The following is a 66,825-nucleotide window of genomic DNA, read 5'->3' as shown; positions in this document are numbered from 1 at the left end:
CCTGAAACCACCAATGTCGCCGCCTTTAAACCCCCACTTGACCACCATCATCGTCTTTCAAATCTACGTCTCCACCACCACCACCACCTGTCATCTCTCTCCACTACCATCTACGGAAACCACCACCCCAACCAACAAATAAGCACCACATCTCCCATAGTAGATCCATGATATACTTACCCGATTTCACCCACTCCGACGAAAACCCACTTCCCAAATTTCCCGATTCAACCGTTGATTACACTTATGATATACCCGAAGATTTCTTAGCCTTAATTTACTAGTTTCTAAACTCCGGTTATATTCTCGGCCGCCACCACTGTTTCCGACGAGGTTTGTGTGTGTGTGTGTGAGAGAGAGAGATAGGTGAAGATTTGCAGGAGAGAGAGAGAGAGAGAGAGAGAGAGAGAGAGGTGGGTGGGTGGGGGTGGGGGTGGGTTTATCTTATGTAATTTTATAATATTTTTAGTTATTAAATAATAATGTAAAATGACCACACTACCCTCATGTGCAAAGCACATGATCAAAGTTAACGGAAAATTTTAACTGGGTTAGTGTCAAAGGACGTAAGTTGAAAGGAATTTGATACATGAATTATGTCTTCTGCTATTTGTTTCGATAAAGGACGTCTACTGAAAATCAGACCAAACATAAAGGACGTGTTTTACCATTTCATGATTTTTAGCGGGTCATCAAAACCGGTTATTGTAGGTCATTTTATGATTTTATTCAAAATAATCAACTATAAGGACTTTTACATTCAATAAAAAAGTTGAAGGACTTTTATGAGAAAAAACAAAAAGTTTGTTGGTTTTTTACGGTATTTCCCTTTTTTGGGGTAACTTACACTAACTTTTAAGTCCTAATTGCATAATTATTAAATTCCGGTTATTTTGGTTATGGAGAAAAGATCAAATAAGAAGTTAGATTATCCTAAGAAGGCTAGGAAGGAGGGTATTTTTGTCTAATACCTTAATATTGAAAACCCACTTAATTTAATTTCAAAAACCCACTTAAATTTTCACTTATCTCCTACAACCACCACCGCCCACCGCCACCCACCGCCACCACCTTGCCGGAAAAGTCTTCGGAAATTTCGTCGGAAAATAAAACACTATGAAAAACACAATGAAAAAGACACAATGTAAAAACACAATGGAATAAAAACTATGAAAATAAAAACACAATGACAAAAACACAATTAAATTACAAAATGTAAAAAAACACACTGCAAAAAACACTATGAAAAAATAAAACACACTTGTATAACACAATTTTATAAAACACAATTTTGTTAAAACACACTTTGTAAAAAATCCACGAAATTTTTTTTATTTTTATATAGCAATATGGTACTCATATAAAAGATAAAAAAACACTCGTTATTATGGTGAAATTGTTTTGAAAAAAAATGTCGTATAAAAAAATTATGGGCGTTTTAAAATGATGGGGTATTTGACATGTGACTTGCATGTGGAGAGAGAAAGTCAACAAATGTGTTATCCATATTATGCCCTTACCCTTGTTTTACACTTTATGTTCTCTCTAATCTAATCTCAACCATTCAATTTTTAAAATGAATGGACAAGATTATTTTTTATCCTTAGAAAAATTAATCTTCTTATTATAACTCAACTCTTGGTTATGAACTTGATGTTTTATATCATGCATGTATATATAATGTAGTTATTTTATATTGTGTAAAACCTATTTTAGGTGTATGTTTTGATATTTATACCCATATTGTATGTATCATACCAGTTCCGAAAAAGTAAAATTACTATTTTGGTGCTTGCTTTTGCTTGTTTAATACAATACCGCCAAAGTATAATTACTTATAATTTTAATAATTAAATTCTACTAGTATTACGACCCCGCGTTGCGGGGGGTTGTGAAACCATCTAAAGACAGCCATGACACGAATGACGTTGTATAGATGCAGATACGTGTCAAGAAGTCTATAAAACATTGAAGATATGCATTTAGTCAAGCAATATATGTATATACCAATCCTTGCATCCTTCGTAATGAAGGTCATCACAGTTGTATGGCATTTCACATTCGCAGCATAGCATGCCAAGAAACCAAAACACCCAATTTTCAACATTAGTTAAATTAAGCAATTGAAAAGACGTTCACTTTGCAAATAGAAAGATATGCAGCAAGTTTACCCTTACTTTTTGCAAGTAAAGCACTCAATAAGATGAAACTATTGAGATATACAAAAATTGTGCTTACATAACAAACAAAACAAATAGAGTTCGAAGAGTAAAGAAACCAATAATCCAAACCAAATTGACAATGTACACTTGAGCCCGATGGTACAATGCCTTCAGATACTCAGAGTTTCAATTACCATTTATGTCACTTGTAAGCAGACATTAATATTAACCTTAGTGCAAAGCTGTTTGTAATCCTTGAATTTCAATTGTAGGCTTCGTTATTAAGGCCGGTGCTCGATTTATTTAGCCACCTAAGATTCTAAAGATAAAGATTAGCCAATATACGTGAAATTAGTGACTAAAAATGGGTAAAGAAAGTGAACAATGTATATTACCTTCTAGCACCGCTTTATCGTTGGAGCTTCTTTTCTTGGTTTCTCTCCCTGACCAACAAAACAATATTATACAAATTTAATAAAATTGTAGTAAAAAACTTGAACCAACTTTCATGCAAAGTATAGAAAAATTTTCAAATCAGTACAGAAAAACTCCAAGAAATCATATTCAAGAACTATTCAAAATAAGTCAACAATCCCTTTAGATAGAAAATGAAAACAAACATGATCTTGTAATCTTTCATTCATTTGGTTTGATGGATCGGAACCAAAAGTCGTTGGTCTCCGCCATCTGGCAATAGACGAACATAACAGACGAAATCGGAGCCACGAAAGTAGCACAACATCACCGTCATACTTCCGCTACCTCAAAAGTGAAACTGGAAATCTAAACCCACAATATTACAAACCTCCTAGAAGCCCCAACCAATTCATGCTTTTAGACCATGAATTTCAAGCTAACTGCATCGACATTACCAAAAACCCAATTAACAAAAAGCCTAATAACCATCAAATCATGCAAGATAATTGGACGGGTTGCATAATAATCATAACTACTATCGATGTCGGAAGAAGAGCCGTCTCATGCTCGACGGTAGTTGAAACTTGAACGGCGGAAGCTCAGCAGCTCCACGTCATAGCTAGCAAACACTATATATCTTATGAATGCGAGAAGAAGAAAAGTTTGTTGGTTAACGGTGGTTGAGAATCTGGAAACGAACCATCGCTACTGTAGAAAACATGAATCACCAACAAAAAATGAGGTTTGATGGTTTAGGTGGTTGATCGGCGGTGGTTGCTACAATCGCAACCCTTGCCATCGGTCTCTGTCGATTTCTCCTCCACTATGTGTCTGTATGTTACGTATGTGGGTTAAGACCAAGATGAGATGAAAGTGAGCGGTGGTGGGACACGTGGGTGAAAGAGGCATATAAACGACAACTCTAAACCAGGCATACCCCACTAACAAAGATACAAAGGTAGAAAGAAATATAACCAAAGGGCCAAAACAGGATTCGAACCCAGGTTAGAGATATGGAAGCTTGGGAAGGTGGTACAACATAAGAAGCAAAGGTTACAACACCTAATGTTCAAGAATGTTCTCTTTTAATATATACTAGTATTTCGACCCCCCGCGATTGTAACCATAGCCGAATACATATACATATACAAACAGAAACGACATTTCATCAAGCACCCGATCCAAAACAACACTTGAGTCGATTTTGAGGAACTTAAATTTGTACATTTGACTTTTACCAATTCATCCATTGTTGCCAACATTTGACTTGTCCTCACTTGAAGATATGGAGGGGCTATTTTAGCTATTCGTGTGACTTAAAACATGAGGAATCATTCGACAGTGAAGTGGAAGTCAAAAAGAAGAGAATCTTGATAAACACTTGGCAAACCATTTTGAAACATGAAATTTTCAGTAGTTGTTTATCATAACTGTTTTAACTGAAACCAGTTTATACACTAACCAAATCAGCATTTCTTATAAAACGACTTGATTTTTCGAATCCAACAATACATAAGCCTGATCGGATACGGTTCTACATATCAGACTAACCGGAAAAACCAAGATAAATGTCAAGAAACGAAAAATTATTGAAGTATCACTCCCCCCCCCACCCACCCACATATTGAAGGATTAATCTTGAATATTAATAAGGTTAAGGGTTTATTATGTTATATTTATTTTACTTAATTGAATTGTAGTAGGTTTAAAAAAGGTATGTCTTGGAGAACAAGTTTAGTGGATCTATATATAGGGTCTAGATTATTAGTTTTATTAGAGAGAGTTGAGAGAGGGTTAAGAGAGAGTCAAGGAGTCTCATCTCCGTGTACGTTTGATAAGTTCGTGAATTTCGTTTGGTATGTTCGTTTGATTATATGAAAAGAGTCGAGGGTTGTCACCTCAATATCTCGTGTTTGTTTGTTTGATAAGTTCGTTTGATAGATTGTTTGATCCGTCTGGGCCAACAATTGGTATCAAAGCTTAGGCTCGTTGTTCGTAGAAGTTTGCGGGTTTCCTATTTGAAGGGTTAGAGGAATCGTTGTTCGAAGAGAAGTAGATCCAAGATCGACCGAACTTGAAAAGTGTGAGGAAGAATAAGTGAAAGCAGGTTTCATCCTGAAGGTTATTGATTGGTCGAGGAAAAAGAATTAAATCAGAGGCTCAAAGGTCAAAGCAATTTATTGTTCAATATATATTAAAGAGATTGGAAGCAGGAGCCTACGAGGCATCTCAATTATTGGAGCCTAAAAATTTTTTTATTTCGAAAGTCAAGGTTTGCAATTTAAGTACCATAGTGATTTTGTTTTTTGTATGGGATAAGGGAATTGAAAATATTGTGGTGTTTGGTTATTTATTGGAGATTGATTTCGGATCGGGTATCAACTCCAATTGAAATAGCTAACCGGAGAAGAAAGTAAAGATAGGAAAGAAACGATGAAGATTGGAGGACTTCCAATATTGATAAAATCAAACTACGAAGTATGGTCGACCAAGATGGAGGGATTTTTGAAAGACTATGGCTTTTGGGAAGTTATTGAACCTACAATCGGTGTATACACAACGTTGGGGTTCATATGTCAAACCCTACCGGAAGACATCTTAGTACAAGTTGGCATGCTCATGAATGCTAAGGAAACATGGCGTGTTTTGAAGATTCAATTTCTTGGAATTGATTATGTACGAAAAGTAGATGAAAAAGCAGCTCAAGAAGCCGTTGAGAAAGAAAGATTGGATAAGATCGTTGAGAAGGAAAGACTGAATGCTATTGTTCAAGAAGAACAAGCACGTAAGAAATATGCTCTGGAAGCTGCAGAGATAGAAGAAGCTTTGCAAGTTGTTTTGAGAAGTGAAGGTAAAGAAAGGTTGAATGAAGAAAAAGAAAGAATTTTTTTAGAAGAAGAAGAAGAGAAGATGGAGAATCTTAAGGTATGTTTTTATAACTCAAACAACCATGAATATGAGAAAATTGATAAGATAAGTGAGAAAGAAAGCAAGAAATCTGCTGCTGATGATGATGAAAGGAAGGATATTGTACTGAATGAAAGGAATGATGCAGCTAACAAGTGTGTACATTTAGAAGTGTGTGTGAAAGTCAACAATCGAGCAGTTGTTGATGAAAAGTCAGATTCGAATGAAAGGTTAAGAAGAATTGTCAGAATGGAATGTCTAGTAGGGTCTGATAAAGAAAAAATTGATAGCTCATCTGCAAGTTTTTATGAGCAAATAAAGAAAAGAAAAGTGAGAAAGAAGAACGTGGAGAATAAAGTGGTATGTGAGATCAATGTGGATGGTTTGAACGATGAACGTGAAGAACTTGTTAAACAAGTTTGTTACAAGCAACTGAAAAGAAAGGGTAAAGATGAACAATTGATTAAAATTGAAGAGATGAGAGTACTATTGGGAATTCAAGACCTTGGTGGTACAAAAGAGATAATTCAAGATTAAGGGGGTGAATGAAGGATTAATCTTGAATATTAATAAGGTTAATGGTTTATTATGTTATATTTATTTTACTTAATTGAATTGTAGTAGGTTTAAGAAAGGTATGTCTTGGAGAACAAGTTTAGTAGATCTATATATAAGGTCTAGATTATTAGTTTTTAGTTTTATTAGAAAGAGTTGAGAGAGGGTTAAGAGAGAGTCAAGGAGTCTCATCTCCGTGTACGTTTGATAAGTTCGTGAAGTTCGTTTGATTATATGAAAAGAGTCGAGGGTTGTTACCTCAATATCTCGTGTTTGTTTGTTTGATAAGTTCATTTGATAGATTGTTTGATCCGTCTGGGCTAACACATATTATTCAGATAAAACACATCATGGTCAACCACATCAGGTCAAATGTTTACTCAATTTGGGTGTTTAAATAGGGTTTGTTCTTCTCGGAAGTAAAGCGATGACACACAAAGAGAAGAAATAATTATATTTAACAGTAAAGCTCCATCCGACAATTGAAGCAAGCCTACAAAATAAACACCGACAATCGATTAAAGAACATCCTTACAAACACAACTTCATAAAGTACAAACAAATTAAGTATGATTAAAGAGAACTATGGCATCTGCGCCCGTTGCCAAAATGGCAGTGACATCCGGTCACCGCTACAACACGGTCGCCTAGGGTTCCGAAACAGAACCCGGCAACAATAGAAGGCAGTAATCGGTTGTCGACGGCTCGCCACCATCAATTAGGCAGGTGGCCGACGTGGAGGCGGCGTTTATCGGAGATGGAAACCGGCGTGTGTTGATTTCAAAATGAAGGGAGAGAGAGAAGCGCTGCAATATCAATAGAGAAAGAGAAGAGAGCTCGTGGAATGAAGCCGTCAGAAATGAAATTAGAACGACGCGTGTAACAACACGTGGAGGGTATAGATGGATGTTATGCAAATGCACTCACAAAGCTGTACAAACCCATGTACAACTTACAAAGCTGTTGACACAACCAGTGATGCATACTTTTAGACGAAAATGTTAATATATAAATAACTAGGTTTTATAACCCGCGCGTTGCGCGGGTTTATGTCTATGTCTATGAATACTTGTGGAGGGAGTCATAAGACAAGTGACTGCAACCAAGTCATAATGGCCATGAAAGAAGTTGATTTCATCGCTCGGCAGAACAACGCTTTCAGCAACAACTACAATCCAGGATGGAGAAACCACCCGACGGAGGTAACACTCAAACTCTACCCGGATTCGAAAAAAGACCGGTAAATCAACCCTTCCAACCAAAACCCCAATTTCAAAGTTCCAGTAGCCATCAGAATCCAAGCTATTCAAAAATTGAAGAAATGTTGATCAAATCATGACCAAAACAAATGAAGCTGAAAAGAAGGCCGACTCAAGACCTGTTAATATCATCGGAGTATTGCTGAAACATGAAGCTGACCTGCAAAGTCAACAAGCATCATTGCAGGATTTAGAAACTCAGATCGGACAGATTGTCCGACAACTGTCTGTAAGACCACCTGGCGCTCTTCCAAGCAACACTATAACAAACCCAAATACAGCAGCCAACGCTGTTACATTAAGAAGTGGCACAACCACTCTTGCCTCACCAACTTCAGAACCAATTATGGAAAAGGAATCCCCTGATAAAACGCAGGAAAGACTGATCCCAACAGGCACCGTACAACCCAAGGAACCAGTCCGAACTTATGTTCCACCTATTCCATACCCTGGACGGCTGAAACAGGAGAGATTGGAAGCTCAGTACGGGAAGTTTTTAGAACTATTCAAACAACTCCACATCAACATCCCTTTCGTCGAAGCCATTGCTCAAATGCCGACATATGCAAAGTTTCTCAAAGAAGCGCTGACCAACAAAAGGAAGCTGGAGGAGCTCTCGCACATCACCTTGAGTAAAGAATGCTCAGTTGTCCTCCAAAGCAAGCTGCCGCTGAAAATGACCGATCCAGGGAGTTTTACTATCCCTTGTCTCATAGGAAATTTATCTGTTAGAAATGCCCTTGCTGACCTAGGAGCTAGTATTAATTTAATGCCTTATGCGGTTTTTGCAAAACTAAGGATAGGAGAACCAAAGCCCACCCGCATGAGCATTCAGTTAGCAGACCGATCTGTCAAATACCCTTGGGACATTGTTGAAAACATGCTTGTCAAAATTGACAAGTTTGTTTTCCCAGTAGATTTTGTGATTCTAGACATGGAGGAAGACAAAAGTGTACCTCTGATTTTAGGAAGACCCTTCTTAGCCACTGCAAAGGCTATTATTGATGTTTGCACCGGCAAACTCACTCTCAGGGTCAATGACGAGGCAATCACTTCTGACATAGGAAAATCTATGCAATATCCGCAACATCACGATGACGCATTATATTGTATCGACATCATAGATTCTATCGTGAGTTGCTATGTGCGAGATTCCTCCATCACTAGCAGGATGGAAACACAAATCTTAACCGAAACCATCACCAAACCTATCTTAGATAACGAAAATCTCAATGCTATCAACAACAATCAAGAAACATTAGAAATAGTATGTGAGATCACCGAGAACAATGAAAAATCAAAACCATCAATCGAAGAACCACCAGCCTCAGAGTTAAAAGAACTACCAAACTATCTCGAATACGCCTTTTTAGAAAAAGATTCTCAACTCCCAGTAATTATTTCATCTCACATTTCCAAAGAAGAGAAAGACGAACTTCTTAAGGTTCTCAAAACCCATAAGAATGCCATCGCATGGAAGATCATGGATATCAAGGGCATCAGTCCCTCCTTTTGTACTCACAAAATTCTCATGGAGGAAGAATACAAACCCGTGGTCCAACATCAAAGACGTCTCAATCCCAACATGCAAGATGTGGTGAAGAAAGAAGTAATCAAACTCCTTGATGCCGGATTAATCTACCCAATCTCGGATTCACCTTGGGTAAGTCCCGTTCAAGTGGTGCCCAAGAAGGGAGGAATGACGGTCGTAATGAACGAGAAAGACGAGCTAATACCAATGAGGACCATTACAGGCTGGCGAGTTTGCATCGACTACCGGAAGCTTAATGACGCCACAAGAAAAGATCATTTTCCACTTCCTTTTATTGACCAAATGCTTGAGCGATTATATGGAAAAATGTTCTACTGTTTTCTTGATGGATTCTCCGGATACTTTCAAATTCCCATCGCTCCTGAGGATCAAGATAAAACCACCTTTACATGTCTGTATGGAACCTTCGCCTACCGAAGAATGCCATTTGGACTATGTAATGCTCCAGCCACCTTCCAACATTGCATGGTGGCCATCTTTCATGAAATGATCGAAAACTCTATGGAAGTCTTCATGGACGACTTCTCAGTGTTTGGAGATTCCTTCGATCATTGTCTGAAAAACCTAGACAAAATGTTAGCTAGGTGTGAAGAAGTAAACTTAGTACTCAACTGGGAGAAATGCCATTTCATGGTCAAAGAAGGCATCGTTCTAGGTCATAAGATATCCCAAGCAGGACTAGAAGTTGATACAGCCAAAATAGAAACCATATCCAAACTTCCACCACCAACTTCAGTCAGAGCTATTAGAAGTTTTCTAGGTCACCCAGGCTTCTACCGCCGCTTCATAAAAGACTTCTCCAAAATTGCTAGACCTATGACCAAACTTCTGGAGAAAGATACACCATTCGTATTCTCTGAAGAATGTGTTGAATCATTCAACACATTAAAAGACAAACTTGTCAACGCACCAATCATGACTACACCCGATTGGACCCTTCCATTCGAGATCATGTGCGATGCAAGTGACTTTGCAGTTGGAGCCGTACTCAGACAACGCAAAGAAAAACATTTTCACCCAATTTACTATGCAAGTAAAACTCTGAACGATGCACAAGAAAATTACACCACAACAGAGAAAGAGTTGCTAGCAGTAGTATTTGCCTTTGAAAAATCTAGATCCTATCTAGTTCTTTCCAAAACCATAGTTTATACCGACCATGCCGCCATAAGATACCTCTTCAACAAACAAGACGCAAAACCTAGGCTCATCCGATGGATTCTACTACTCCAAGAATTCGACATTGAAGTTAAGGACAAAAAATGAGCAGAAAATGTAGCCGCAGACCGTCTTTCGCGCTTAAAATGCCCAGCTTCAAAAGGACACCATGAGGAAATTATCAATGATAATTTTCCACATGATGTTCTCATGCATATCCAAGCAGTCATGCAGGAGGAAGATGAAAGTCCTTGGTTTGCTGATTTCGCGAACTATTTAGCATGTAGAATCTTAAGGAAAGGGCTCACTCATCAGCAGCGGAAGAAATTCTTCTCCGACCTTAAGTTCTACTTCTGGGAAGACCCTTACTTGTTTAGGATAGGTGCCGATCAGGTAGTTCGTAGGTGTGTTATCAGGAAAGGAAGCCTTAGATATTCTCAAACACTGCCATGAAGGACCCACTGGGGGACACCACAGTACAGCCACCACGGTCAGAAAAGTGTTTGATGCAGGATTTTTCTAGCCCACCATATATATAAAGACACACATGCTTTGATCCAAGCATGTGATGCTTGTCAAAGATCCGGAAACATCTCCGCCAAAAATGAGATGACTCAAAAAGGCATTCAATTTTGTGAGGTCTTTGATGTATGGGGAATAGATTTCATGGGACCATTTCCTAACTCATTCGGAAATAAATACATCCTTGTAGCAGTCGACTACGTGTCCAAATGGGTAGAAGCACAAGCTCTTCCCACTAACGATGCTCGTGTAGTTGTACGATTTATGAAAAAGTTATTTTCACGATTCGGTACTCCAAAAGCCCTAATCAATGACAGAGGTACCCACTTCTGTAATACCTTAATGGATAAAGTCTTAGCACGATATGGAGTTCACCACCGTTTGGCAACACCATATCACCCTCAGACCAGTGGGCAAGTAGAAGTCTCGAATCGGGGAATTAAAAGGATTTTAGAAAGAACTATAGGAATGAATCGCAAAAATTGGGCAGAAAAGTTATATGACGCTTTGTGGGCCCTCAGGACAGCTTACAAAACCCCCATAGGAACAACACCATTCAAACTTGTTTATGGGAAGGCATGTCATCTACCCGTAGAACTAAAACACAAAGCGTATTGGGCTCTGAGAGCAGTGAATTTTGATCTAATGTCTGCCGGTAAAAACCGAGAAGATCAAATTAACGAGCTCGAAGAACTAAGAGCACTGGCATATGAAAATTCCTGGTCTTACAAAGAAAAGACTAAACGTTTACACGACGCCGATTTAAAAGGAAGCAAGAAATTTCAAGTTGGCGACCTTGTACTGTTATATAACACACGTTTACGTCTTTTCCCAGGAAAGTTGAAATCTCGTTGGACGGGTCCACTCATAGTTGAATCAGTTTTTGACTATGGGGCAGTCGAGATTTCAAATTATGAAGGCCAGAAGTTCAAAGTTAATGGACATCGATTGAAACCATACATCGAAGGACCATTCGAGACCGTCTCGGAAGTACTAATCCTCCACCCAGATCAATGAACATTTTGGAAGTAGGGTCTGGCCAAGACCCTGATTAAACTAGGCATTGAAATAAGGTTAAAAGTATATAATAAATAAATAAAATAATAATTATTATTATAATAATAATAATAATAGTAATAATAATAATAATAATAATAATAATAATTTTAAGTATTATTATGCTTGTTGGTCGTATGCAGTTTTTTATATAGGTACACTACAGGAAAACGGACGAACAACAGGGGACGCTCTGTCAAAATTTCGTTGGCCCGTAGGGAAGTTCCTTTCCATTTTGCCCTCCATACTTCATATGAATCTTATTATTAATCTTTTATGAATCTTTTCACATTGAGGACAATGTGAGATTCAAGTGAGGGGATGTGAATTACTTGACCAATTGCTTGTTCAACTAATTATAAGAGTCTCTAATAAACAAAATTTTTGTAGCAAACAAAGACTATTTTATAACAAAACCGAAAGCATATCCAAGAAATTTTTTTGCAAATAATTAACTACAAATCTATTATAACAAAAAAAAAAGTGAAAAGGTAAAAAGAAGTTTTGTAATATTGAGAAGAAATTTATGCAAAATATGACGTTTATACCCAATTCCTCCGTTACTGTGAGATAAACCTCATGCCATATAAATATTTTTTCGGAAGCTTTGAGTGAGTCACATGTTTCGTGTGATTTAGAACTTGTCGCATTTATTCATTTCAAGACCGCACGAAGCGTTGTATAAGGAAGAAGGTAATATTGTCACAATCCCATCAAACCATTCTTCAAATCACAAAACCAAAAACCTTACATAACCTTACCATACCACTTTATCCCTCTCACCGGTAAAATACAACACTGGTCTTTTACCGGCAGACCCTAAAGAACTGGAAATGCATTCTTTCGATTTCAATTTCCTTTGTTGCATACATTTCGCAAAACCTAGGTGGCCTCCAGAACTTAGGAAGGGAATCTTTTTCTTTAGCAATGAGGTGATGAAAAAGTGGCGCCAAGACGAACAAAGGCCACCATTTTGTGGAGTTTCCAAAATCGCAATGAAAAGAAGAGCTAAAATATATGAACGATGCTTAGGCTACGGAAACTGATCCCACGAAGGAAGATGTAGAAAAAGTCAAACTCAGTCTCACATGAATATACCGAACTAATAAGGGTGGGAGCTATTAGGCTCAAAGCCGAACGATCCATTAGAGTTGGGAGTTATGTTCATAGCAGGATTGAGGAAGAACTTTTCCACATCCTCGACAAAACTGGTCTTGACGATCTGACCAAGAGTCACTAAAAAAATAGCAATCGAGAGGAAGGAGCTAATCGTTGAAGACATCTTAAGACTCTCGACAATCAGCAGAAGTTGTATTTACCGTTCTCATCCTCATTAACCTAAAACCTTGAACCACCACAAAATACCAAATCCCCACTCACACAAAAACCAACCCATTTTACCTTCTGATATATACAACCCTTCAAAAGGGTGGAGATTTGAATTTGCTACAAGCTTATTTATCACAGGTTGCATTCTGACTAAGAGTGTTCACATACATACATCACATGTATGATCATATATAAAACCGAGTGTGAGTGAACATTGTGAGAACGTGACATTTTGCATAAACAGAAACTCATAAAAACAAAATCACCTTTTTATATATCACTACATATATTCCTATGATTTAAGGTTGGTTATTTTGTTCCCATTTTCTTGGAACTCTTTTGGGGATGTTTAAGCTATGGTCCTAACTTGCTATTTTTAAAGAATATTTATAAGTAGCTTGCTTGAGGACAAGCAAGGTTCAAGTGTAGGGATGTTTGATGTATATAAAAATATACATCTTTTTAGCATCAAATAATCTCTAAAAACTGCAACTTCTATCGTATAATATAGTTAAAATAACTACTTATCATGTTAAAATGTATTTTCAGGTGAATCCAAGCCTCAAACGAAGAAACGAATGAAAAGCCAAAGAAAAATCAAAGAAAACAGAAAAAACATGGGGCTGTGCTTCAGGAAACATGGGGCTGTGCTTTTGGAAACACGGGGCTGTGCTTTCAGGAAACACGGGGCCGTGCCTCAGGAAGCACGGGGCCGTGCTCACCTTTCAGAAACGACAAAAAGAATTAACACATGTCATTAAAAAGCACGGGGGCGTGCCTCAGGAAGCACGGGGCCGTGCTTACCTTCAAGAAACGACAAAAATAATTAGCACATGTCACTAAAAAGCACGGGGCAGTGCCTCTCAACCACGGGGCCGTGGCCACGTCACAGAAAAAAGCAAAACAAATCTGACACATGTCTTAAAAAATGCACGGGGGCGTGCTCATCAAGCACGGGGCCGTGCCTCACTATCCAGATTGCCTATAAATAGTGGCTCATGTTGCACTCATTTGGTGTGCCTTGAAAAGACTTCTATCTGATTCTCTCTTATAAAAACATACACTAACACTCACAAAGAAGGTTTAGTGAAGAGTTTGAAGGCTTGGAGATCATCACCATCAACCATCATCATTAACCATCATCACCATCATTAAGAAGGAAGATTCATCTACATTTGGTTAGATCATTATAAGTTTAATCATGTATTTGGTATCATCATTCATCTTAATGTTTATCATTATGCTCATTATGAGCTAAACTCTTTTTAACATCTAGAATCTATGAAGAAGCTTTGTTTTACTTGATAATTATACAAAACATTTGGTGTAGTCTAGTAAAGTACATGGTTATATTACAATTATCTTTTGATGAGAAATGTTTCACCATCTTATATCACTAATTCAAAGTTGGTGGTTGTCAATTATATTGGCAATCGTTCATGATCGATTAATGTTATTGAAAGATAGAAATACTTTGATACATTATCGAAACATGGATCCTTATATTGTACTTAGAAATGATGAGATATAAGTTATGATGTATTTCTCTAAGTCTTGGTAATCCGAAAATGGCTTTGCTTAGGATATCATGCTAGTTAAAGAAATCATATGTTAATGGAATGTGTAATTATAACCTACATAAATCAACCAAGGGGATGTGTGACTAAACTACAACCACCCGAACTTGTTAGAATTGGTATTTGAGAAATCTAAGTCAATCCTAATCTTTCTACTTTACGAAACTAATTGCCAACTTAAATTGACATCATTGAGATGACATGACATTAGGAAAGGGTGGACTTTAAAATGCGCATGTTATCTCCTTAGTGCCAAAGATGCTCACTTAAGGTTTAAGGAGCTATCTATCATATATTGCTACGGAAAGTTTACCACATGTTTAAATATTAATTATCAATGTTAAAATTGAGTGGATTCTTGATCTTAGATGGTAACTTTCGCATAATTGAACAACTCGTTTAGAATCTCTTTTCTTGGTCACCTATATATTATATATATAAGTATTTATATTTTATAAGAATTTTGAAGAAAATTAACCTCAAAATGATTAAAACCTCCGATTAAAGTAAAACAACGATTCATTATTAGAAACAATTGTGTCCACGGATCGATACTTGGTTCTTACCAATACTATTCTACATATACGATAGGTACACTTGCCTATTTTGTGTGTGTTTAGTCTTTGTAGAAATCACTTTTATAAATTTAAAACATGATCTTGTGCAAAAGCTAAATATCCAAGCTATCATATTTATACAAGCTACGCGCACGCACGCACACATCAGTCAGGAAATCAGAATTTTCAATTTAAACCCTGGGGTTTGGAATTTGGCAATTTTAGTCCCTAGACTTTGGAAAGTTGATACTTTAAACTCGAAATTTTCACATTGTTACACAATCGTAACCTCATAATCCGCACCATATACCGCCGACACCTCGAAGTTTGTACTGACAATCCCGACGACCGGCGCACCTCGTTTTGTGTGCCGACCTCGTAACGCGTGACGACCTCCTAAACCGTGCCGACCCGACGTCCCGCCTCGAAGTACGTACACGACCCGGCGACCCCCGAAGGTTGCCTCGATTTGCGTGTCGAGGAGTTGTTTATCAAGATTTTCATTATACGTGCAAGCGTCGAAGTGCTGCCCGAGAATCTAGATAATAATAAGCCGAACAAGGTAACAGTTCTGTCCGAATAAAATATTAATAAAATAATAAAGGCTTATACCCTAGTCGAGGGTATAGCCTAGACCTTGATCAAAGTATAACAATTAAATAAAATTTCTTTATAAATAAGAAATACAAAATAGTATCAACAAAGATTATATTAAAAATATAGTTTCTTTATGATTAAGAAACTTAAGCTTTTACATATGAAGGATATAGTTGAAATGTTTAATGAAAAGTAAAAGTTTATGATCAAAGGTTATAGTTAAGATAGTGTTTCTTTATTTTTAAGAAACATAAGATTTAACATACAAAAGTTTTAGATAAATGACGTTTCTTCTTGAAAAAGAAACGTATCATAGAAATTTCTTCTTGAAGAAGAAACATGGCACATGATTAGCAAATAAAGAGAAAGGATTCATGTCCAAAGTATTTTATACAAACAAATGATCAATCAAGGATTAAGCTATCAAAACCAGACTAAAGGTCTGTAGCCGGATTAAGAGACGATCCAGATATTTATATAAACCTATTTTATTATAGGTCAATCATTCATTCATTCACAAAAGTTTTCAAACGAGATCACCACATCATTCACAACAGACAGTCACAGGTGAATACGTTAAACCTTTTTCAATCAGTCAAGATAAACGGGTTGTTTATCTTAAACAAAGACAGTCAAATAAAGATTTATGGGATTACGTGATCCCTATTAAAATACAAGATAGAAAATAAAAACAACTCAGACCGAGTACACATGTGTCTGGATCCAAACATAATCAATCTAGTCTATCAGTCAAGGCTACGTGGCCGCAGACTAGAGGTCATAATAAAAGTTCTCCAAAGGGTGTCAATTCCCGGAGAACCGTAATTGTATGTGTATGGCAGTGGCACAATCCCAGAAATAATAGACGTTTCTGCTGAGATTGTTTCATGAAAACTATCTTGTCAGTCAAATAAAGATTTATAAAATGTTTTTAGAGTCAACGATTCACCAGCATATCGCTGACGTATTTCCCCCCCAAATATTACAGGAAATAAAGTTAGCACATGTAGCATGGAATTATAGCCAACTCATGGAGATAGATGCTCGCAAGGTAGAGATGGCTCAATATTTTAAATTATTAAAATATATAAACAATATTTAAACAAAGTTTTATAAATAAAACAAAGGTTTGAAAATCAAACTCTTGAATATTTATTATTCGAGAAGCTTTATATTAAATCAAATATTTTGTTATATTTTACAAATAAACTAATGTTTCAAAACATAAATTAATATTTTATTATAAACTAAAGACTTCCGCTAAAACTCTAATATATTTTCAAAGCAGGTACCAACTATTTGTCACACGCCTAGGCCCTAAGTGCGGGTGTGACACTTCATCAGATCAATAGCGGATCTATTATCCACATGTAAAGTCACCACCTTTTCTTCATGCCCGGTCAACTCGCTTAACAATCCCCTTAACCATATAGCTTGACAAGTCGTGGTTGTTGCTTTCATGTACTCAAATTCACACGATGACAAGGCTACGATTTGTTGTTTTTGTGAGAGCCATGAGATCAATGCACCACCATAATAAAACGCCATTCCGGTGGTACCTCGTCCATCCGTTTGATCCATACCGTAACTACTATCACAAAAACCAACCAACTCTCTGCTACCGCATCCATACGTTAAACCATATCCACTCGTGTCTTGTACGTATCTTAATATATATACTTTAGAATCTGCATATGGGATTGTTTTGGTTTTTGCATGAACCTACTAGCAACTCCAACTGGGTAACTCAAATCGGGCCTCGTGTGCGTTAAATACCTTAAGCTACCGATTATTCTTCGATATTCGGTTGCATCAACGGGTTCTCCATCTTCATCTTTTGTTACTTGCAACCGATGTTCCATAGGAAATCGAGTCGGGTTGCACTCGCTTAAACCTGCACTCATCAAAATTTTATTAGCATAAGCTTCCTGTTTCAACTTTATCTCGTGCTTCTTTTGGGTTACTTCAATACCCAAATAATAAGATAACATTCCGAGATCTTGCATCTCGAACTCATTCTTCATTTGACTTTTGAATTTCTCAATCTCGGCTTGACTCGAACCAGTCACGATAAGATCATCGACATATACACCAACAATGAAAATGTCGGTTCTGGTATTCCGCTTGTACACCGCCGGTTCTCTCGGACATCGAATAAAATCTAAATCTTTCAACGTTTTGTCGAGTTTTTCGTTCCAAGCTCGTGGAGCTTGGCGAAGACCGTATAAAGCCTTTCATAACTTATAAACCATACCGTGTTTCCCGGGAACTTCAAATCCACCAGGTTGTTTTACGTACACTTCTTCCTTCAACTCGCCGTTTAAGAACGCCGATTTAACGTCCAAATGGTAAACGAACCAACCATAGTTAGCTGCAATTGCTAAAATCAAGCGTATTGTTTCCATTCTCGCCACCGGGGCAATGATATATTTAATCCCGATTCGTTAAAGATAAACAGAGGGGTGGCTAGGTTGATCTCATGGGGAGGATAAGGAGGAGATTAAAATTCATATATATTATTATTTAAGTTTTATTTGTTTAAATGTTTATGTTTATCTTTTTAGTTTCCTAGTTCTAGTCAAAGTGTGATTGTTAGGGTTATAAATAGTTGAAGTTATTTTCATTATAATAATAAGAAAAGAGAATAAGAGTTGAGTTAAAAAGAAACCCAAACCTTCCGATTTCAACTTCCGATTTCAACTTCAATCATTGAAGTCACAATATTATAAATTTAATATTTGCATCTTGTGTTCCATAAGCCAATCACAACCCCACCGTATCCAATTATTGTTTCTAGTTTTCCGTTTCCGTGAACTCAACTCAGTTTAGAGTTCAAGTCCAATTTGTTTCTCCAACAACGTTGACTTACGATTTTTAGTTTTAAGTTTTAATATTTAATAATATTTTGAACAGGTGGAAAATATAACAGTGGGACTTAGGGCTCTGTAAACGAACCGATCGAACACGAACAATGCCTTGTTCATGTTCGTTCGTTAAGAAAATATTGTTTTCACGAATGGTTCACGAACACTTACCGAACGAGATTTTATGTTCGTGTTCGTTCATTAAGAAAATTAATGTGTTCATGAACGGTTCACGAACACAAATAAAATTGGTAGAGGCTAGAGAATAAGACCGATTTATTCATCAATGTGAATATTGATTAAGCCCATAAATGAATCGAATGAACGAGAACAAGGGCATATTCGTGTTCGTTCATTTAACTTTATAATTAATCGAACAAATATTTATGTTCATGTGCGTTTATCTAAAAATGGACATTTGTGTTCGTTTGTTTAAATCTAAACAAACATAACTAAACAAAGATAGATAAACATATATGAACCAATGTGAATGAACACAAACAAACATAAACAAACTTAAATATGAAATCACATAAATGAACACAAATTAACAAATATAAAACCTTTAAGCAAATGACATATTTAGATAAAATTTAATTATTTTCTGTTAATACATAAACGAATGTTCATGAACATAAATGAACGAACGGAACATGTGTTCATGTTCGTTCATTTAATTAAACGAACACAAATTTTGTGTTCATGTTCGTTCGTTTATTAAATAAACGAACATAAACGAACTTCCCGCCGAACGGTTTACGAACAGTTCACTAAACGTTCGGTTCGTTTACAGGCCTAGTGGGACATATGCTTCATTTGAAGACTATATTCTTTTAGAAATATAATACAAACACGATATTTTATTTAGGAAAGTAATGATGCCGGCCGTTATATTTTAATTTTCCCGTTCCAAGTGTATTCTCTTAATCTGTTTAAATAAATGGATAATATTATTTTTTAATCAGTATTCGTAATTGTTATTGACTTATTGATGATTATATTTTATTATTGTTGTGAAAGCCATCTTATTCGTAACTTGAATTTTACGGCTTAAAGGGATGGGCGGTGAAGACTAAAGAGTGAAGACCATGACGAAGTTCCTACAAGCAATTATGACGTAATATATAATATAATAATTAAAGTTATACCTAAACATGCTTAAATTACATTCTCATAATAGAAATTACAAATTGTTTTAATTTCTTTTTAAGATCTATTAACTACATGACTAAAAAAAGGTGTAGCCTAAAAAGTGTTTATAAAAGTATCACAATTTTTTAGCGGTTCTATGATTAATTTATTGTCAAATATTTTTTATATGATATGTTTAACTTATTCAATATCTTTTGTGACGTTGTAACTTGTATATATGAAAATAAAAAAAGTCATTAGTAACTTCATGGTGTAAAACCTTGTTCCTATCAACTAAAATACTTAATTTCATTATATACAATTTAATATATTAATATTTAACTATGAAAATAAATCAAAATATTTATATGTAAACTACTGACGTGCAAAGAAAAATTAAGGTTAAAATAGATTTATTTACATTTTTATCAAATGTAATTTCTTCTTAAAGAAAAAACCACATTTACAATAAATGATTAAATATGTTTTTGTGGGTAACATAGCTTAATTTAATAAGTAAATACATGATCTATTATAAATTAAGTTTGTAAAAAAAAACTTTATAACCAATAAAATGAAAATGATAAAATATTAATTTTATAGATTATGATATTTTTACATATATTTTTTAAAAATAATCCCTCTATAGGGCCTTACATATTGAAGGGCACCAAACAAAAATTTTATTTGTTTTATGCTGCAGCCGTCCATGCTACAATGTCAACATGATGGCCGCCCATTACTGCCGTAACATTGTACAAAATTCATGAACTGAAATCCTTATAATTGATGACAAAATATGAAAAACAAGTGAAAGAAAACGAAGAAGTGGGAGAAAAAGATTGTAAAACAAGAAATATATATAAATTACTAGTTTTTATCCCCCGTATTACATGGTTGTTTTATATTATTTGTTATTATATTTATTTTTTTTAATTTATATTTTTTTATTGTATGAAAGTTAATAATATACTTATGGTTTGAAATTGTTTCAGATGTTATAACCTGGTTTAAAAGTTATATGGTTTTGATGAGACCCAAGACCCGTTTATTTTTTTACTATAAAATTGGTTTTTTTAATTATAAATAATATTAATGAAAGTTAATAATATACTTATGGTTTGATGAGCCACAAGACCCGTTTATTTTTTACTATAAAATTGGTTTTTAAATTTAAATAATATATATATCTTTTTTTAAAATAAATAAGATTTAATTTTTAGTATATCCTATTTTATAGGATTTTTATATCAATAATTTGGTGAGAATAATTTTTTATTTAATGAGATATTATAACCCGTTTAAGGAATATATGGGTTTAGTAAGACTCATACCCATGAATTCGGGTCAAATACATGAGAAACTTTCATTTAAAAATCAAGCAAATCTGGTGACTCCAAAAAAAGGGGGAGCAACCACATCACGACGCGTAGGATTTTTATGTTTTCGTTTATATATATTATAGATTTTTTATTCCCCGTATTACGGGGGCTGTATTTCTTTTTCGTGTTTAATATTTATATTTTTTTATATTTTAATTTTATTTATTGTAAACAACTTAATAATATGCTTAGGTTTAATGATGAAATAGTTTCATAAATAAATACATTGATATAATCCGTTTAAATACTGGGGGATAAAAGCTAAAAATGGTGACTATACTTAGGATTTGATGATGAAAATTGTTTCACAAATAAATTAGATGTTATAACCCGGATTAAAAGTTATATGGGTTTGGTAAAACTCATGACCCGCTTCTTTTTTTTAATATAAAATTGTTTCTTAATTATAAATCATATTTTATAAAAAAATAAATATTAATTTTTAGCATATCCCTATTTTATAGGATTTTTATATCAAATATTTAATGAAATTAATTTTTAATTTAATGAGACGTTATAACATGTTTAAGGACTGTATGGGTTTGGTAAGATCCATACCCGTGAATTCGGGTCAAATGCATGAGAAGCCTCAATTTAAAAATCAAGTAATCTGGTGGTTTCCATAAAAGAGGGAAGCGACCACATCGCGACACGTAGGATTTTTGAGTTTTCGTTTATATATATTATAGATTATGCGAATGCGTTTATTTCTTGTGTTGTAATTCTCTTGTTTTTCTAGTCTAGTTTCTTGCTAGTCGGTGCTTTATAAATTTATGTCGTTCAAGTAAATAGTTTGTTGATTCGACGACATCCCCATAAATTTTTGACATGAAGGTACTTGTATTGATGTCTAGCGCTTCCATGATCTATTTTTTATCATCACCCAATAAAATAAATTAACCTATATATTTAAAACTAATAGATTTTTAACTTATATATTTAAAATTTCATGGACCTTGAACTCCCTGAAATGAGTGAAATCATTACCCAACCAGACTCACTTATCTTCTCTATTATAAACTTACATTCTCTAATAAGAGAAGCACATTATCGCAGTTCATCGAACTCAATCTCCCGTTGCTACTCTTAGCTACAAGTCAATTTCAACTCCAAGAGATGCCTTCATTTTGATTACTGATTCAATCTCTTACCTTGTCTATTTTAAAAAATTGTATGCTAAACAATGTAGGAAACAACTCTTTTAGAGGACTATGAGGCTCCTATCGATCGTAGCATAAGTTTATCGAGCCACCTTGACTCACTACTTCTTTCATAAAGCCACTTAAATCGATTGAGGACGTTGGTAATTCTACTCAAATTTTGAAGATGTTTTTCTATGTTCATGAAAAATATAGGAATGAATGATCTGTCATATTTATAGCTCCATCACTATTCAACAAGTTAAGCAAGTATTGTTGCTTGCAAACTACCGACTCCAAGGCCTCCTATTTCTTTTGGGGCTATTACTTTTTCCCAATGTATTCAACATATTTTTTAGTTTGAAATGTTACTCGTATAGAAGGTTTTTTTTTTTATAAAAGTCACCTAAATCCGTAATCACACTCTTCTTTGCCTTCAATCATTGTCGTGTAACTCTCTATTTTTGCCTACTGCTTTCAACCTGTGAACGAAAAATGTAGATTAGTTAGAGGGATTTGTACAAAATGAAAGAGGCAATGACCCACCGACATTCTTTATCGATTTATCGCAATCTCTATCCTACACAACTCTTTCTTTTATTATTACTCTGGGTCGTCTTTTTTTTTTCCCCCTTTAAACTTCCGGTGTTACATAAATAATGAGAAAATGAGTTAATTGAAAAAGAATGGAAATAATTGGATTTAACATAAGCCTGTTGTTCGCATGTTGTGATGATAATATTTGGTTATTGTATAGTACAAGTAATTAGGCACAACATACCACTTATGAACTAACAATTAAACTTTAAAGATCATAACATTTGGTTGCACCAAAACCTAACATATTAATAGTTATAACATCATAATATACCAAATAATTACAATGTAACATTAAATTATTAATAATTTTGGTGAGATGTGCAAGTTTGATTTTTGTTAATGTTGGATTTGATGGATTCCTAGTATTCAAGCCTTTTCTTATTTGATGGTTAATTTGTAGAAAACATATTGATACTAACTTCGTAAGCATCCGTATAACGTATTATTTAATCTTTGATTTACTGATGTCATGTCATTCTCCTTTTCTTATTATTGTGACCAAAATACTAGAATACTATGTAAAATGCCATTGGATTTTGACAATTTGTTGGGCGGAGTAGTATTTAGTTATTTACAATTGATTTTAGGGTCAGGCTAAACGTATCCCCCCTGGTTGCTTGTCATAAACCCACTCCCCCCCCCCCCCCCCCGGAAAAACCAATTTTCATATTACCATTTGAAATCATATAATTAACAAATTAGCACAAAATTAAGGATTTCAGATTATTTTTTTTACAAGTGTTTTCTTTTCATAGAAAACCCATGAAAAAAATTCAAAAAAAAATAAAAATAAAAAAATCATAACGCAAAATATAAATAAAAAACAAAAAATAAATAAACTAAAATGTTTTCGCTGTTATCATTGTTAAAAATAAACTTTTTGATTTTATTTGTCAAACGAAAACATTAAGAATGTATTTGAAATTCAATTCCCCTCAATTCCAATTCCTATTGGAATTTCCAGATTCCAAATCCAATTCCTTCAAATTCCAATTCCAATTTCATTTCATTCCGTGAAACGAACGCGTCCTAATATAATGCTAAATATATATGTTTCCCTTGTTCATTTTTAATTAATATTTTAATAGTTTTTGTTCTTTTTTAATCGAGATTTGTATACTACTAACATTTCTATGTGTCGTAGGTTCCGGGATTTGATCGTGATTAAAAAGGGCGAAAAAAGAGCCAAAATGAGCCAAAACGGAGATCCAGAACACGTCAGGAAGAACCAGAACAGAGAACCAGTCAGACGGGCCCCCATGGAGAAGCACGCCGCGCCGCACGAAGGGGGAAGGCCAAATGCCCTTAGCGCGGCGCCTAGGCATTACTGGCCTTAATTAATTTCGTTTTCGCTTAATGCCGGGCCTTATTTTCGCTATTTAAACACCTTTAACTTAAACCTGACATAACCTGAAGCCACCAGACGATTTTGGAGAGTTCTTGGAGCTATTTTACGAGTTTGTTGGTGATTTTGAAGGCACGAGAACATCCGGTGAAGAGCTTTACGTTCAAGATCGAAGACTACGGGTTTTATCGCCTTTGATCTTTCGTTTCTCATTATTTCACCATGTTTTCAGTTTTATTTGCTTTGTTTGATTTAGATATATGATGCTAGGCTAAACTTCATAAACTACCTAGGTCGTGATGAAGCTTTGTTCGGTTTGATTTTGATTGGGATTTCTTTTCGTTATGGATTTTATGTTCTAAGTAAAGTGTTGAGTTTAAATTAATTGATGCGTATGATTGCTTGGTTTTATTTACTTGGATTTATTGTTTCACATTACCCTTGGTGATTGTTTCATAGGATAGGGTTTTGTTAGGTCATTTACTGTGTGTTCTTGACTATTTTATGATTGATATGCATTAAAATCATAGAAACAATAAAATCAATTAAATAGATAAAAGTGAGCTGCTAGCCTAGAAAGCTGTAAGGTGATAGGTTATTGATAGATCTTTGTTGGTCAGGATTGCTAGATTTAGTTCTTCGTAAGGAGTCCGTCTAGGTTTGATTGTCAGCTTAGTCTATTAAGTCAATTGAGTCTTCTTAACTATCTTTGATTTCCGCGCTGTAAGGTAGGATTTCGTCATAAAGATACTTAGACATAAATTATTAAATAACCTTAAGGATGCTTAATTTATAAAACTGGTGAGTCTTAAAACTTGTTAGAAATCCATAGGTGTCTTCTTGAAGGTCAAGGGTCTTGTTCGGGTTTTCTGTCAAGGGTCTATTTTACGATCCCAGTTCCATAACTTAAGTTTCCCATTTGATTGATTGTCGTGACATTAGAGATTCTAGCCTAGGTAGTTATTTTCATCATCTGAATTAATCTAAGTGTTTTAATAGTTTATTATATTTTATTTAATTAGGTTTAGGTTTAATTAATTAATAATTAGTTTAAAACCCCCTTCAAACATTATTATTAAATAGTCACGTCTTGTAGTTGAGTCTAATTAGCTAGTACACGTAATTTATAGAGTCTCGTGGGTTCGATATCCGGACTTACTTAGCTGTACTAGAGTCGATCGGTACACTTGCCGGTTAGTAGTTTAAGAGTCTAGAATTATTACTTAGTGTCTAGATTAGCTTATTTTTAGTTAATAATTATTTGACTACTTCAAGCACATCACGCCCTAAGAGTAGGAATGTGATATCAGTAAGTTTTACGAAAATATTTACTATTGAATTGATTAAAAACATTTTTCATTATGTAACTTTTAGTTTAGGGTATGATTCAAATGTTTCAAGGTCTAAACGCGTCTAATATAAATTTAGGCTCCATTCATTTTGAGCTCTACTATTAATGATCAGGCTTAGCTCGTGAGTTATAAAAACAAAAATTTTGTGTTTTTAAGTTTGAACAAAAATTTTTTTATTTAAATTTGTGAATAAGAAATTAATTTTTCTTTTTCTATTTTTAAATTGAACATAAAAGTTTTTTTGTTGTTAAGTACACTTCTGCATTTAATTTTTTTATCAACAATTTAACATAAATTTTGTGGCGAACCTAACCTACACTACACTGACCTTGGTGTCGTTATTCATTTTTATATTTTTGATTGATATAAACTACGTGTTGGTATCTTTTGGGCATATCACGGTTTATTCTTTTCTATGGTTGTTTTTATCCTTTCAACCACATCCGCCGGCAAACGATTTATTCAAAATCTACTCAAATTCTTTTAAAAAAATTCATAAATCGAACACCCCTTAGTTTCAATTTATTGAGTTGTGTCTCGAACGTTATTACGCCAGCACCCTACAATTGGCATCAACTTTCTGCACGCCATACGTTCGGTAAAAAGCCTCACCAAAAATCTCAAGTGATTTTACACCACGACACGACACGACACGACACGACACCAAATCATTATGGGCCATGAAACACAATCAAATGTCTCCCGTGTACACAAAATGAAATTTTAGTCTTCCAAATCACGGATATATAACACACACCATATATACCATTAACCTTTAATTTATTGAAACTTCACTTTACACGCCTCATGTCCTGTCACATGTTTCACTTTATTTCGATTAATATTATGTTTTTGACCAGGCAATAAGCCTCTGTTTGTCTAGCTCAGATATTAATAACAAAAGATAATAATATTATAATATAGTTTCTTTTTCAAAGAACCTTTGACCTGGACTTCCCGGTTTAAATACAAGGGTAGTATATATAGTATACTACTTTAATATTCGTATAATAAGTTCAAAAATTCGTTAACTTTCACATGATTCTTGATCGTTTTTGAAGCAACACCATTAATGGGTCTTCTTCCTTAGCGGTCTGCAAACCTTAAACAAGCAAACCCACTTCGTGTTTGTCTGTACAAACACAGATTGATATTCTTTAACTGAAACCCAGTTCAAAGATTCAATCTTTTTACTATACCATCATGTTACAAGCAAATTCAAGATCCGTCAGGTATAACCCACTTTCAAATTATGCTTAATTGTGACTCAGTTTCTTGAATTGTGTTATTGTTCAGTTGTTTTGACTTTTGACTTGGTCAAATTCTTGTTGGCATTTGACCACTTAGTTATGACTTATTGTGGTTTTTGATAATTTGAGTATTTTTGTTAGATTTCAAGATGATGCTCATAATAATACTGGGATGACAAAACTTCCATCTATGAACAAAGATAACAACTTATTTAAAGTTAAATATAATCTTGATGGCAAACAAATACCCGAGGAAAATCAACACTCCTTGAAATCAAAAGTTCTGTCTCGGGTTTTCTCGGAAGATTACGAGAGAGTGAGGAAGAAAATATTGGACCCTCGAGGACGGACGATTCGAAAATGGAACAATATTTTCTTGATAGCCTGTTTAGTTTCATTATTTGTAGACCCTTTGTTCTTTTACTTGCCATCCGTTCGGCCCAAGAACGTCTGCATCAATATCGGGCTCACCCTCGAGGTCATTCTCACCGTTGTGAGATCAATAGCTGATGTTTTTTATATAATTCAGATTTATATTCGGTTTCACACCGCTTATGTGGCACCATCTTCCCGTGTTTTTGGAAGAGGCGAACTTGTTATAGATTCTTACAAAATTGCTAGAAAGTATATCCGAGGGCGTCTATGTATTGACCTCATTGCAGCCTTGCCTCTTCCTCAGGTATTTGCGTTTTTATACTTATATTAAATGTTTTCAGAATCTGACCGTGGTCGCCTTACTGGTTCACTGGTCGGACCAAAGATCGTATGTGTGTGTGTGTTAAAGATAAAATATGAAAATACTTTGTGTTCTATGTGAATTTGCAATTTCAATAAAATATTAGGACTAAAATAAATAAATTATGTAGCCTTGAGTAATAAATGATTCATAAATTGAGATTTCGAAGAAAAAAAATTAAAATTTAAATCATTGGAAATTCGGTCTGATACTTAACCGGTCGATTCAAATGTGGAACGATTAAATATGCTTAACCGGACGAGTTCCTACCGGCTAGTCCGGTCTGGTCGTGAGAATAGTTCTTCGAATGAAATAAATAGTTCTTCTAATAATTGTTTCTTTGTGACTATTGCAGTTGCTAATCTGGCTGATTATACCAAACTTAAGTGGTTCAACCATGGCTAACACGAAAAACGTGCTTCGGTTTATTATAATCTTTCAATACCTTCCGCGGCTCTATCTTATATTCCCTCTAACATCACAAATAGTCGATGCTAATGGAGTTGTGACTGAAACAGCATGGGCTGGAGCTGCTTATAATCTGATGCTTTACATATTAGCAAGCCATGTAAAACAGACTATAATCATATATTCATATTAACAACCTTAATTAACAAAACATGATTCCAACGTTATTGTTGATGCAGGTCATAGGAGCTTGTTGGTATGTTCTGTCCATCGAGAGACAAGAATCCTGCTGGAGAAGTGTATGCCTTATTGAGGATAAAACCTGTGAGGATAAATTCTTCGACTGTGAACGGTTTAATGATCCGAACAGAAAAACTTGGTTCCAGTCAAGTAATGTCTCGGCAAAATGTTTTCCGACAAGTGGTTTTTATCCGTTTGGCATCTTTGATGAAGCTGTGACATCGGAAGTTACTTCGGCTTTGTTCTTTAATAAGTACTTCTACTGTCTTTGGTTTGGCTTGAAGAATTTAAGGTAACTTTCTTGTCCAACATAAATAGTTTATATATAACCAAAGTTTACTGATGTTTTTGTCCCATGAATATATACAGTTCTTTAGGACAAAACTTGTCGACGAGTACTTATGTCGGAGAGATCATTTTTGCAATAATAATAGCCACCGTGGGTCTAGTTCTTTTCGCGTTGTTGATCGGGAATATGCAGGTATTGTATATTATTTATCAATTATTTATAGGAGTACAATAGACCCTGAGTTATATATTTTATCTAATGTAAACTAACTGTGTAAAATGCACTTAGACTTATCTTCAATCAACAACGGTTCGATTAGAAGAATGGAGGATCCGGAGAACCGACACTGAACAATGGATGCGCCACCGCCAGCTGCCTCCAGAGCTCCGGCTGGCTGTCCGGAGATACGATCAGTACAAATGGGTGGCGACTCGAGGAGTTGATGAAGAGTCGCTTCTCAAAGGTCTTCCTTTAGACCTTAGACGAGATATTAAACGACACCTTTGCTACGACCTGGTTCGACGGGTAAGTTTCATTTCACATGTGAAATAAAAAATCTATAGTTGCTCACTTGTGCAACATTATTAATCATAGAATGAGTTTTTGATGATTCAGGTCCCGTTGTTTGATCAAATGGACGGACGGATGTTGGATGCGATCTGTGAGCGGTTAAAACCGGCGTTATGTACACCAGGCACGTGTTTGGTTCGGGAGGGTGATCCAGTGAACGAAATGTTATTTATAATCCGAGGAAACCTTGACTCATACACCACAAACGGGGGCCGGACCGGGTTTTTCAACTCATGCAGAATCGGGCCAGGTGACTTCTGTGGGGAGGAGCTGCTGACATGGGCCCTGGACCCACGGCCGAGTGTGGTGATCCCGTCGTCTACACGAACCGTGAAAGCAATTTCTGAAGTTGAAGCTTTTGCTCTCATAGCAGAAGATTTGAAATTCGTGGCGTCACAATATAGGAGATTGCATAGTAAACAGCTTCGGCATAAGTTTCGGTTTTACAGCCACCAGTGGCGGACATGGGCTGCTTGTTTTGTGCAAGCAGCGTGGAGGAGGTATAAACGGAGGAAGAATGCTAGTGAGCTTCTGGCTCGAGAGAGTTTTGCGAGTTTAGATTATGAGCGGGAGGCGAGTCCGGTTATGCATATTGGTGAAATGGTTGGGGCTGTGAGTCATAGCGCGAGTAGGAGGGCCGGGAGCTTGCTGCCGGGGTCCAAAGCAAGTAGTGTTAGCGCGTTACAGAAGCCAGCAGAGCCTGATTTTTCTGTAGATGAAGAATGAACATTTGGAGAAAAAGATAGTTCAAAGAAAAATATACTTGCTAACAATATTTATTAAAAAGGTGCAAGTGATACTCTAGGAAACTAGTCATAAGAATATTGAAGTTATTGGGTGTAACTTATATACAAAAAATAATAATAATATGGAAATGATGCCTATTTGTAGATTTATAGGCCAATGTTTCTTCAAAATGTAAATGAAATAGAATGTTGTATATTGTAGAATGGAGATGTATTTACTTTTGTAACTAGGTATGTATCATAACAGTGTTTGTACTTGAGTTATTTTTATTATTATTACTATTATTATATATTTTTTAAAGGCGATATTTCATAAAAGGAACGAACTAGCAAGCCGATAGAAACACGAAATTTGTTTGTAAAGACAAGTTCTTGGTTCTCCTAGTTTTTATTAAATTATGGACCACACAACATGGGCTGCCAGATGTGAGATGCCAAACATATATTTGGGCTGCTGTGGGTTTACAGTCTAATGGATCAGAGCCCAAAGGTGTGGAGAAAGATTTATTGTCACCTTCTCATCCTTTAAATTTGAAGTGGAATTGCACAAGAAAAATGGATCAGACCCATTAACCTACTGTAAACCCAGAGTGGCCCAAATATATTTTAGTAAGGCAGCCCATGTTGTGTAGTCCATAACTTAATAAAAATTGAGATTGGACAACTTGTGTTTATGATAAAAACCGAATTGCACAAGAAAATGCATCTTCATTCTACAATTTAAAACATTATATTTAACATGAAGAAACACTGGCTTCGTCAATCTACAAAGCATTCCCATAATTAATTTTTAACTTATTGTTTAAAATCCAGAAGAATACATCCAATGACCAATTTATGGTGCTTGTGAACGAAAAAAAATGAACTTTTTGTATAGCGTAATGACAAACGGTGTAAAATGCGCCAAATTTTACTTAAATAATGATGAGATTTAAGTTGCCACATGCGATGATGTGACTGGTTACAACTTGAAAATCAGACACATCCCAGTGAGATATTCAAAGTTTAGGTTGTATTAAGGTTTACATAGAGATGTAACTTTTAGGTTTTTTAAAAATTTTGTTCAATGAGTGTACACTTTATGATCCCGTGTTATAAACCTTTTAACATGTTTGGCTATGGTTTTGAAAACCTGATAGTGATTTTAAAAACTTTAAGTTTATCCAGTGAAAATATGTTAATTATGTATATTTTCTCTAGGAAAATAAGATCTCCATATTGACCATAGTATTGGGAGCTATCAATAAAGTTAAGGGTCAGTTTTGGAAAAAAGTGGAAGTTGAAGGGAGTATTTCGAAAGTGTTAATTTAAATATATTTTAATTCATAATTTGGAAGTTTAAATAGTTAGATAGTTTTTAAATAGTTTGCGGGGGAATGTTCGTGTTTTTTCAATGTAGATTCAAGTTCGATCACTATTTACATTATTTTTGGTGGATGTTAACAATAAATTAATTGAGCTAGGCCTCGCGAGGTTGTCAGTTTGGATCCCGAGCCCACCCTGTTTCGTCCCACTGTGTGTTACGCCAGAGATTATGCTATTGTGAATTTGTGATGGTACAATGACCGTCAAGTAACAGTCGACGGTATGGTTTCCAGGGTGAACGCCCAAACCAAACTCCAAAGTCAGTGTGGGCCCAGTTAAGCAACATAGTCTGACCAGAGTGGATCATCGAGGCTCTCCAATTTGGAGAATGAGTCATAGTATGTTTAAAAACACTTGGCTAAACTCTTGGAAAGCTCTCACGAGGGTTCGATGTCGTGAGAGTTAGTCCATCTAGTGGTGTTTCACCCAAGCTTTAAATGGAAATATGACACATGAGTGAGATTCAAACACATGACGTTAAATAGAAATAACCCTTAGGTGAATTAAAGGTAAAATTCCGACCACCTACCAAAGTAGTGATGGCACCGTCATAATAATAATAATAATAAAATCATGGTGGATGGGGTGATTTGTGAAAGATGGGATTGGAGTAGAAACCCGGTGGGTCCGGTTCTCTTGGAAGAGTTTAGGGAGTTGCAACCATGTTTCAACAGGTGTCACTCGAGCACGGTAAGGACAATATTTTGGTGCGGTGACCCCACATGTGAGTTTTCCGTCCGCAATCTTAAAAGCATATTGGTGGAAAAGAATTAGTCAGGCTCGTCTATGTTTTTGAATGGAACAATTGGATTCTGAAAAACGTGGGTTTGTGGCTTGGCGAGTTGTGCTTAATAGACTGCCGAGCTTTGAAACTCTGGCTAGGAGAAGCATTCCGGTAAGTTCAACCGAGTGCCCCATTTGTGGTAGGGAGGAGGAATTGACAGACCATATTTTCTTTTTGTGTGAATAAGCTCAAAAGGTGTGGTGCTTGATTTCCCAATTGTGCAAGGTACCTCCGATTTTCGCATTTAGTGTTCAAGATTTGGTGGAGCTTCATGGGTACATGTCAGCTCTAAAGGATTTAGCAAAAGTTTTTCATGCGATTTGCCTAGTTACAATGTGGTGCCTTTGGAAGAAACGAAACGATCTAGTCCACAATGGGGCCTCAATTCATGTCCAAAGTATACACGAAGAGATTAAATCGCTAAGTTACCTTTGGATCAAGCATAGCTTCAAAAAAAGAGGGTTAACTTGAGAGGATTGATAGGTTTCGGTTGTAATTCGATGTTAGTGTTACATGGTTTTGCTTTTGGTGGTGAAACTTAGTTTGAATTTTCTTTCTTTACCTTCGTGTTTAGTGGTTGTATTTGACGGTTCTAGCATCTTGCTAGTTTTAATAAGTTTTTGTTGGTTATTTAACAATAATAACAATAATAATAATAATAATAATAATAATAATAATAATAAATCATAGCGCAATTAGGTGTAAAAGAGTTACGTAGTTTGTTGCAAAACTAATCATATGTTTGAAACTTGAAATTTGAATAGATTAAAATTTCAATAAGTCAAAGAGTTGACATATGACTGGCCTTCGTCGAACTTGCCAGCCTTTAAAATTAGGCCATCTGGCACCGAGTCAAAGCCCACCAAGTGCTCTCTCAACAAAATTTTGACTCCTCTAAATTCCATAGTGGCTCCGATCCGCGTTGCTTAAGCTTTTGCATAGTCTTTTTTAAGATTGATTTTGTTTTTCCTTTTTAACTATATATTATTATTATTATTATTATTATTATTATAAAGAAACATATTTAATAAATTTGAAAGTCAAATTAAACACTGCTGCCTATAATTCTTTTTGCTTGCTTAAGATCTGCTTTAATACACTATTTTCACTGCTTGAGTGCATGTGCATCTGCTTGAAAAACTAACTGAACCTGTAATGTTAATATGTTATCATAGGTTTATGTAAGTGTCATTAAAAGAAAAGAAGCTAATCTTAGAGGATATATATATAATTCTACTTCATATGAATTGGTTAATTCATGTAAAAATACACCCTAAAAAGTTTATAATTGCCACTCATGTTTTAGTTAATTTCAATTGAACTTTATTTTTAACCTAACAAGTTGGATTTCCCATTTGATACGACATGAATTCTTTACGTGTTGGCTCGGTTTGATATGATATAGTCACTCGCTATAGCAACTGAAAGAGAAAAAAAAAAGAGTTTTGATATGATCAAAAGAATGTCGACATTTGGTTTACATCAATTGAAAACCATAGTATACCATATCGGTATTGGTCACCAATGCAAGTACCAACGTTGTTCGCCGGAATTGGTTCGGTTTGTCAACGTACCGTTATGATACCACCAATAACGAATACTCATACCGGTTCCGGTTATGCAGCTTAGCCAGAATCGGTTCTAGCTCTCGTATAGCTTATGATAAAAATAATCAATTTTTTTTAATACAATTCTGTTTTAAAAAAAAAAAGTTGTAACAAAAAGGTCATACAACATGTTGAGAGAAAAAATAACCACAAAACGAAAGTTATAAGAGAAAAACGTAAGTTTAATAAAATAAATAAAAGTAAAATATAATTATTTGTTTTTTGAATAAGTAACTTCAAAGTAACCGTATGATAATCTAGACGTTATATACCGAAAATCCGTTTTGCCTGTTACTAAAGATTGATAATCTTCGTAAAGATTACTCTAATAATCTGTCTAAACATCATTTGACACAAATGCATTTCAATTTTCAACTTAAAAAATAACCGGAACTTTTTCAGTTTATCATAGATATATGTCAAATGACTATTAGAATTGTTGAGCTGATCTTTAGGATGATATATTAAAAATTCATTACTTTGCTATAATTTAATTAACATGTGATATCAGAAGAGAAAATTATGAATTTAAATATTATAAATAATGTTGAGGAAATATATACATATAGTTGCTACCGAAATTCATATACACGCCAAATATGTCTTTTTACAAAAGAAGATTTCATTAACTTGAAGAGTTCGAAAATTAATATATTAAAACATGTAAAGCGTGTGGGATAGAAAAATATTGTTAGAAACTTAGAATATTATCCAGATCTAGTCTAGCTATATATTTATAAAATATGTTGTTTGTAAGATAGGATAATGTTGTTAGAATAGTAAACATATACATGTCTAACAACCTTTGGAACTGGAGTTTGTGTGTGCTATGTTAGTATATTTAGATTGCTAAATGTTGTTAGAAGAAACTTTCAAACCAGCGTCTAAATATACTATAGGGATATATAATTGCTAAATGAATTTTAATTAGTCTAAATATAATGCATATCAGAAAATATGTATCTACATGATATGTATAATGTATGTTTGCATAACATACATTTCATGTTTATACGTGTAGATTAGAATAAAAGCTATTCACAAAATTACTTCAATACCAAATTTCATTGAATTATATGATATATAGAAGAAGTAGAAATTATCAAGCATTCACCTAACACAGTCAGAGATATCATCTATGCTACATAGGAAATTGAAAGTTATAGACTTGTCAGTTATGTTAAACCTTAGACAAGTAAATCAAGAACACCAAAGACGATATTGCATAAAACGTTTATGCGACTCTTTTCATTAATAGAAAACAAGAACAAAATACTTTCTACTCTCTCTACTCTCTTCTCTACTCTACGCAAATAAAACCTTTTGATGAGTTTATATAGCACTCACAATTCTAATCCTACTCAAACTACGAAACATAATTAAACTAGACTTCTAATTTATTTAATAATAAGTAAAATATAACTATGACACCAAATTATTCAACTTGGTCACTGAACTTTGGATCTCCACCAAACCGCCCTTAAGATCTTCCGTACCACCCTTAATACTTTTCGTATTAACCTTTCGGGTCCTTCAAGTTGGTCTTGCTCCAAGTTTTACAAGTTATAGTTGGGTTGCATACAATAAAAGTTGAGTTGAGCTCCATATGACACCTAGACAAGTTTTCACGGTACATGCAACATGTCTAGTCAAGTTTGAGCTTGACTTGATAACTTGATAGGCTTCAGTATTGTCTTAATTTCGGCTTGAAAAAAACGTGATTATGTAATTGAAAATATATTTTCGATAACCAAACTTATTTTAAATAAATATAATGTTTGATAAATAAAAAATTATAGTATATGTAAAAATTTAAATACGACTCAACACTAAGCGTTATTCACAATTTTAAATTATAACAGTGGCAATGAAAAAACTCGAGAGTAATTATTAGGCCCTTGTAACTTCTAAGATGAGTTTGGTTCATTGATGTGCTCAAGTTAAAGCTCATACTTGATAAAATTAGTTTAACTCGAGCTTCTAAATAAGTAAATGATAGATCAACAGGATTACACAATATTAAGCAAAGGAGTAACATCGACGTAATATTTCCAACATTATTCGTTCACCGCATGTAATTATCAACGAACTATCGACATCTAGTGACAATAAAACTATAAACAATGATAGTTCTCTCCCACAACGATTCATGCCACTAGTGGTAACGACCGCCCGTTGAAGCACCTCCACCATCGTCGCACTTCCACCGCTACATACTTAGCATGCCTATCGGTTACCCTCCAATTGCTCACCCCTATTACACCTTTACCTCCACCAACAGGAGGATACCACCACCACTCTGAGTTAGGCTTTAGAGATGTTATTTGATGTTACCACTTTGATTTTTGTTGATTATTAATAGTTAGTGCTTGATTTTTGTTGATAAATAGTTAGGGGAGCCCTCTTCATGTTCTACTTAATTAAGTATGTAACGCTTTGTACATGTCATATCCGTTATGTTCAATAGCTCTCTTTTAAAGTTGAATGTTGTTTTAAACGTAAATGATATTAATGGACTTGTTTACTTTTAAAGTTAGTTCATAATTATGCTTGCCTTTTTCCCTTTTCTATACTGTCTTTTTCCCCCGCTACCTCATAGTCTATAAGAAGATGTACATGTTATATTTTCATTATTTTGTATCAGGATATATAGAGTTTTAGTCCTAAATCCAAATAAAACGTTGGTCCAAATTCAATGGCTACTCATGCCATGTTTTTAATGTTGATTTTTAATTAAAAATAAACAAAAATGTACTTCAAATCTCACTTTTCTTGGTATTTAATTAAGGTGCCTTAGTAGCTTGATAAGCAACATTCGGAAATAGTGAAATACTCAAAAATCTTGTTCACGATCTTAAGGCTCGTCCTTTCTCAAACCATGTAAATGGAATGTCAAGCCATATCATACCCACTTTACTTTACATAATAAGACTTAAATTTGTTAATTTCCACAGATTTTTGAATCTCATAAATAACAATGTTCTATAGCATAAATAAATGTAAATAGTTATAATAACAAATATGTGATTCATTCTCTTATAATACTCAATAATCGTCGCGTCAAATCTCTTTATTTTTAATGACAAGTTTTTTTCAATCATTAATGTATGTGGAATTTAAAAGTGCGTCATCTGAAACTAAATATGTAAATGGAATGTCAAGCCATTTCATTTCATTTCCAACTTTACTTTACATCTTATATAAGACTTAAAATAAATAATTTCCCCATTGAATCTCTTAAGGCCATTCGTGATGGGCGATAAGAGCGATTTCGGGGCGGGAGGATTTTGTCGCCGGAAGGAAGAAAGGAAATATTATTATTATATTCATATGTGTGTGTTATAAACACACACACATATTACTATTTGTAGCCCCTACACCATTACACCCCAAAAATAAATTCTCACCCCTTACTGACTGCGCGCCACGTGTGGCAATTTGTAGCCCATCCACTACCATATCCTAACTAACAATCTACTTTAGCATAAATAAATGTAGATAGTTATGATAACAAACATGTCATTCACTGTATTATGTTTAACGTCGTCTGTTGCAGAAAGCAAGAGATTTTAGTTAAGTTCTTTCTATCCTTTATTAATTTTCATGTAAAGTTTGTACATGGTACACAAATTATATCTCTTAAATATATAACAATGTTAGACCTTGACGTGACTTATTTGATTCACTATCCAACTCGTCCACTTCTGGTCCATTTAATTTGTCACCTAATTAATATATCCAATTAGAAGAAACATAATTAGACTAATTTATATAGTTAGTTATTGACCACTGACCAGTGTCTTATTTAACTGGAATTAGTCACCTAATTAGTATATTTGTTAGTATTTGTTTTAGCAAGTGTAGGGCCATTTCCCACCCAAAGTTCGATCTTGGTTTCACTTTTACATGAAAGTTAATTATATTCCAAGACTGGTTGCCAAAGTTTGGCAAAAGCCATAGAGATGAACAACTTGCTTCGTATTCATACAACCAAGAAAGTCAACCAATGCCATCTTTGACTTTATTAAATTACTAGCTATTGATGATGGTGTGTAAGCTTCTGGTTTGATTCTTGATGCGTGTTTTGCTGAAGAAGAAAAGGGTTTTTGTTTTCTTGATTATATATTACTTCATGAAAAGTGGACTTCGATCTCCTTCCTATTTTATTTAATTTTTTAGACAGAATTACAAATTTTGTCCTTTAAAATAAGACGAATTACGGTTCGTGTCCTTTTCTAAGTTTCCTTGCAGGCGGTGTACTTTAAACATTTTTTTCCTGCACGTTATGTCCTTTACGCTAACTGGGTTAGAAAAACTCAGTTAAATACCCTCACGTGAGGCGCATGTGAGGGTATTTTTGTCTTTTCGTCTTTCTGACTCCATACTCTTTCCACTGTTCCTCTTTCTCTCTCTAATCTAAACCACCGGAAACCACTGCCTTTTTTGCAGGTGGTCACCTTCTCCGGTCACCATCAAACCACTGTTCCTCTTCTCCGGCACCATCTCCGGTCACCTGCCCCCATCCAACCTCCGGCAACCACTGCCTTTTTTGCAACCAGCCACCACCACCGTTCACCGCCATATCCACCTCCCCTTTCACCAAATCCATTCCGGCCGGCGACAGGAAGCATGTATCTCCTAAACCTAACTCAAGGTCCCGCCAGTGGCGGTGGTTTATCCACCCAAACACGACATCCCCCCAGCTTCACCCACCCCAATCCCCCCCTCTTCTCCAATCGCCGACCCAAATTCTTATCCTTATCTAATAATAATAATAATAATAATAATAATCTCCGAACAATAATCGCTAACGCCGACGTTACCAACAAACCCAAACCCTCTTCCAATCTACACGACCACCCCCATACTCTTGTTCTCTGCAATTGGAAGGTTTAGTCACGGTTTTTTCGGTTTTCGATGCCCAAACTTTGACTGGTAATGAATTGGAACGAACTTACCACCAAATGTGGCAATTGATTGGTAATGAATTCAGAGCAGGTTGCTATATTTTGTAATTGTGTTAGGGTATTAGGATTGGCCCACCGATTGGGTTTCAAATGTTTTATGTGTATTCGGATACTTTGGAATGTCGCTATCAGTTTGGGTACTTGTCTATAAATGTCAGGTAATGCCAGTGGTTGTTGGTTGCGTTTGGGTATCTCTGGGTACTTCGGGGAGCATCCTAGATACATTAAGTTTTAAGTGTTTGATGGTGCTGGTGGCGAAGCTATGGTGGCGGTGAACGGTGGTGGTGGCTGGTTGCAAAAAAGGCAGTGGTTGCCGGAGGTTGGATGGGGGCAGGTGACCGGAGATGGTGCCGGAGAAGAGGAACAGTGGTTTGATGGTGACCGGAGAAGGTGACCACCTGCAAAAAAGGCAGTGGTTTCCGGTGGTTTAGATTAGAGAGAGAAAGAGGAACAGTGGAAAGAGTATGGAGTCAGAAAGACGAAAAGACAAAAATACCCTCACATGCGCCTCACGTGAGGGTATTTAACTGAGTTTTTCTAACCCAGTTAGCGTAAAGGACATAACGTGCAGGAAAAAAATGTTTAAAGTACACCGCCTGCAAGGAAACTTAGAAAAGGACACGAACCGTAATTCGTCTTATTTTAAAGGACAAAATTTGTAATTCTGTCAATTTTTTATGCTGTTAATTCATTTTATTGTATATATATATTTATATGATTTGTTCTTGAAATTTGGGTTTGACAATATGGTCTTGTAGAGTTGTAGTGCAAATTAATTTATATGCTTGGTGCTTACGGAAGCATAATCAATAATATGGATTCTACGTTTAAAGTTTAAACCTTCAATTTGTAACGTACTTCAAATGTTTTTAATATTGTTAAGTTTCTTTTTTCATTTTGGGAACACACTTTTGATTGAAAACTTATTTATCAAAATTGTGTAATTAAAAACTATTAATTAAATAGATCTAGTTTTTATTTTTAACTAACGTATTATAACCTTTTCAAATGTTTTATACAATCAACCTATTATACTTTTTTTTTTCTTTAAACCATTCTTTTTATACTTTAACCAATGCATTATAATTATTCTCTCTATTTTTTCGATCCACCCATGTGAAATACAAACTAAATTAAATACAATAAAAAATAAAACAAGAACTACAAAAGTAAACTTTAGCTCGTTGATGATATCAATATGAAATACAAGCATTCAGAATTTTGGAAAACCTGGGGGTTAAATAGATGTTTCCCACGAGGGTTAGGTCCGACAAGATGGTTATTCTTCTGATGACCTGCAAAACAGATACCGTGAGCTCGTCACTGAGAAGGGGGGGTACCTCCTTGTGACCATCCTCCGGCGTGAGAATCAGACTAGATTGCTCTTGAATATAAGTGTATATTAAGAGAAATGACTAGAGCAGATATCAGATAATATATGAAGATATAAGATGATGATACCGTTCCAAGGTGTTGGAGTATTTATAGCCGAATGTAGGTTTCCAAGCAGATACAGCCAGCTGTATAATATTCCTGTTCTACCAACTGTGGGCTACGCACGTGCCATGCTGGTGGTTGGTGGGTAGGCAGCGGCTGATAGTGACCAGGCCGGCTGTATACTATTCCTTTTCCACCAACTGCAGGCTATGTACGTGCCACGACAGGGGTTGGTGAGTAGGCAGCGGCTGATAGTGACATTAGGTACTGGAGCGTGCTCCTCGTCGTACTATTGTCAGTGAGCTGTCGCTGCTTTGGTCAGATCTTTTGTCCATACCTTGGCAGGTACAGTACAAAAGATCCTCCAGTAGCGTACGGACTGGCTCATTTGGGCGGGAGTGTTCCCGGCTTTGGGCGGGAGTGTTCCCGGCTTGCTCATTCCTTCTTCAGGTGACATTACTGAATTATTTTGAGAGTTAGTGCTTTGTGCGTGTAGCCTTGCTGTTAGTGCGGGTAGCCTTCCCTGATGGCTAGTATCCGCAGCTGCGGGAACAGGCGGAGTACGTTACCATTGGGAGGCTTTTCCTGCGGGAACAGCTTGCGTACTGCGCGTAAGGACGTCATCTCTCTGAGCGTGGTGGGTCCTGCAGATCCAGTTGGTCTTTGCGCAGACATCCCTTTTTTAAGGTGAGTCTTTCGGGTTCAACTGCGCAGACGTCCCTGTTTAAGGTGAGTCTTGCGGGTCCCATCGCGCAGACGTCCCTGTTCAAGGTGAGTCTTGCGGGTCCAACTGGGCTCTGCTGGGACCTACCTCTTCAAGTCCCCCCAGTCCAATGTTCTTCTCATGAATTGTTAATAAGTGAGGTGAACTTTTGGACTTAAGCAGGGGTTTTGAAAAGGGTTTAGTTTTTAAGGTTTTCCATGAGGATTCTTCCCGCGAAAGTCCTAATGTCACGTGCAGAAATTCCCGACTTTTCTGCTTGATCTTTGGGTATGATGCGGGTAGGTCTGTAACCTCTTCGCAAGTCAGGAGCGTTGAGTTCCACTTGTAGATTCTCCATGAGGTTTTGGTAGTTTTTAAACATAGTGATCAATTATGTTAAACCAATTCCATCTTGGAGCTTCAAACAATCTAGTTCTCAACGTTCCCGCTATGCGGGGATGTTATTTCCGTTTCCGCAAGCATGGCCCAGAAGAACATTCTTGGTTTCAATTCCCTGCGGAGTGCTAAGTATGTGAAGGGTTTCGCCTTGACACTGTACCCGCACTCGTCTTATAGTTACTTTACTTCCAAGGTATTCCTGGCTTCAATTCCCTGCGGGTGCTAAGTTTGTGAAGGGTTTTGCCTTGACACTGTTCCCGCATCCGTGTTATAGTTACTTGGTTGCCGAGGTATTATTGGCTTCAATTCCCTACTGGTGCTAGATATGTGAAGGGTTTTGCCTGAACACTGTACCCGCACCTGTCTTACGGTTACTTGGTTACCAAGGTAAGGGGGTATAGTCCCGCTTACTTTTGAATCTTTTTGAATCTTTTTGAATTTTTTTGAAATTCGAAGAGTTGGTGAAAGGATAAGAACAGTCTAAACTGTTGAAGGGACGGTTGCGTCGTCCGACGGTTTCTTCTGACAGTTTCAGGACGTGCAGGAAGTTATGGCGACGTGACAGTATATGGTCATTCCAGACGCTTTTTCAGGCGCGTGGGCGCGAGTTTTTGGGCGCGTGGCCGCGAAGTTTACGGCGCGCGTCCTGTCGACAGCTGTTGCCAGCTTGCTTTTTCCACGTGTCATAGTTTCATTGCACCTGCGTTTTCCTCTCTCTTCCGCATTAATTTCATCGCATTCATTGCGATGAGTATGTAAAGGGAGGAGAGGATGCATCTCAACTCACAGTTTCACTTCCTTCTTCTAAGCGATTTCCGGCGAATACTCTAACTTTTCCGTCGAGCATTCTCCTGAAATCGTTCTCTTTCATACCTCCAAAATATGTCTTCCATTCGTGATGCTGAGGCTACTGCCGAGGAGTCCGAGGTATACACCGAGAATCTGATGTTCACTTCTGACAAGGACGATAAGAGTACTGCTGGCGAGTGCCAGTGTGCTCTTCCCGTCGACCAGTATCAGTACATCGTCAGGAAGTTCATGCTCGAGCCTTTCGAGCCTGAGTTTCCTGAGCCTCATCAGACGGTGTACGATGCCCCCAAGGGCAAGATAGGGGTATATGCTGCATTCTTCGTCTATGGGAATCTCAGGTTCCCATTGACGAAGTTTGTATACCGTGTTTTGGAAAGACACGGTGTGCACCTGACGGAGGTACACCCAATGGCGATCGCCAAGATCCGCCATTTTGAATGGGTGTGTCTCATTCTGGGTGTGGAGCCCCATGTCGACCGCCTGATGACCTTCTACTCCTGGAGGTGCATCCAAGGCTGGTACACCTTGGTCACCTGGATCAAGGGTTTGAAGATCTGTGCTACCGAGCGCAGTCTTCGGTCTTGGAAGCGAGAGTTCTTCTACATCTCTGCCCGTGTCGTCCCCATAGCGATGACATTCAAGAATGGGAGAGCACTTCCGAGCCTTCACGCCTCTAACTACCAGGAGGCGGAATGGTTTTCCAAGATTTCCCGTATCCAGACTTCGGTTTACCGCTTTGCGGAGTCCGGGATGGTTATGCTCGGGATGAGCCGGGTGTGGAAGGATGCCGAGGCAGTGGCGCCACAGATTCCTATCGTCCTCGAATACGGTTTGAACTCTATCCCTTACGGTATGCTTCATATCTTTTTGCTGATTTAGGGTTTTTCTTCTAACTGTTTCTGTTTATTTTCAGAGGGAAACAACTTGCAATATCTTCTGCAGCCGCGGGAGAGCGGTGGTCCCGCTCGGATGGGTACTCGTGCTCTTGATGAGAACGAGTTGCCCATCCTTGAGCAAACTGCGGATCGGTTTGTGGAGGTCTACCCGCCGGGCCACGTGATACTGAGCGCCACGCGGCCAGGTAAAAGATTATTTAACCCTCGCCCTCTCAATGCTCAAACCTCTGCTGGAATTCCTCTAATTTTGTCATCTTCTTATGAGGAATCCGCAGATGGTCCTTTCTTCGCGAGGAAGAAGAAGGCTGCTGGCGGGAAGGGCAAGGCGAAGGTTGCCTCCACTGCCGATCAGGGGAACCGGTCTGAGTCGGAGACCGAAAGTGAAGAGGCGGCGGGGAACCCTGGTGATGGTGAGACCACTGCTCCGGAGGTTGAGACAGCTGTCACCTCCGAGCAGCCTAGGACGACGACGGTGACCGGCGTGAAGAGGCCGGCTCCATCGGGTTCGTCCCCGCCTGTCCGAACCTTCAAGCTCAAGAAGACTCGTAAGTACAAACTTCATTTACTTTTAACTGCATATCTTTCCGCCATTGTATTTAAATATCTTGTCTTTATGCAGGCGTGGATGCAACTGCATTCCAAGGTGATGCGGGGAGGAGCAGCTCTGGACCCATGACGGTAGGTTTGGTCAACCTACCCGAGGCGATGACCAGGCGGCTGCGCCTGTTTGCAGCATTGGTTCAGTTGCTCATCCTGTTGAGGCAACTGTTCCAACTGTAACGTTATTTCCGACGGCTGTCAGTGCTATATTCACGGAATCCTTCACTGAGCCGGCGGTGGTTTCTTCTGCGGGTTCTTCCGCAGCGACGGCCACGTTTGTGAGTTCACCTCCGGTGAGTTCACCTCCGTTTGTTTCCACCGCGGCGGCCTCCACCATGCCTCCTCCGGCGCCGGCGACTACGGCCGGTCCTTCAGGTATGTTCGGAGTTGGGGTGTCTAGCCAATCCTTGCCTCCTTCCAGTATCCCTGACCTTTTGGTTGGATATCCCTTAGGTTCAGGTGATGGGTTTGGTGGCTATCGGCCTATTGTCGACCCTACAGGTGCGTAGGGTTATTTTGGCCTATATCCCTTTTATCATTTCTCTCTAACTGTTTTTTGTTTTATTGCAGTTCGCGATTCCAACGAGGTGTACGCTCCTCGGTGGAGTATCTGCCGGGGAACGACCCTCCGGACTGCTGCGCATTGCGTCGAATGGGCGCGCTACGCCGCCCCAAGCGGTGCGTTGGGGGAGGCAATGGCTAGCTACCAGGAGGGTAGGCTAACCAATGAGCTCCGAATCCTCCTTGCCCGGATGCAGCCGCGCGTCGAGTTACTTTGTCGTGAAAACGACAAGTTAAAGACGGCGCGTAGCCTGGAAGTGGCTCAGGCGCGGGCTATCCGGGAGGAGAATAAGAGGCTTGCCGCCGTTGCTGCGGAAAAGGAGAAGGCCTTCAAGGCCCTCGAGGTTGAAGTTCAGGCCCGTCTCGAGGCCCGTTCCAAGGCTACCCAAGCTGTTAACGAACAGCTTCGGTTGGCTAAGGAAACTGCGCGGAACGCGACCGAGAGGGCCACCAAGGCTGAAGCTGTTGCTGAGCCTCTGCGCGTCGAGAATGTGGAGCTCAAAGCCAAACTAGAGAGGCTCCAGCAGACTCATGACGCCTTGGCCATGGAAGATGCCAAGAAGCTCAAAGAGATCTTGGACCAGAGGGGCATGCTTGACCACACTGAGCGTAAGCTGAAGGGCGTTGAAGAGGCTGCTGCTAAGGAAGTGTTGCTTGCCAACCTTAACAAAAATGAAGCCGAACGCGCCCGTGACCAAGCTCAAGCTGCCCTCCAAGAAGCTCTGATTACCAAGGAATGGCTTCTACGAGAAGCGTTGTCGCAGGTATGCATAGCTTCATAATATCTTTACGCTTTTCTTTGTACTTAGAAAAGGTTTTGATAGTTGTATTTTTGTTTTGTAGGTTGTGCATCGGATCTTCACGGACACATCTTATGACGATGCCATGAGCGCAGCCCTCAACGCTTCTCATGAGGATGGGGAAAAGGCTGGTTTCTTGCTTGGTCTGGGGTTTGTTGAGAAGGGTATCCCTCCTTCCAACTTCCCTCTTTATGACATGGGCACTGAAGCTGCCTATGACCAAGCAGTGAACCAATATGCTGCCTTCCCGCATCCGGTGGTGGAGAAGGTGAACGAAATTGCTGCTGCTGATGATGGACTAACCATTCTCAAGATTTTCCTTGAACCGCCACAGCCAACTGATGGTGCGAGTACAAGCGGGTTTGGAGGGAGTGGTCCTGAAGCTTGATCTTTTAGATCTCTTCCCACCGTTAGGATAGATTTATATTTCTGTAGGCGGGTAGATACCCGGCCATTTTGTAATGTTTGAATTTTTATGAAATATAAATATTTGTGCGGGTAGGACCGCCACTTTCACTGGATGACTTGCTTTATAAACGTTATATGACTTGCTCATGCATATTATAGCTTAATTTGGCACTCGTTTTGCCGCATAAACAATATATGATTCGCTCGTGCATATTCTAGTTTAACTTAGCAATTTCCTAAGTACTTTGGATAAGTTAACCTTTCAACGTGGTAGATAATAGGTTAAAGTTTTGCTTCCTCTTTCGTGATTGTGCGGGTAAGACCGTCACTTTCACTTAGTAGGATGGCTAAACTTTACCTATATCTGACCTGCGTGGAGATTTTCCTCATCTTTTCCTTAGAAATTTTCTAAGTGTCTTGAATAAGTTAACCGTTCGACGCGCGGTTGTCAATAGGTTAGTGTTCAGTTTCCTCTATCATGATTGTGCGGGTAGGACCGTCACTTTCATTTAGTGGGATGACCAATCTTCACCTATAACTGATTTGCGTGAAGGTTTGCCGTTTTTCGTGTTTATTCGGGTTTTGCCGCCGTCCACACGCAACGAATTCCCCACTTATTTATGCGGTGAATATCGGCATCAGTGTTTTGAATAAGTTAAACCTGTCGACGCGCGGTTGTCAATAGGTTAATGTTCAGTTTCCTCTATCATGATTGTGCGGGTAGGGTCGTCACTTTCATTTAGTGGGATGACCAAACTTTACCTACAACTGACCTGCGTGAAGGTTTTCGTCATCTTAGAAATTTTTGCCGTTTTTAGTGTTTATGCGGGTTTTGCCGCCGTCCACACGCAACGACTTCTTTTCACACTTATTTATGCGGTGAATACCGACATATCAATGTGAAAAGTTCATAAGTATAAATGTAAGACCATCAGCGTCAATGTGATAAGGAGAATCATTTCCATTAGAAGTGGCTCTGGGCCTTTTCTTTACAAGTTTGGAATTGATCTACATGCAGACCGTGTAATTGAGCTCCCTTCCATGTTCTTGGGATGGGAGTGTCATCGAGCCTTTCGAGCCGATATGCACCCGGTTCGGAATCTCGTTGTTTACGCAGTATGTAGTTTCCAACATTGAAGCTGCAGTTTCATTCGTGTTCCCCAACCGGGGTTCTACACGCATTACGCCACGAGGTGCGTGAGCTTCCCATCTCTGACAAATGCTTCGACGATGTCCTTCAAGTCTAAGCATTCCTCGGTGGTGTGGCCTCTTGTCCTATGGAAGTCACAGAATTTGCTTTGATCAACGTTTGGACGCTGTCGGATTATTGGAGCCTCTGGCCATGGGAGCCTCTCGGTGTCAAATATCTCGGTAACGCTTTTGGTGAGTGGCGTCCATCTGGAGTTCCGGTTTGACGACTGCATGTTATCCTTTCCGCCTAACCGAGGGTGCGAGCCGGATGAGGTGTCGAAGTTTATCCTTGACTGCCAAATACCTAGCTTCCTCTTTCTGTTTAGTCGGGCGGTAAGGACGTTGTTTTCTCTTGTTTTCTGGGTGTAGAGGTTTGTGCTCTTGGGAAGATCTCTACCCAGTTGCTTTTCCGTTTCCGCGAAGCGTTTAGTTGCTGTCATGATGGCATCCCACGTGGATGGCATGCCGTCTTTACCCGTTAAGGTGCAGGTGAGCTCTGGGTCCTTCCCTCCCTGGATGAAAGCAGCGCGAACAAGATCTTCGCTAATAGTGCCTAGACTTAGCTTCTTTGAATTGAAGCGCGTGATGAAGTCTAGTAAAGACTCATCTTTCTCTCGGATGCAGTTGAGGATCGTCCACTGCTCTTCAGTATATTTCCTCTGTTGGCTGAAGTGCTGGCTGAACTTGTGTTGGAAGTCCGCCCAATCATAGATGTGGTGGACCGGTAAACGATCAAACCATGCCCTGGCCGCTCCAACCAGCGTCATCTGGAACATATAATACCACGTGGGTTCCGTCCAGTTGCTGACGGTTGCCCCCGCTATGAATCTGTTCAAATGATCGTCTGGGTTGGATATACCATCATAAGTGCCGATGTTGGGCATCTGCTTGGCACTTTTCGGGGCGATTGCTTCCGCAATGTCCCTTGCAAACTTGGACGTTCCCGCATTTGCAACAGTTGGTCTAAAGGCTTTGGAGAAGTCACGTGGGTTTCTACCCGCGTTTTTTGGTTTGAAAGTTTCTCCAAAATTCCTTCTCGGTTGGAAGTCCGTTTCCTTACGCTTCCCTTTCGCCCTATGGCGAGGGTTTGCGTCGCTGTCGGATTCCTCCTGATCATCATCCCAGTACTCGCACTCATTGCTCATGTTGAGCTGTTGTCGAGTACTGAATTCGTCAGCCTGTTGGAGTGAACGTAAGCGTTCATCCAACTCAGCCTGGAATTCCCTTTGTCGTGCTTCCGCCCACGCTTTAACTTTATCAAGTGTTTGGCGGGGGAGCCTCGTCTGTTGTCTTTCCACCTGGGTATTAATGAATCCCAGGGGATGATTGTTTACTGCACTTGCCCCGGCTTGGGTAACCGGGGTAGTGTTCGTAAAATTTACTGCACTTGCCCGGGCTTGAGTAACCGGGGTAGTGTTCGTAAAATTTGTGTATTCGCCGGTGTTCCTCCCAGTAGCCGGGGTTGTGATTACCGAGGTTTCTTGGTCACTCGCTGGCCTTGGGACCGGAGTAACGTTAACCATCTTTCCAGAAGTTTTGAAAAAACTGAAAAAGAATAAGTTATAGCTTTTATGCACGGATGGCGCCAATGAAGAAACACTAAGTGACCCCGGGCAGATTACGGATAATCTGGGGGTTAAATAGATGTTTACCACGAGGGTTAGGTCCGGCAAGATGGTTATTCTTCTGATGACCTGCAAAACAGACACCATGAGCTCGTCACTGAGAAGGGGGGGTACCTCCTTGTGACCACCCTCCGGCGTGAGAATCAGACTAGATTGCTCTTAAATATAAGTGTATATTAAGAGAAATGACTAGAGCAGATATCAGATAATATATGAAGATATAAGATGATGATACCGTTCCAAGGTGTTGAGTATTTATAGCCGAAGGTAGGTTTCCAAGCAGGTACATCCAGCTGTATAATATTCCTGTTCTACCAACTGTGGGCTACGCACGTGCCATGCTGGTGGTTGGTGGGTAGGCAGCGGCTGATAGTGACCAGGCCGGCTGTATACTATTCCTTTTCCACCAACTGCAGGCTATGTACGTGCCACGACAGGGGTTGGTGAGTAGGCAGCGGCTGATAGTGACATTAGGTACTGGAGCGTGCTCCTCGTCGTACTGTTGTCAGTGAGCTGTCGCTGCTTTGGTCAAATCTTTTGTCCATACCTTGGCAGGTACAGTACAAAAGATCCTCCAGTAGCGTACGGACTGGCTCATTTGGGCGGGAGTATTCCCGGCTTTGGGCGGGAGTGTTCCCGGCTTGCTCATTCCTTCTTCAGGTGACATTACTGAATTATTTTGAGAGTTAGTGCCTTGTGCGTGTAGCCTTGCTGTTAGTGCGGGTAGCCTTCCCTGATGGCTAGTATCCGCAGCTGCGGGAACAGGCGGAGTACGTTACCATTGGGAGGCTTTTCCTGCGTGAACAGCTTGCGTACTGCGCGTAAGGACGTCATCTCTCTGAGCGTGGTTGGTCCTGCAGATCCAGTTGGTCTTTGCGCAGACGTCCCTTTTTTAAGGTGAGTCTTGCGGGTTCAACTGCGCAGACGTCCCTGTTTAAGGTGAGTCTTGCGGGTCCTACCGCGCAGACCTCCCTGTTCAAGGTGAGTCTTGCGGGTCCAACTGGGCTCTGCTGGGACCTACCTCTTCAGGTGGGGTGGTAAGATAATTAAAGTGTGAAATAGGAGATCATGAGTTCAAAGTTTTAAATTATATAGTGAAAAATTTTAATAGTTTAAAAAAATCAATATCAAATAGCAAGAAGTGTCAACAAACTCAAAAAAGAAAAAGAAATTAGTAGAGTTTATTTGACAATTTTTCGTTTGTATTTGATATTTAGACCAACAGGGGTTAGTGTTTGCTTTGTTTTTTTATATTTCCTATTTAATTTTAAAATTTATCGGAATGATTTATAAAATTTTTATTTGACCTGGTTGATTGAAAAAGTAACAAACAAAGAATTATAATGGTTGCTTAAAAAAGGTATAATAGGTTGATAGAATAAAAAAATCAAGTGAAGTAAAATATTGTTGGTAAAAGGATAAAACTAAAAAATAATAATAAAAGAAACCTATAGATTAACAATTTTGATAAATAAAATTTCCACCGTCACTATTTAAAAAACTCACATTTTCCTACACTTTGTTTCAAGAACTCATTTTGTTTTGTAAAAATAAAATGTTCTGATTTTGTGTTTACAAATTAATCTTTTCAGGTTACTGAAAGTAACTAACTGCATCAAAAATATATTCATGAGACGACTAGAGAACTAGCATGTTAATTTTGAAGATATGTTTGGTTGGAGGTAACGGAATAAAGGGGTAATCAAATGGGAGAAGAAATCGAATGGACAAAAGAATGAAATCGATCATTATCATTCAATTGTCTTATTTGGTTAACCTATAAGAATGAAAACGATTATTACTTTATGTTGTTTGGTATAAAAAAATTGTATGAATGAAATATAAATAATAAAAACAATCCTATTTTAAAATAATTTTATACCAAAAATAAAAAACAAAAATCCCTACAATGGCGACGGTGGTGGTAGCTCCGGCGACGAAAATGGTGGTGACGGTGGTGGCGGTGGTGGCTGTCTCGGAAGGGGTGACGATGGTGGCGGTGGTGGCTGTCTCGGCAGGGGTGACGTTGGTCAAGAGATAATAGCATTGACAGTGATTGCAATGGTACGGTGGTTGTGGTCAAGCAACGCCAGTGGTGGTGGTGGAAGTGATGGTCAGGCAGCGACGATGACCATGGTTGAGGTGGTTACTGCGACGTTGGTGGTAGCGGAGGTGGCAATGGTAACGATGGTGGTAAGGTGGTGGTGGCGTCAGCAATGGTAGCAGCGGAGATGGTGGTGGCGACGGCGGTGAGGTGGTGGCGGTTGTTAAGAAAATAGGATAAAGTATGAGGGTCAAGTTATTCTACAAAGGGTAATAAAAATGAGAAGTGTGAGAAGCCATAAATAATTAACATGTGTCAAGTGGGGACCAAAGGAAAAAGGGTATAGAGGTAATTGTATACATTTTCTCTCCCCACATGTAAGACACATGTTAATACCTCCATCATTTTAGAACGTTTAAAACTTTTTCGTATGATATTTTTTTAAAAAAAATCATCATAATAACAAGCGTTATTTTATCTTTAATATGAGTATCATTTTTTTTATATAAAATTTAAAACAAAAATCACGTCATTGTGTCTTTTCGCACACCATTGTGTCTTTTCGTTTATCATTGTGTCTTTTTTCGTCATTGTGTCTTTTCGCACACCATTGTGTCTTTTTTCGTCATTGTGTCTTTTTTCCATTGTGTCTTTTCGCTTATCATTGTGTTTTTTTCGCACACCATTGTGTCTTTTCGCTTATCATTGTGTCTTTTTTCGTCTTTCTGTCTTTTCGCACACCATTGTGTCTTTTCGCTTATCATTGTGTCTTTTTTCGTCATTGTGTCTTTCAACTCATCATTATGTTTTTTTAATACTAATAACACCGTTGTGTAATAATAATATGTAAAAATAATGATAAAATAACAACAAATTATCTAATACATAAAACACAATGATTAATACCTGTTACACAATAACTTGAAACGTAAAACACAATGGTGAATACGTATAACACAATGACCTAAAACGTAAGACACAATGATGAATACGTATAACACAATGACCTAAAACGTAATACACAATGGTGAATATATATAACACAATGACTTTAAACATAAAACACAATGGAAACACCATATTACACAATGACACAATGAACAACAAAAAAACACATTTAAAAAACCCATTAGTTTTTTTTTATTTTTATATAACAATATGATACCCATATTAAAGATAAAAAAACGCTTATTACTATAGTGAATTTTTTTTAAAAAAATAATCTCGTAAGAAAAAGTTATGGACATTTTAAAATGATAAGAGAAACTGACATGTGCCTTGCATCTGGAGAGGGAAAGTCAACAAAGATGTGTTATTACCTTCATGCCCTTTCCATCAATTTTTATTTATTAAATTAATCTCAATCATTCAAATCTAAGATCAATGGACTGGATTCTTTCTCACCATTCTAATTTTTATTGTTCTTTGTATTTTAATTTTACCCTAAAGTATGAATGAGATAATAAAAAAAGAGTGCGAATGAATAGTTTTAATTGAATGAAATTCCATATGTAATAAATTATTCCATTTCATTGAGCAATCAAACAACAATTTTTTTTATTCTTACGCTATAAATTATTCCATTATTATATCTGTCATTATTGCATACTAAACGTCACCTGATTCTTTTAACCTATTGGATGTTACAAATATTACAATATAAATATTTAAATTTACTATTTCTCAAACACTATATAAAAAAGAATATAAACCTTTGTTATATAAAGTTATAGAATTAAACTTTTCGTAACTAATCGCTCGCTTATAGAACTTTATGGCTCCGTCTTTAATTTAACTATAATTAATCCACCACTATTAATCATTAACTACCTCGTACCATCACCTTCATGAACCACAACCTAGCACTTGTGTCATTAACAAGACATAGAACAACAACTAAAGACCCAAAACACATAATTATAATAACGCAAATAAAAGAAAATTGAAGATTATGAACAAATCAATGAACCCAATTATACAAGGTAGACTCTAAACCAAAAATGGTGCCCCCTAAAATAAACCAAAGAAAAATGGTGAAATTGGCGATAAACCCTAAAAAGAAGATGTCGATGGTTCATTAATGATGGTTGTGTGAGTGCGTGACGATGATCATATGATAGATGGCAAACTGAGGGGTTGAGATGACAGTTAGATCGAGTGTTATGAGGAGGGCTTTGGCGTCTCTCACTATTGACCTGAATGAATTTTGTTGGTTTGAGGAGGTTGTAAAAGAAATGGGTGTTAGAGCATTCTTAACCCGATTCTCATTCTTATCTCTATAATTACATTAAAAAAACACTACATTTCTCTCTTCTGTTCAATTAAATAATATTTTTTATATCTTTATCATTACAGTTTTTTCTCTCCTCTACTCACAACCAATCCAACAAATATTAAAAAATAAATATTGTTTCCCCAAATTTACAAAAATTCATTACATTTCTCTCCACCATATAATTTACACTCACAATCACTCACAACCTCACCCTATAATTTGCAAACTTCCCTCACATAATTATATGAAATGAGATGAGAATGCTCTTACTCAGGTAGCGCTTCAAAGGGCTTCACCCCATTTTAAAGATGATGTGGCATTAGTAACCCCCTCTGGCGCCCCCAGTTTATCCCCCATAACATTCATTCTTAAGAAAAAAATACCCGTAAATGAGAGAAAACATGTCAACATTTGAATTCATATGAAATCTTTTCTCTATATGAAAAAAAAGTTGAATTTCATAAGATAAAAGAATTTGAGAAATCTTCATTTTCAAACAGAGTAACTAACCTATATAACTTGAAGTTTTAATTATTTTATTTTTTGATTGTTGAAATCAACCACAAACTCTTAAATGAAAAAATTACTAAGTATTATTGTCACAATATAAGATATAATTCAAATAAATAAAAAAAATCTAAGTATGCTACTGCCTAAATTAAATGTAAAAGGTCCAGAAAACATGTAAAAATAAGCCGGTTAAAGTAAGTCTTGACCAATCAAGTGCTTTAGTCTTGTATCACATACAAGTTGAAGCACAACATGATTCAACAAATTATAAACCTTATTATTGCACGATAAATAAATATAAAAATGCACCTCCTAACGTATGACTCCCATTTTTATAATAAAAGTAACAATGTAAACGCTTTTTATACGGCAACAAGAGTGGCTTTTTATTAAGGTTTCTTGAAGTAGGATTAATCTCGTTAACTCCATGTGACACTTCTCATGCTAATTGCTTCTCCCCCAACCCCCTCCTCCATTTCTGTATATAACGTCCATTTTTTATATCTTTTACAACACACTTTCTTCATATCCATCACAACACCTCTTATTAAAACCACACACAAATTGTTATTCATTCATCAAATTCCAATCCTTAATAACATTCATAATATTAACATATCGGATATGGGGTTACCCCGGAATTCGCACTCGAGGAGCGCGGATTACCTAGACGGAATGACGGGTGATCCTAGTAAATCTAACAAATGGAGGCCGCAAAAGAGCACATCCGCGCGACTAGTGACACTCCTAACTTGTCTTCAGTTCGCCTTCGCGGTCTACGCCACTTTCTTGCTGTATTACATGAGCCCCTCTATCGATTTACGCACTCCCAAACCAGATTTCGGTTGGGCGTCAAGAATTGCGCAACAATGGAAACATTACATGATCCCAACGCACGTTGTGGCGCGGTACCAGGAATCCGCTTCCAACGTTGTACTCGAACCACAAGCTATGATCTCGACTCCTACCGAAGTCTGCGAGCATGAGAAGATTGAATTCGAGCAGAAGAAGTCGAATGACGCGGTTATGATCAAGTTCAAACGGGAACTTTACGATCAAGTGCGTGATTTCCAATCGAAAAGTTTAGGTACCGAGTCGTTAACCGAGTTAATGTCTATGAAGTCGAAATGGGACATGACTAGTCCGAAAAACACACCGAAAGTTACGGTTATTCTAAATCATTTCAAACGAAAGACGCTTTGTTCGCAACTCGACTCGTTGTTACACCAAACGCTACCGTTTCATCACGTTTGGGTGCTTTCATTCGGAAGTCCGAATGAACTCGGGTTGAAACGAATTGTGGAGAGTTATAATGATACGAGAATAAGTTTTATTAGCTCAAGTTATGATTTTAAATACTATGGGAGGTTTCAAATGGCCTTGCAAACCGAAGCGGATTTGGTGTATATTTTGGATGATGATATGATTCCTGGGACTAAAATGTTACAAATTCTGTCACATGTTGCTGGAACTGAGAAGTATGAGAACTCGGTATTGGGAAGTATTGGGAGGATTTTACCGTTCCGGCAAAAGGATTTTACGTTTCCGAGTTACCGGAAGTTTAGATCGAAAGAAGCTGGGCTTTATTTGCCTGATCCGGCTTATGATATCACGGTTGATAAAGTTGTTCAGGTACGTTTATTTTTATGGTATTTTTATTTTATCATAAGTTGAGACTTGAGATACATGCATACTTGTTATGTTGTTATATGCATATCTGTTATTTTATACTTTTTTTCGTTTGTTTTCTGAAGATTAGTAAATTAATATTATGGATTAAAGTGGTTTAATTGAATGAAATTTGGAAAGTCATGGGTTGTTGAAATAGCACATAACCAATTATATAATTTGGAATTATATATTTTATAATTAAAAATATTATTGAAAAAGAATCTGTACTGTTTAGTCTTTAACTGATTATTTGTTATTTTTAATCATTAAAACTGTTGTTTTTATCCTAATTATTAATTTTGTTAATTTATGTTTAGGTCGATTTTCTTTCGAGCTCCTGGTTCCTTTCGGCAGAGCTTGTCAAGACTCTTTTTATCGAGACGCCTTTCACGTTTATGACCGGTGAAGATCTGCATCTAAGGTAATTACTCATTAAGGATTTAAGGTTAACTTTAATTATTGCAATTATTATTATGCTCAAAACATTATATTATGTGTCTTGTATAAACACCTTTTGAAATTAAAATTATATCTTTTGTATAAAGTTCAATATAGCTGCCTATATTGTTGGTATTATTAAAAGCGTATATTCAAAATTATTGTTGTTATTAATAATTAGGTGAACTTAATTACAATTATTATATACGAGTGTATCTTCATGAATAAGTAAACATCACACATTTGACTTACCATACACAATGTATTGGGTACAAGTGCATTAACTTGATTGCTACAGGACCTGATTTAACAAACTTCATGCAAATCCACGTCACCTTTTAAAATTGCCAACTTGTTCAATTTATTTGAATTTTCAATTCTTCTATACTCTTTTATCAAATTTATAATATTGAGTAGGTGTTTATAACACTCTCAATATATTTTATATGATTATTGGTTAGGTAATATAACACATTGAGTAGGTTTTTTCGTATATCCGTCATATTTGCTCTCTGAAATATTTATAAAAATATTGTTTATGTGAAATCACACATTTTTCTTTGTTTTGACAATTTAACTGTAATAATCTTCCAAATGTTTTAAATTTTGATTCTTAAATCAATTTTGTTTGACTTAATATTGCAGTTACCAACTTCAGAAGTACCGAAATGCAGGTTCATTTGTGCTCCCTGTCGACCCAAAAGATAAAGAGACTTGGGGCGACAGTGAACACAGACTAGCCTACGTGTCTGAAACCACTGTCATATTCAAAGATGTGGTTACAGTCCGAGACGACCAATGGTGGCGAGCCTTGTCAACCGGCTACATCACTCAATGGGCCGCAATGAACCCGCAAAAAATCGATGCCCTTTTCTACGCTCACTCAATAGACGAAGTCAAAGCCCTAGCTCCACTCCTCGAAAAATTTCGGACAACCGTAGCGAAAAAGGCTTACATTGTGGTTCCAGGGAGCGGGTTTTGCTCGTGTGAGGATGCCACTTCCGCCTTGCATTGGCCGAAAAATGTGTGTAGGGAAAGACGGTTTAAGATTTTTGACTTGGGTGTAGGCGCGATATCGGGTATTTCAAGCTCTGAAGTACCCGTTGTACAAGCGGTTTATGCTAGTATGAAAGGGTTAATCAAGATTCATAACCCGAGTGTTGTGATCACTGTCGATGATATTGATTCGAACGTTAGGAAAGCGTTGAAAATGGCTACCGAAAGCAATAATAACTCGACGTTGGTTCATTTGCCTCGACCGTCTATTACAAAGGTTCTTTGGATGGCTGATCTTCGAGCTACCGCGTTACCTAGTAAGAAATTGTTTTCGAATTTTCATATAACATTTTAAATAAGTTTTTCAGTTCTTTTGAACTCTTTTAATACACTGTTTACTTATAAACGCCACATCAATTGCAGATTGGAACCGAATGAGGCTATCCGTAAACATCATAACCCAAAACCGAGTCAACTCGCTAACGAGACTACTCAACTCACTTAAAAATGCATATTACCTAGGAGACGAGGTCCCGATAAGTTTCAACATGGATAGTAAAGTCGACGAGCCAACTCTCAGGCTCGTAAAGTCCTTTGACTGGCCCCACGGCCCGAAAACCCTAAGAAGACGAATCATCCAAGGAGGATTGATTCGGGCCGTGAGTGAGAGTTGGTACCCGTCGTCTGATGATGACTTCGGTCTTCTACTAGAAGACGATATCGAAGTGTCACCATATTATTATTTATGGATAAAATACGCGCTTTTATCGTACCACTATGACCCGCAAGTGTCACTACCCGAACTCTCATCCATCTCTTTGTACACACCGCGGCTAGTAGAGGTCGTTAAAGAACGACCCAAATGGAACGCGACCGACTACTTCAAACGCATCCATCCAAACACACCATATCTTCATCAACTACCTTGTAGTTGGGGCGCGGTCTTTTTCCCGAAACATTGGCGCGAGTTTTATGTTTACATGAACATGAGGTTCACCGAAGACGCGAAACAAAACCCGGTCCAAATCCCGAAATCTAGAACCAACGGGTGGCAAGCTTCATGGAAGAAGTTTTTAATCGATATGATGTATCTCCGCGGGTATGTGAGTTTGTACCCGAACTTCCCGAACCAAATGAGTTTTTCCACTAACCATATGGAGCCGGGTGCGCACATTAGTGCTAAAGATAATGTGGTTAGACATAACAAGACGGATTTTGAGGTCCCGTTATTGAAGGATGATTTTAGAAGTTATTTGCCTAATGGGAAGATGCCGTCGGCTTCGAAGCTTCCATCGGTGAATCTGTTTAATCAAGCGCTTTCGTTGAAGGGGTTGAAGTCAGCCGGGTCGAAGTTGAGACAAGATGTGCTAAATTGTACCGTGACTGAGGTGGTGGTGGTTGATCATGAGACGGGTCTTCCTTCTCGTTGCGCGGCGTTCTGATCGTTGGTTATGATATAAGTATCAAGCTAACTGATTCATTTTTATATATATGTTCTTTGATTTTCTTTAAGTATGTATACATTATTATACTTTATGGCAATGAAAGCCATTAAATGGCGATCTTTTAAACTCAGTTAATGAACTTCCAACTTTTTTTTTTCTCTACTACTTGTCCCTGGCTAATCATGGCCATATCTTAAGGACCAGTTTTTTCGCTCGCTAGTGATCATAAGTAACTGGTTTCATTCTGTCTTGGACTAAGTTAGATTGTGATCCTAACTTTCAATCAGTGAGGATGTGAGGCGCACCTTTAGTTAATTATTGAGACCCTCTTAAGAGTAACAAAACATTTATGAGCAGATAACATTAGAACATTTATACTATCTTTAGATTCTTAGTTATTCATGCATGTATTTGTGCTTATATCAAGGCCATATTGTTTTAAAAATGTTTGGGCTCCAGGCCCATATTTATAGGGCCCAACTTTTTCTTAGGGAATGGGATTATGGGACAATGTGAATGCTAAACGTGGGGTTGCATCCCTTCAAGTCTCGAATCCATGCACGAGCTTCAATTTTTTTAACATAGCCTCTAACTCTACTTCTAAATTAAATATTTTTAGTGCTATTAAACTTGAACCAACAAACGTTAAAAAGACAAAACATTATCCAATTCTTTAGTCCCGCACTCCCACTAGGCCAAGCTTCAATTTGATGACAATTGACACCATGTGTCCTTTTTCATCGTTTTCTCTCAAGTATGTTTTTCTCATACTTTGTAGTTATAACTTAGCCAAGGTTCACGTTCTTCGGGCCTCCTATAGGCAAAACACGGCTCCATCTTCTCCCAATGTCTCTCATAACCCCCAAAACGATTTCTTCTTGTCGATCTCTTAAATGCTTGCATGAGTTGTTTTATATTTTTCAAAACTGATTCCATCTCTTCATTTGTCAAGTATGGCCGTAAGCTCGAAAGTCGATTGCCTCTGACAGACACTGATGTCTCACAAGTGCGAACGTCAAGTGATAACCGATGATGGTCGATGATTGTTGTTGACTCGCTCAATCAAAAGGGACTACGAAAATACTCTTAAGAACCTTTTTTTTTTACTCTTAGGTGATTTGACAAAACATCATGATTTTTATATGGTTTTGTTAATCTCTTGAAGAAAACTAGAAACAAGTAAGTTGCATGGGGAGGTGTCAAATTATTCATGGGTCCGACTTGCATGTGTTATGCATACCGTCAGTGTTCATTCTAAGCCCTGGTGTACGTGGATTGGGATTGTTTAATCAATTCATGTAATCGTTGAACTCTTGCTAATTATTAATGGGTGCAACTTTATGAAAAACATGTAAGAGATAAGTCGTATTGGGGCTGCGACTTTTAGTAGTTCTACTATGCCAAAAATTGGTTTTGTGTTTTCCTATTATTTTTGGATTAATATTTTAAATTATCCTTACATAAATGTAGAAGTAGCCTCTGGTTTGTTGGCCGATATGCACGTTTGGTTACCGACTCCATTTTTTGATAATATCTATATTGCTCAGTTTTGATTTATTAAATTGATTATAGAGTTGTTTTCCGGAGAAAATCGTGGTTTAGGGTATTGTATTATAAATTTTTTGGAAAATTTTTTATTATCCTTTCACCATTGTTTCCTTTATTTTAATTAACTTTTTTGTAATTCACGTGTAACCAAGGCTTATAAGGATAAAAAAGTTAATAATCTGTTTTTCAGTTAAATATTTTATAGGTCATCAAATGGATCAAAAGATAAGGTTCGAGAATTGTTTATATTAGAAATTCAAAAGAGAAGTTTTGAAGTTTACTGCATACGATAACAACTTTGATAAATTAAGTACAAATTGATGTACTTGTTTTTTTTAGTAATATCTGATTTTAACAAAAATATATTACATTCAACTTGTTTATAGCAGATATATAAAAATAAACAAATATTATATTAGAAAAATAGTCGGTAAGTCAGGATGGGCGGCATATGCATTGTTTTTGAGTTCCATATGTCATTGACTCATTGCTATGTTAATTAAATTTTGAGAAATGATTTGTCTTAACTCCTTGGCTAATTTATTTTTGTTACTCAATGAGATTGGTAAATCAAATGTATTGTTTTTGAGTTTTCACAATGGAAAAGAGACTACAAGATCTCAAGTTCAAGTCAGATTATAATAAGATTTTACATAGTTAGGTTTCATGCGGTAGGTTTTCTATAAAACGAAAGATGACAGGTTTGGGGCTAAGGATACCCACTGCTGTATACGACCAATGACTTATGAGGTCGTCTTTTGCCATTGAGTTTAGTCATGTAAACGAACCGAACGAACACATACACTTAATCAAACACATGTTTTGTGTTCGTTTGTTTAAGTTCTAAATGGACATTTCACGAACATAACTAAACGAAGATAAACAAACATAAATAAACTAATAATAGACAAAATGGCAAATGACGTCCTTTATGTTTAATCGGTTTTTCAGTGGACGTCCTTTATCGAAACAAATAGCAGAAAACATCCTTTACGTTTCAAAACCCTATCACGTTATGTCCTTTGACACTAACTCGGTTAATTTTTCTTGTTAAATCTGATCATTTGCAAGGCATATGAGGGTAAAGTTGTCTTTTATTCATTGAAGGACTATTTGTGTAAATAACTTACACTTTTGAGATAAAAAAAAGCATATAAAGTTTGTCCTCTCTCTCCATCAAACCTGCAACTTCATCCCATCTCCCTTTCTACACCACTGCAACCACAATCACTAACGCTTTGTTCCTGAGTTTCATTTAAAGGAGGGAAGGGAAAGAAAATGAGGAATGTAAAAAAATTGTTGTGTTCCCGAGTTTCATTTAAGGAAAGAAAATGAATAAAAACATAAAAGGGGTGTTCCTGAGTTTCATTAAAGGAAAGAAAAGGAGAGGAGGGGAGAGAAAATTAGGAGTAAAATAAGAGAATTTCTATATTTCCAATTTGTAAAGATTTGGAAGGAAAGAAAATTGAAGAGAAAGAAGAGATGTCAAAAGAAAAGAGAAGAGGAGAAAACTTTCTTTTTTTTACCTTACTTTTTATAAATGAACTCGGGAACACAGCGTAACTCCGGCCACCATCCCACCAACAACCAGCAACTCCCAGCCATACGGCGCCACCACCCGCCAAGCCAATCACCTTCAATTCTTCATTAATTTGCTGAATTTGGAACTCCGTCAAGCCACTCACCTTCAGTTCGTCATCAATCGGGTTAGTGCTTGTGTGTTTTAGGGTCGTAATCATCTAACGAACAAAAGCCTTTTTGTCAATTTAAATTGACAGAGGCAAATCGTTGAGCAATTGGAGAAATCAAAGTTAGGGCTTTTGTTGGATATGGGTGTTTTAGTGGTGGCGTGAGATGGTTTACAGATCCGAAAATGGTGGCGTGACATGGTTTAGAGAGAGAGGATGGTGGTGGCCGGAGTTGTGGGGATATTAATTACAACGGAGGGCGGAAGTGGCTGTCGTTGGTGTGTTGTGGTGATATTAATTACGGTAAAAACAAAGAGAGTTAGGGGTTGTGGAGATGGAGCCGAGGGGTGTAGGTGAAGGAGGAAGGTGGTTTGCTTGTGGCGTATAACGGTGGTTGAGCTGCCGCCGAGAGGGAGATGATTGCCTTCGGTGGTCGGTTGTAAGGAGAGAACGAGAGATTTTGGGTATGATTTGTTTGTTTTGGGAATATATGGTGTTCAAGATCCAAGCATTTGGTGGGTTGAAAAAAATTACAGATATGGAGTGGTATGTACTGTGAAAAGAAATGATGTGCATAATGGTTATAGTACAAATCTTTTACTTAAGTGTTATTGTTGGTGTTACAACTGTGGAAGTGGATTGGGGGTGTTGAATGGTGGTGGCGTGAGATGGCCAAAGTTAACGGGAAATTTAGAGAGAGGATGGTGGTGGCCGGAGTTGATGGTGTTGAATGGTGGTGGCCAAATTTTAGAGAGAGAGGATGGTGGTGGCCGGAGTTGATGGTGTTGAATGTTGGTGATGGGTTGGATGGTGATGAAGAAGATGATAAAAGAGCAATATTTAATCTAATTACATAAATGGTCCTTAAATGGGTAAAATTACATCACTGCCCTCATGTGCAAAGCACATGACCAAAATTAACAGAAAATTTTAACTAGGTTAGTGCTAAAGGACGTAAGTTGAAAGGGATTTGATACATGAATTATGTCTTATGCTATTTGTTTCGATAAAGGACGTCTAATGAAATTCAGACCAAACATAAAGGACGTGTTTTGCCATTTTGTTATAATATAATTATATAAATGAACACAAACAAACATAAATAAGCACGCTTAAATAAACACAAAATGAACAAATATTAAACATTAAGTTGATGACTCCTCCAGATAATATTCAATTATTTGCTATTAATATGTAAACGAACATTTATGAACATAAATGAACGACGAATGCAACACGTGTTCATTTCGTTCGTTTAATTAAACGGACAAATAATTTCTTCATGTTCATTTGCTTATTAAATAAATGAACATAAGCGAAAATCTTGTCGAACGGTTAACGAACACTTCAGCAAACACTTGGTTCGTTTAAATGCCTAGTTGAGTTACTCCAGATAGCTGGACTTTATTCATCGATCATTTAAAAAATAAAATAAAAATCTAAAATTGGTTATTAAATATCATTTTCAGAAAATAATAAAAGAAAAAGATGGGGGATCTAACTTTTTTTCGAAATGGGATGGCGGATCTAACCGAGACAATAACCTTATAACGTGTCAACTATTCATTATTCTCCTTTCTAAAAGCTATATATATATAAGAAATGATGATCGGCCGCAATAATAATAATAATAAAATCAATCTTCTCCAACAATTCATACCGATGTCTCTGGAACAACAAATACACGGCGACTAAACCTCCTGTAAGCTTAACCAAAACCCTAATTCTATTATCATCCTCCAAATCCTGAGTCTATTTGCCTTAATTCATTTGCTGACGTGTCATTCCACCACATTATTATTGTTAATAACGTGTTTAGGGTTTATTGTTACTTTTGCTAGATGTGTTGCTGTTTAGGTTTCATTTAGCTACGATTTACTTGTTTGATTCAATTGATGCTGTGTTAGTTAGTCTAGATGTGTTGTTTAAGTTTAGATCAACGTGATTTGAACTTAGATAGTTAGATCTTGAACTTTTACTTCGTGTTGAGGTTGTTAATAATGTGGATCAACCGTTTGGTAGCGTAATCGGATTGATTTGTTTTGAATCGGAGGATGAACCGTTGAATGAGAGGTGATTTTGACGTCCACGGTTGGATTTTAATGTTGTTGACTATATGTTTAAAACCTAGTTTAACATTTAGCTGGCAACGATTAGTGGAATATCATGGTCGAGTGCTGAAATTAGGAACTAAGGAGTAATTGTTCGTGGAGTCGGTATTTGGCTCTTTAGGATTTGATTAAGTTTTTTATATAGGAATGAGTTTTTTAGGTGTGCTAATAAGAAGAATGAAAGAATGGATTATGTTTATTGTTATTGGTTTGTTTTATGGATGTGGAACCGATTTGTTTTACGGTATTGACTGTGCCCTTGTTGGGATTATCTATGAGGATTAGGTGAAACTAAAAACTGCTAATTTAGACTGATTCTCACCAACTTTCTAGAGCAAAGTGGATTGGTTCACCCCGCAATATGTAATGGATTATGTAAGAAGTTTATAATATTGAAATAAACATCTTTTCGAAACTAGATAAAAGTTGAAGTTAAAAGGAGATTAAAAGTATAAGTGGGAATTTAATTTTGTATTTTTGTGCTGGAAGGTATTTTTCTCTTAATTATGTAACACTTTTTTTATGGTTATCCTTTTTAATTTTTCAGGTTTTCTATTCCGGGCAAAAAAGAAAAACTGTACTATTGTGTTCTGGAGGTTGCTGTGAGTCTGTTAGGAATTTGCTCGCGTAACACCTAGATATTGACCTGTAATATAGGGCACTATTAACACAATGAAAGGCATGTATCGCAGGTTAGTTGAGATATTGTTGGTTCAAACTTCTTGATTTGTTTCTTTAGAAAAGCAAGTTCTGTTTGGTTGATCTATACTAATTAACTAATTTTGGTCTTTTTGATCTAGTGGTGTCTTCAAGAGGTCAAATGGTAGTGCAAAACTAGTTATAACTACAATTATGGGAATTGTCGTTGGATATTTTATCGGTGTTTCTTTTCCATCTGTTTCTCTTACCAAGGTAACTTCTGAATCTTGGGTATACTTTTACTATAAGAAAAATCATCTATTTGAATTTTTATTAGAACTTTAATATCTTGCAGGTTATTTTACCTTCAAGCATATATTCACCTTTTGATGTGACAATGCATGGGGATCAATCTAAAGCTCTTGAACGCAGTTTCCCTGAAAATCTTGGTTCTGGTAATACCCCTGCAACACCTAAGGTATATTATAAAGATATTCACCAACTTGATTACCTTTTGAAACTATAAGTTTTTATTCATTACAACTCTGTTTCATTATGCTTATTGAGTTGCCACGTCATTGCTCATTTGTACCAGATCTATGTTCCAACGAATCCTCGTGGTGCTGAATCATTGCCTCCAGGAATTGTGGTCTCAGAGACTGACTTATATTTGAGAAGATTATGGGGCGAACCTAGTGAAGTATGTTTTCAGATTATTACTTTTTACATGTTCAAGGTGCAATCTTGGTATTTTTATAACTGCGGCTACCTTATAACATGTTAAATTTTCAGGATTTGAAGAAAAAACCAAAGTACCTGCTAACATTCACTGTTGGTTGGGGTCAGAGGAATAATATCGATGCATCATTAAAAAAGGTTCCACCGTATAACCATTCTTTTGTGTTTACCGTATATTATATGTTATGCTTATTTGAGGACACTGTCTGTAGTTTTCTGCGGATTTCCAAATCTTGCTTTTTCATTATGATGGTGTAGTTACTGAGTGGGATCAGTATGAGTGGTCAAAGCAGGCAATACATATCAGCGCAAGGAAACAAACAAAATGGTATGTTTTAGGTCCTGTGTAATTGCAAAATCATTACTTTTCAGGTTCATCACATTGTTATTACTCTTTGTTTTTATTGATTGTTAACTTCTATAATAGGTGGTATGCAAAGAGGTTTCTGCATCCAGATATTGTAGCAGCATATGATTATATTTTCATTTGGGATGAAGATCTTGGTGTTGAACACTTCAACGCGGACAAGTATTTCTCTCTGCTTATGACTTTTTTAGTTAGTTCTATATCGTAGGTGTGTCATGTGTGTATTTGTAAATCAAATCTCATGCTTTGTATTTTAGGTATATCCAGTTGGTTAAGAAACATGGGTTGGAGATTTCTCAGCCTGGTCTTGAACCTAATAATGGATTAACTTGGCAAATGACAAAGAGGAGAGGGGATAAAGAAGTTCACAAGTATGTTATGTTTGTTTTATTATGTATATTTGGTTAAAGTTTCTTACGTGTAACTTCTGGATGTGGACCATAGTTGATTTATTTGTCTTTTGTTGGTCCACAGGGATACTGAAGAAAAACCAGGATGGTGCAGCGACCCTCATTTGCCTCCGTGTGCAGCGTACTCTCTCTCTCTCTCTACCCCCCCCCCCCCCCCCCCCCCCGACGCTCGCGCACACATAGTTTGACATTGTGCGTTGGATATTTGTACGTCATTTCAGTTTAATTGTAAAATTTCCACTTTTATCCAGGTTTGTAGAAATTATGGCTCCTGTGTTTTCTCGGGCAGCTTGGCGGTGTGTGTGGCATATGATTCAGGTAAATATACATTTCAAGTAAGCTTGGCAAACTGAGTGGGTCAGGCAGGTTTGTGGGGTGCCAGGTCAAAACAGGTCGAGTTAAAAAGCATTTATTTAGTCATGGGTGGTGCTAACCCGTTTGGATTTTGGACCCTTTATAAGTTAATAAATTCCTGTTTTGACCAATTAACTAATTTGAGCAGACCCAACTTGACCCGTTAACATATTGAGGTGACCCAAATGAACCCATATACAATTTAATTTTGCCCAAATCAACCCATTACTTGAAAAATGGGTCACGATTGCCAAATATAATTTCAAACATCAGGACTGTATGATCAAATGGCAAAATCTTTTGAGTTTCATGTGTTTTCAGTCCAGTGCCAAACACTTCGCACCTGGATGTTACCATTCACAATATTTTCTGATTTTGGCTTTATTATTTTGTTACAGAATGATCTGGTGCATGGATGGGGCTTGGATTTTGCACTCAGAAGATGCGTAAAAGTCAGTCAATCGTTCTATTATCTCATCATGTATTTTACTTTGTTTTTTTGTTTTTTTTTGCATATATTGACTTTTTTTCTTGTCACAGCCTGCTCATGAGAAAATTGGCGTTGTTGATTCACAGTGGATCATTCATCAAGTCGTTCCTTCCCTTGGTAGCCAGGTGAGTCATCATTTTATTTGAAATATTCTCTGACTTTATTTTTCTTTACTAGCTTAATAATTTTATTTACTTTGTTAACTCAGGGTCAGTCTGAGAACGGTGAAGCTCCATGGAAGGGGTACATAAAACTTTTGCATAATTGGTGATTACTCTGTATAATAATGAATTGCACAAGTATGAATACTTTTTTTGTAACAGGTAAGAGACAGATGCAAAAGCGAGTGGGCGATGTTTCAAGATCGACTTGCAAATGCAGATAAAGCTTATTTCAAGCAGATTGGAATGGATGACTGATTCATGATGTAGGCAGGCAGATATGTACATTGTTTTGTTTCCTTTTGACCTTTCATCTATCTTATGAAAGGCGGTGACCGAAGCCCGATTGAGGTGGCTTTTGTGTTCACTACAGGGATCCATAGCCCAACATACTTTGTACTGTAGCAATATACGATCAGACCAAGCAGAAAATGTGTCGTTTTTGTGCATAGTTTATGGTACGATATTACATTTTAAGTTTCAGCAGAGCGGTTTCCTTTTCTTTTCGGTTTTTGTGTTCTGTTTCCTCGATGTTTGTAACGATGGTGGCTTTTCACCTTTAGTGATGTTTTTGTATTAGTTTTGCTCATCCTGTTCTAGAGGTGCTTTTGGAGAATATGATATAACACCAGCCCGGGCCCATGGCTGGATAAAGAAATATGAAATACCCTGAAAAACTAGATTTCTCAGCCCACAATAAAAAGCCCAGAAGACTTTTTTTTTTATTTGGAACGAATTTCTATTATTTGTGGAACTTGAACCCAAGATCATATGTTTTAAAGGTTGTCTTTACCAATGGGTTTATTATAAGACGGATTATCATGGATTCCTTGATCATGTTGATTCCGCCATCTGATTAGCATAGTTAAGGATAAAGATAATTGGTCGGAACTCGGATGGTGCATAAATCACGTCCAATCTTATATCAATTAATCGATGTATGTTACAATATATGTTATGTGTATGTCGCTGATCGGATAAAATTTATCAACCATTAAGTTAACAATTTACAACCCAGAAGTATTTGCTTGTTTTCAGTTTTGACATACCGATTTACTTTGTTTTGTGTTTCCTGTTTGTTTGATTT

The 66,825-nt window shown here is 37.0% G+C and overlaps 3 protein-coding genes across 3 annotated transcripts; all 3 read left to right on the top strand.

The window, feature by feature from the left end:
• Window positions 1-26,460: 26,460 nt before the first annotated feature.
• On the top strand, window positions 26,461-29,791 carry LOC143576508 (protein CNGC15b-like). The gene is made up of 7 exons (XM_077060580.1): window positions 26,461-26,693; window positions 26,853-27,390; window positions 27,803-28,015; window positions 28,095-28,387; window positions 28,465-28,576; window positions 28,673-28,909; window positions 29,000-29,791. Exons 1-7 carry the CDS (start codon window positions 26,665-26,667, stop codon window positions 29,678-29,680), a joined length of 2,103 nt encoding a protein of 700 aa, XP_076916695.1. The 5' UTR covers window positions 26,461-26,664; the 3' UTR covers window positions 29,681-29,791.
• Window positions 29,792-52,907: 23,116 nt separating this feature from the next.
• Window positions 52,908-57,301, top strand: LOC143576520 (uncharacterized). Its single transcript, XM_077060591.1, has 4 exons — window positions 52,908-54,314; window positions 54,671-54,774; window positions 55,437-56,104; window positions 56,211-57,301. Exons 1-4 carry the CDS (start codon window positions 53,124-53,126, stop codon window positions 57,227-57,229), a joined length of 2,982 nt encoding a protein of 993 aa, XP_076916706.1. The 5' UTR covers window positions 52,908-53,123; the 3' UTR covers window positions 57,230-57,301.
• A 4,746-nt stretch (window positions 57,302-62,047) lies between these two features.
• On the top strand, window positions 62,048-65,893 carry LOC143576507 (uncharacterized). The gene is made up of 14 exons (XM_077060579.1): window positions 62,048-62,170; window positions 63,127-63,271; window positions 63,380-63,491; window positions 63,574-63,696; window positions 63,814-63,918; window positions 64,011-64,094; window positions 64,169-64,284; window positions 64,384-64,485; window positions 64,581-64,694; window positions 64,798-64,854; window positions 64,985-65,051; window positions 65,486-65,539; window positions 65,628-65,702; window positions 65,786-65,893. Exons 2-14 carry the CDS (start codon window positions 63,252-63,254, stop codon window positions 65,846-65,848), a joined length of 1,092 nt encoding a protein of 363 aa, XP_076916694.1. The 5' UTR covers window positions 62,048-62,170; window positions 63,127-63,251; the 3' UTR covers window positions 65,849-65,893.
• The last annotated feature ends 932 nt before the right edge of the window (window positions 65,894-66,825 follow it).

Source organism: Bidens hawaiensis, unplaced genomic scaffold (genome assembly GCF_021521415.1).
Source record: "Bidens hawaiensis isolate Kalapana, Puna unplaced genomic scaffold, B.hawaiensis_p1.1 tig00028232_1, whole genome shotgun sequence".
In the NCBI taxonomy this organism is placed as follows: Eukaryota; Viridiplantae; Streptophyta; class Magnoliopsida; order Asterales; family Asteraceae; genus Bidens; species Bidens hawaiensis.
This window is presented reverse-complemented; position numbering and strand designations above follow the sequence as displayed.

Coding starts and splice junctions, on each gene's coding strand:
- LOC143576520 (XM_077060591.1), top strand. CDS start 53,124: ATGCTAATTGCTTCTCCCCCAACCCCCTCCTCCATTTCTGTATATAAC. Junction 54,775..55,436: donor GGTGAAGATCTGCATCTAAG/GTAATTACTCAT, acceptor TTAATATTGCAG/TTACCAACTTCAGAAGTACC. Junction 56,105..56,210: donor TCGAGCTACCGCGTTACCTA/GTAAGAAATTGT, acceptor CATCAATTGCAG/ATTGGAACCGAATGAGGCTA.
- LOC143576508 (XM_077060580.1), top strand. CDS start 26,665: ATGTTACAAGCAAATTCAAGATCCGTCAG. Junction 28,016..28,094: donor TTTACATATTAGCAAGCCAT/GTAAAACAGACT, acceptor TTGTTGATGCAG/GTCATAGGAGCTTGTTGGTA. Junction 28,577..28,672: donor TGTTGATCGGGAATATGCAG/GTATTGTATATT, acceptor AAATGCACTTAG/ACTTATCTTCAATCAACAAC.
- LOC143576507 (XM_077060579.1), top strand. CDS start 63,252: ATGAAAGGCATGTATCGCAG. Junction 63,272..63,379: donor ATGAAAGGCATGTATCGCAG/GTTAGTTGAGAT, acceptor TTTTTGATCTAG/TGGTGTCTTCAAGAGGTCAA. Junction 64,855..64,984: donor CATTTGCCTCCGTGTGCAGC/GTACTCTCTCTC, acceptor ACTTTTATCCAG/GTTTGTAGAAATTATGGCTC.